At 41.0% G+C, this 61328-nt stretch overlaps 3 protein-coding genes across 3 annotated transcripts; 2 read left to right on the top strand and 1 right to left on the bottom strand.

The window, feature by feature from the left end:
* Window positions 1-3375: 3375 nt before the first annotated feature.
* Window positions 3376-4912, top strand: nkx2.2b (NK2 homeobox 2b). Its single transcript, XM_041959404.1, has 2 exons — window positions 3376-3604; window positions 4365-4912. The coding sequence occupies exons 1-2, from the start codon at window positions 3376-3378 to the stop codon at window positions 4910-4912; spliced, it is 777 nt and encodes a 258-aa protein (XP_041815338.1).
* Window positions 4913-17228: 12316 nt separating this feature from the next.
* nkx2.4b (NK2 homeobox 4b) lies at window positions 17229-19100 on the top strand. The gene is made up of 2 exons (XM_041959055.1): window positions 17229-17718; window positions 18418-19100. The coding sequence occupies exons 1-2, from the start codon at window positions 17229-17231 to the stop codon at window positions 19098-19100; spliced, it is 1173 nt and encodes a 390-aa protein (XP_041814989.1).
* A 557-nt stretch (window positions 19101-19657) lies between these two features.
* xrn2 (5'-3' exoribonuclease 2) lies at window positions 19658-56092 on the bottom strand. The gene is made up of 31 exons (XM_041958417.1): window positions 55899-56092; window positions 55130-55257; window positions 54628-54739; window positions 54202-54313; window positions 53543-53601; window positions 53216-53305; window positions 52882-52954; window positions 52449-52499; window positions 52169-52326; window positions 51810-51884; window positions 51422-51555; window positions 50820-50877; window positions 50610-50717; window positions 50242-50286; window positions 49712-49855; window positions 49033-49077; window positions 47594-47688; window positions 44870-45005; window positions 40117-40224; window positions 39533-39622; window positions 39371-39443; window positions 39091-39174; window positions 38285-38382; window positions 37181-37260; window positions 36958-37014; window positions 35469-35537; window positions 34669-34797; window positions 32598-32716; window positions 24352-24412; window positions 21801-21999; window positions 19658-20356 (listed from the first exon to the last, which is right to left on the bottom strand). The coding sequence occupies exons 1-31, from the start codon at window positions 55971-55973 to the stop codon at window positions 20294-20296; spliced, it is 2928 nt and encodes a 975-aa protein (XP_041814351.1). The 5' UTR covers window positions 55974-56092; the 3' UTR covers window positions 19658-20293.
* Between the last annotated feature and the right edge of the window lie 5236 nt (window positions 56093-61328).

The raw sequence follows: 61328 nt of genomic DNA, 5'->3' as shown, positions 1-61328 counted from the left end.
TTAAACAGTCATGAAAAATCAAATAAAGAAATGATGGAGGCATTTTTTCTTGAGAATAAATGGAGCAATACTTTCAATGTGATTCCTCAAGAAACCAACTTTTTTTTTAAATTCCACACAGATGAATAAAACCAACCAGATAAACCCTATAAGTAGCACCAAATTACATGTAGCCTAATTCTTCCTCACATCTTTTCTTCATATGTTTCCTTCACAGGTTTTCAGATTAAGAAAGATGTCATGACATTGATCATCTGCATGTTGAGTTGGTCCTCTGAGCTGCAGTTCCTCAGTGTGACAGCAGGGGTCAGTCTGAGCTCAGGTTTGAACAGATGGTCGTAGGTTGTTGAACATCATCGTCTGTTTAAAGCTGCAGTCTGGATTTTTTGGGATGTTTCGCCTCTAAAATGTGATATGAAAAGGTTTCAGATGTGAGTTTAACTTTGTCGTTTCTATTTTATGTTTTTAGGATGAAAGGACATCTGATTTTTTTCACCGTTTAATGTGTCATCTGACAGGAAAGCTTTAGGAACCACTTCACGTTTTTAATATATATTTATTTATTTCACTCATTTCTTGAGGTATTTGTATTTCAATATTTTTGGTTGTTGGTTATTTTTTATGTATGTTAGATAATATGTATTCCATTCATTGTTCTGTTTATTTTTTATATAATCCCATTTTTTTTATATTAATTCAATTTGTTTTACTTTACTTTCTTATTCAATTATTTTGTGATATATTACTGTATTTCTTATCTTACATATTTTTTTCATTTTATTTTATCTCATATGTTCTTTATTACATTTGTTTCTTTTTATGTGAACCTCAGTTTATTTTGTTCTTCTTCAAATTATTTAAGAAGTCAGATTTATATGGCTTATAATATTATCTTAGATCAAATGAACTCAGGGTGGCTGCTATCTGCTGCAAATGGGAACCGCTTTACACGTGTGTGTGTGTGTGTGTGTGTGTGTGTGGTCGTGAATATAGAAGACAGTCCATTGAAGGCAGCAGTCTGAACACCATGACAACTCCCAGCAGCCTCACATGTATTTCCAGCAGTTTGTGTGTGTGTGTGTGTGTGTGTGTTTCTGAATGTGTGTCAGGCCATTATAAAGTGTTCAGGGGGAATAAATAGGATAAATGTGGAGGCTGTGCGGTCTTTGTGGCCGTCAGCTCATCGTGTGTTTGTTTGCAGAGTTTGGCCACCCAGCAGGATCCAGCACACACACACACACACATAGCTCAACTCATTGCCACACTGATCACACACACGTACAGCAAAGTGGAAACCAAAAACAAACACACAAACTCTAAAAATGTCCCAAAAAACAAGAAAAATCCTGCAGAAGTCTGGTTAGGAAATGTTTCATTTTCTTAAAATATGAGTCAACTGAACAGGACAGAAGAAGACTTCAGCACATCCAGTGTACATCCAGTACAAGCTATCCAAACTGACATTCTGACCTGATGATGGCGCTAGAGCAAAAGCCAGAGGATCACCAAAGTAGCTGCAGTTCATCCTGAGGGGGACTTGAATGTAAAACCATCTAATAGCCGTCGAGATATTTCATGAAGCCACAAATATCAACCACGCCAACACCAACATCAGTAGGATTCATCCTCTGGGAATCATGAATGTTTGTATAAAACGTCATCTTAATCCCTCCAGCTGTTGAGATATTTCAGTCTGGACACCAAAACTACAGACACATATCAAGGTTAGAAACACTAAGAGTTATTCTGATTCATCTATTTCAGTCGACTCTTTAGTCCATCTGCTTCCAGTCTTTGTGCTGAGCTGGGCTGAACAAATCCTGGTCCTGTCCTCTGTGCTGGACTCACAACAGTCACTTCTGATCTGACTCCGGGAATCAGGACTTCCCAAAGTGTTTAAATGGAGGCACTGAGTTCATTTTGCTTGCACTCACATTAGCTTAATGCTAAAATGCAGATTAGTATCACGGGTAAGAGGAAACGATTGTAATGTTAAATAAGTACGTGAAGAATCACATAATTACACCGGTTACAAGGATACAGTGGTGGAAGAAATACCCTGATCCTTTATGTACATAAGAGTATAAATACAACAAAATAAATGACTCCATCACAAATAAAAGTGCTTCTTTCAAAATCCTGCCTCTTTAAGTATCTATAATGTGTGTGTGTGTGTCAGTGCGTCCAGCTGGTGTGTAAACACTTGGGAGTCTTCATCTGCTGCTTGAGTTAATCCTCACAACAAATACTGAAACACACTAACACTCCTCTGAGTCTTTGGTGTTTCACACTTGACGATCATCTTAAATGTAGTGATTTCTCAATGCAGTTTTGTTTGCACAGCGAAAGAACGGTTTAGTTTATTGCTTTATTTTTAATTTCTCTCATAAAATGATGTTTTTATCAATTTTGGGCTGTAGAAGACACAGGCTATTTGTTTATTTTGTCAGTTTTAATGCAAATTATGGGTTTTTAAGGAGAAACTCCACCCAGACTTAAAAATGTAGGCTGCACATGTTATATTTTGTAACTGATTCCTGGATTTTTTCACTCACTTTGTTCAAAACTTGACAAAATGTTAGAAATTCGAGGAATTCATATATACAACCTTTAGCATTTCCTCGCCAGTGTTTTATTCCTGCTGTTTGGAAAAGATATTTGACGTTAAAGTCAGAAAATAAAAGCAGCCTAAAGGAAAATAAACTGACTGGGGCATTTATATTTTTTCATAAATCTTTTTTTTTTTTCACTTTTTGCCAAACTCAACTGTGCTTTTCGTACAAAATTGTGAAAATAAATCTAAATATTTGTCCAGTTTTGTAAATCATTCAATTTCTATGACAGTGCCAATGTTGTGTGCTGCATTAACCTCACCTCACATGAACAGCAACACAGACAGACTCATATTTATATCTTTTAGTCTTCATTGATGTGTTTTCTCAGATTTTGGACACTCACTGTTGGAAACAGGAAGCGGATCAGTGACTCTAATAAATGTAAATGAGTCGCTCCTCTCTCCCTGATCCTCCATCATTAAACATTCACCTCCAGCGTCTCTCTTCACGCGGGTTTTTCACACCCTCAGCCACTTGACCCGCGGGACCCGCCTCCGTCCTTTTACCGGCTCGGTAGTTAAAAGGGACGGAGGGCACACACTCCGTCTTAATGTCTTCCCTCACACATCTTTCATGCTGTTAAACCGTCTCCGGTCGGCCCGCGCAGCCTCGGGCTCCCGCTCCGTTTGACGGCATTCATGGACCCAAACTCCGCTGCCTGCACCTCCTGGACGGGCTGCAGCGGCTGAACCATCGCGGACTCAAACCTGGAACTTTCCTGTTGCTCTCCATCCCTCTGTCTCTCCTTCCCCCCCGCGCCATGTCTTTTGGCACCAGCACAAAAATCGGCTTCTCTGTGCGGGACATCCTGGATCTCCCAAACGCGACCGGAAGATGCGGCTCCGGGACCGAGGAGACCGAGGAGGACGACGCCGAGGAGGCCCCCGCGGAGGCTTCAGGGTCGAAAAACGCGCAGAAATTGGATTTTAAGGAACGGAGTTTCTGCGAGCGCAGCGGCGGAAGCTACGGCAGGTGGAGCCGCGGATCCGGTAACCTGCATTTCTCATGTGAGGAGACGTGCTTAAAAAATAAAAATACCATCGTTAGTGTATTTATATCACATATAGGCCTCCATCATTTCTGACTCTTCAGTCTGACACTCTTCTGCTCGTGCGTAATTACCAAATCAATTCTAAATTGGATTGATTGCCCCCCAATAAAATCGATAATCGGTAATTAGGCTACTTCACATAGATTCAATCGTAAATTCTACTAAAATTCTAAAATGATATATATAATTAGGTCGTTTAATCTAATGTCTGCCACACGCATTCGTGCGTAATGAGAAGCTGTCTCTTTGTCTCCATCTTTTTCATCTTTCAGATTTTCTATCATATTGTTATTTTATCAATAATAACTTTCAATCATTTTCTCGTTATTCGTGTTAACTGTTGAACATACAGTTCAAAACTGTTCACAGGGACAGTAAGCGGGGCGCTGTCCAATCATTCAGACTCATGTTCAACTTAAAAATTGTGTTTTTGTGAATGGAGTTCAACATGGGGCTTCTTTTTCAGAGCAGATACAGGACTTTTATGGGAAAATAGATAAATCACCTTCAGCATGAAATTAACTAAGATAAACTGGATTTATTTAGAGCTTCAAAAATCCGAAAGGTTAATTGTTTTCTATTTGAGCGCAAATAGAAAACAATTAGAAGAAATTACTTGCGTTGGAACTTAATCTGAGTTTCAGTCTGTTTCTGCTGTTTTACAGAGTAATCAGATTACTTGTCCTGTCTCCCTGCAGTACACGGCCTTTCTTTAGAGTCCCGTAGCGAGCCCAAATCTCCCGAGCTCTCCACGGACGAGTCCCCGGACGCAGAGCGGGATCCGGCGAGCGGCGCGGCGCCGAAGAGCCGCGGCAGGAAGCGGCGGGTTCTCTTCTCCAAGGCGCAGACCTTCGAGCTGGAGCGCCGCTTCCGGCAGCAGCGCTACCTGTCCGCTCCGGAGAGGGAGCACCTGGCCGGGCTGATCCGCCTCACCCCGAACCAGGTGAAGATCTGGTTCCAGAACCACCGCTACAAGATGAAGCGGGCCCGGGTCGAGCACAGCTTGGAGGCGCTGCAGCTGCTACCGGCCCGCCGTGTCGCCATCCCGGTCCTGGTGCGGGACGGGAAGCCATGCGACCGACTTACAGCGCAGGACGTGGAGGTGACGCTCAGGTCCGGCCTGAGTCTGCCTCTGTGTGCCTACTCTCCGCTGCTGCACCCCGCCTACGGCCCGGACCACCCCGGGCTGCCGCAGCAGCACCTGGGAGTGCAGCAGCTGGCGCCCATGTACCACTGGAGCTGGTGAAGCCGAGAAAAACTCTAACTGGTGGATTCAATACCTAAAACATAAAGTCCACGTTCTAAGCTCGTTCTAAGCTTGAGTTTCTTCTCAGAATAAAATGATTAATAATGATAATATATGATAACGCCACTATTCGAAAAGGAAGAAAATTCCATCACTTTTTGAATGGAGTTTGGTAGATATCAGGATTTGTTTTCCCCCACAAAAAAAAGTATTTTCCAGAAAGGGCGAGTGTCTTGAAACAAGGCAGAATAAATCACATAAGAAAATTATAAATAAAGTTTAAGTTAAAGCACAATTTTTTTAAACTTCAGAGTCTTAATTCTCTGAAGCTCTTAGAATTAGGACTCTCTTCTTGGTGCTTTCTGGTTTCACGTTTCAGCCTTTCTTCTGCGTCTGATGAGCAGTTATTAGGGCGTTTAACTCCCCTTCAAAATGATCTTTTGACCACTGTCAAACTTCATCTGCTAACAAAAGACGCGCAAACCGTCTCAAACTACCCCGCTGAATATGTGAATAAGAGACTGAATCCAAACTGATCATGAAGCGGATCAAACCAAACGTTTTCTTCTTCTGAGGGACTTTTTCTTGTTCTTGTCGTTGTGTTTTTCTGCAGAAGTGTCACTTTTATCGCGAGAACATGTTTCCGTGTGTTTTATAAATCTATTTATAATGTTGGCCAGTGAGTTGTTTTGTAATAAGATGGATATTTATGATGGTGAATAAAAGTTGCAGCAGGTGTGAGTGGTTTGATTTCAGGCTGAGGTCGCTCTGACAGGCACATCTGCCAGATTATAATGTTCTTTTACAGACATAATATCTTATTTTAAAATCAATAATATGCACAATATGAATAATAATATAACAACATTAATCATAAGAACACATTGTGTCTTTGGTTTGTTAAGGAGCAAACTGAATTGTTTTCTTGTACTTTAAAGACGAGCTGAATTATTAACTGGATGACAAACCTTCAAATTCAGGCTGTGGCAATTTGTGAAGATTTGATTAATTATAAGTTTGGTAATGTGAGAATTTACACTAATGCACAATATTAGTTGACTTTATTATAAAGGATTTAATGTCAGTTCCTTAAATAAGGTGAGTCTGTGTCTCATAATCGACGTCAGACAGACATCCATTCATTCAGATATTGATTTAAGGGTCGAGCAAGGGTTTGAAGGGGTCCTAACAGGTTCAACATAAAGGAATAGTTCAATATTTTGGTAAATGATTAGCTTTCTTGCAGAGAGTCAGATGAGATGATTGGCACCACTGCCACATCTGTACTGTTAGCGTAGCTTAGCATAAAGACTGGAAACAGGGAGAAACAGCTAGCCTAGCTCTGTCCAAAGGTTTCTAAAGCTGCCGGCCAAGATGTAGTCTGACACATAAACCCCAGAAATCACGGTGGTTTCACAAGCTATAAAGTGTTCATTTAGCCGCTCGCAGGAAATAAACTGAAAGTCTCATCAGAACATCCCTGTTTGAGTTTCCACCACATGAAGAACTGTGAGGATCAGACAGATTAGACCCCCTGGCGGATCAGAAAAAATGACTTTCACACAGCGGTGTCTGCCGTCGTCCTGGTCTCCACTTTCTTCTTTTATGAATGACGCAGAACAAACTGAAGCTGGAACTTTTCTGCCTACAGGAACTAAATCAAGCTGAAATGCAGGTTTACTTCCTTGCTGGAAACACACCTGAGCTTTCCAGGTGCTCATAAAAAACCAGGCTAGCTGCTTTTCCAGTGTTTGTGCTAAGCTAAGCTAACAGGCACATGCAGCTTCATATTTACTGTAGAAACATTAAAGAGGGTTTCCAAAATGTTGAACTAGCCCTTACAAGCTGCTTCTCACGGGATTATTTCACTTTAATCTTTATGAAATTATTAAAGATCAGCAAAACAAAAACCTTTGCTTTATAATGAGAGCTGATTTGAGATTTATAGCATCAGATGTGGCGCAGAGCGAAGAGTTGGGGGTTTATTATCTTTAGACTGAATACTTTTTGTTTCCTAAACATCCGACAGGATTAAAACATCTTTACTGCAGCAGACGACTTCATTCAACGCAAGACAAGCAGCTATTTACTGCGTGGTGACAAAGGGAAGAAAGACCCCCCTGTGTGTGTATGTGTTGGGGGTCTCTGTATTCAGAGGTGTCAGAGGTCAGCTCATCTCAGGGGGACGATGTCAAAGGAGGAGGACGGCTGTCAGAGCTTTGAGACAGTTTTAATGTGTCACCTGCTGCTCGAAAAGAGGAGGAGAAGAAGAAGAAACAGAAAAATACGAGGAAGAAGAAAAGCGGAGACACAGCAGAAAGCTCTGGAGTTAAAAGGACATTAACTTCCAATAAAATATGATGTTTACCGTTTACTGAACATTTAAGACTAATATGTGAAACTATCTGTTTTATTTAAGTTTCAGATTGAACAGAATGAAAGTGCACTCACAGGATCAATGCAGAACAGCTGAGTGTCACTCACACAGGAAAGAGGAAACTCACCTCTCAAAATAAAAAGACCACCGCAGAACTCAGTAAACAAGGAAAATATCAGCCGAGTGCTGGAATTCTTCAGTAACATTCTCTTTGTATGTTGAGTATTTTATGTGATTTGCAGTGTTTGGGTAAAAACCTTCAAAAACCCCTGGTTTTGGTTTGGTTGAGCCTATTTTTTATTTTTCTGTATTTGAGCCTACATTTATATAATTTTCCTCCTGTGTTACACATATTAATCTACGGTGCGGTTAATCGGTACGGTTAATCTACGGTGCAATAGTACAGAACACTATACTTAATTATCCATATTTTATTTCCTTTTGTATACATGTATGTTTATATATATATATGTATATATATATATATATATATAGTTGATTTTTCTGTTTTGTATTTTGCATTTTTTATTCTCCTCCTGCTGTTATTGCTAGTAAAGTTATATCTTATCTTATCTTAATCTTCATTCAATAAACGTTTTTCTCAGATTTTCTCTCCTCTCTTATTCTATTTCACATTATTTTCCTCTACAATCACATTGATTTCCAGTGACAGTAAATTATAATACAGTTATTTTATATTTTTTATATTGTTTTCATTTCATTTCCTTCATGTCCGTGTCTATTGTGAGTTTGTCAGTTATTTATATATTTGTTATATTTATATTTTGTTATATTTGTCGTCTCTTTCTCTGTTTTATAATCGATTCATTTAAGGTCGTAGTGGTTGATTTATATTGTATTTTTTATTTTGAACTTGAAAAGCAGCTGATGTCATAGTTGCTGTTCATCATGCAGTCAGCAGGTGGCAGCAAAAGCTCAATCAAAATATGCTGTTGCAAACACACATACAAATGCACACGCACACGATGCTGTTCATTGACTACAGTCCAGCACTCAGTACCTTTGTGCTCTCCACACTCAGAGATCTGGGACTCAGCACCGCCCTGTGTGACTGGATCCTGAACTTCCTGATGGGCAGACCCCCTGCTGTGCAGCACCACATCCACCACCCTGACCTCTCCTGTTCTCCCTGTTCACACATGACTGCGTGACCACCTGCAGCTCCAACACCATCATCAAGCCTGCTGACAGCACGACCGCCATCAGGCGACCATCAGCGCCGCTGAGACGGCCTACATTACACCACGAATACTGTCTGGTTACTTCCTGTTTGCATCTCTGCTTATGTATATGTATTTATTCCTCTGTTCATACCTGCCTGCATCACAGTAATACATTTTATTTTATATATGGATTATTTTTTATTCCTAATATTTTAGCTTCTGCTCTATTTTACCGGCTTATATCTTAGATTTTCACTTTTACTTTTTAGACACATTGTTGGAGCATCGTTGAGAATTGAGAGTTTCATTTCCAGTGACTGCTTCTCTCTCCCTGTTGTGCATATTGTCCCTGCTTATATTTTCACTGAAAGAGGTCAAGTCACTTTTATTTGTTTGGGACTATTTTCAGCGTAGAATAGTGAATATTCGGTGCAGCGGGACAACGTCTGTGTGAGTCAAAATAAACTACAGTGTGTGTGTTCATGGTACTGAAGGAACATGATACATCAGGCAAGCTACTGAACCCTCAGCTGCTCCTGTGAGTGTGTTAATGCTCGTAAAGAGCAGGTGGCCACAGGTACCGCAGGCTTGTGTTGTAAACACTTTGAGTCTGCAGTAAACTAACACAAATTTGTCGAGTGTGAGATTTGTTGATGAGAAGAAAGAAGAAAAGTTGGAATATGATCATCAGGTGTGAGTCAGTGGCTGAAACCAACAGTCCTCCTGATGGTGCTACTTGATCTCTAGACTCTCCCTCCACTTGAAAACACACAAGCTCATTCAGTAATGTGTAGGTGGAATTTGTAGGAGACGGGATCGGCCCCGGAGGCTTCAAGTTCCGTCATCACGCTTGTGAAAATTACACATTGAACCACGATCGGCTCCGAAGTAGCACACAAAGTCCTGCAGGTGCGTCCAGGTGTAACTTCATCCAAATGAAGTGAAAACAAGCTAAATGCACCGCTGAGTGTGGGAAGGGAATGATGTTTGTTTTCTGGGCCGCAGAAGACGAAGAGGAGGGTGGAACAAAACCACACAAACAACTTAAAATCATGTCAGAAATTACAGGTTGAAATATCAGAACTGTCACACGTGAGGAAAGTCTCAGTCTGTTCAGTCGGTGTTCAGATTTTCTGTAGATTAAAAAAAAAGAAGGAAAAGAAACACAGACTAACCTCATGATGGCGCTCTGGAGCTCCAGCGTCCTCACGTCCTCACATCGCTTTAAAGGCCAGCGGAGAGCTCTTCAACACACACACACACACACACACACACACATACATACACACACACACACAGCTGGAGACATGAGAGTTTTCCATGTTTCTCATGTTTCTTAATGTGGCTTTAGCTGCCAAGTGGTGCAGAGCCGGCGCCTAGACCTCCCTCGACCCGCACACAGACACACTGAACGATTTCTGAAGACCACTTCTGGACGCGTGACCTCTGACCTTTTCCGACACGCTGTAACCAGGTGAGTCTTTTTTTTCTCTAATGCTGCAGGCTGAAATGTGTGAGCGCTTTGTAACCTTGGTTTAAAAAAAAGAGAGAAAAAACTCTCACAGTCATCTGACGTGTTGATGAAGAAAATCAGAGCAGAAAAATATCAAGGTCAGGTCAAATGTCTGAATCTGTTATTGAGTCTCTTTAGTCCCAAAGATCAAAGATAATAACTCGCAACAGCATTTAAAACAAGACAGGAATATGCACACAAGTTGCTAACTTTTAGCTGTTTTATCAAACATCCAGAAAACATTGTTTGTCTTTGATATCATCTAAATTAAGTTTTATTTGTGTTCCTGAGTGACGCCGTTTGGAATCTGTTGTTTGTTTTCTAGCTGAAAATGTGTCGTCAGGTTGTTTTGACGCAATAAAACCAAACCAAGATATCTACATGTTGAAACAAACACATGAAAAGTCTTCTAGATTTTTAAGATAAAATAATATCACCTAATGCGCAAAAGATAATAGTTGGAACAAATTTAAGTCATTTTTTGACTTTTTTCGGGGGCTCAGGACTTTATGGAGTTCAGTTTCTCACTAAAAACTGATTGCGTGCACAGAAACGCATCAGAATTACACAGCAGCACAAAGCTCATGAAGCTGAATCAACACCTCTTGAAAACAGTTGCGACGAAAACTGAACGTTATCGCCTTCATGAAGGGGTTTTTTTTGTAGCTAGCTGTAGCTAATAACCTTGAGATGTACACCTTCAGTGCCCCCTGGTGGCCGTAGCAGAGAACACACAGCGTAACAACATCCTGTGATCCTACATGTTTATAATTCAAACAAAACTAAATATTATATTTATTAGCTAGACTGCTGTAAACATTAGACCTTTCAGCTGTTAGCAGAATATGGACTGAAAGCAAATCTACGGTGGCCCTGAGAGCTCAATGCACTGTACTACTGTCAAACTGTTCTCTTCATTTGCTTGTTTTGTCTGCTTGGGTTTTGTTAAGATGCAGGATTGAGCCTTCAGGGCCACCATACACATCCTCCCTCCGGGAGAATAACAATGATCTTTTTGCTTCTGTGAAAAGTGAAAAAAATTATTGAGACGGACGAGTTGTTAGTTGCCTTTTCACAAGATTTTTTTTGTGTGTGTGTTTGTTTGTCTGGTTAGTCTCTCACTGTGCTGTGGATGTTTTATATTATATTGGATTTTTACCTTATTTGTTTATTCATTTTTATCGTTTCAGGTGTGTGAAGAACTTTGTGACTGTGATATATAAATAAAAGCATTATAGAAATAAAGCTTTACTCACTTACATGCTCAATAACTCCTGTCTTATCCTTTAATTCCAGCTGCGGAAGGAAGAAACAAGGAAACAAGGAAAGAAGGAAAGAAGGAAAGGAAGGAAGGAAGGAAAGAACGAAAGAAAGAAAGAATGAATTGGGACAAAGGTCATGAGTGCAGACATTTAGTTCCCAGGACTTGTGGCTACTAGAGGGTCGTCACATCGCCTCCACAGTCCTCCATCCCACCACCACCACCTCCACCTCCACCTCCACCTCCACCTCCACCTCCCTCTCAAAGTAGAGTTATAGGTCGTTGGATTTTTCTATGTTTCGGGAGCCAGGTGGTCTGGACCCCCCCCCCCCACCGCCCCCCTCGGTTGGAGTGGGCTGCGTTTTCAAGAGGCATTCAGGGGCCGTAGCTGCTTGGCCTAATGCTCCTCCATAGATCTGAGGATTAAACTGAGGGGAAGCAGCCGAGAGGCAGGCAGAGAGCCTCAGTCTGCAGAGGGGGGGTGAGAGGAAGCGATGAGGCAGGAGACGTGAAGGGCGGTTGGGGGTGGAGGTTGTAGTGCCTCTCCCACCTCTTCCACCTTGAGCGTCAGTTAGAGACATGAGGCTATGCCACAGGTGGTCTCACCTGAGGACTGGGTTTGGAGAAAGAGTTATTCTACCCTTGCATTTAAAATGATTTTCTGAAGTAAAAGTAGAAATACTGTCGTCTGAAAATACTCCGTTAGAAGTAAAAGCACAGAAGTTTTATCAGCACTTAAAGCGCTGACGAGGAACTTTCATTTTGTGTTGATTTTGGCGCCCCCTGTGGACAACAGTGGTAGTGCTTCCTCCGTCTTCTTCACTACAGGGAAAATAGACAATCAAGAGTGTGTTGATGTGATCGCGCTGACCTTTATTTCAGGAAAATTCAGTTTGGATCCTCTTTTTATTAGTCGCTTGGTTATCATTGTCAATGATTGGAATGATTGGTGAGACGCCAGAGAAGACAGCTGCAGCAACAGCCGATGGTTTCCTTTAACTGCGCAGCAACAAAAGAACATAAACAGTTTTTCCTGAACGAGGTCAGTCCCAGAGACTCTGTCAAACCGGGTGGTGACTGAAGGGCCTCCAGATTCAGCTGACAGATTCAGCACTCAGCACAGAGAACTCAGGTTTTCATTGAATTGAATGGGGGGTGAAACGAAGGGTCTTAATGAGGAACACCTGTTTTCACTCTGAGCTGATCGACACTGTCGGTTATCAGGCTGCACGTCTGACTGTTAATTCACCCAAACTTTAAACCTCAGCCGTGACTTCCTACCCTCCAAAGTGCATTATGGGAAACAAGTTGTTTAAAACAAGCTGTGTGCGTTTGTCCTCTGATGTTCTGCTTTTGTGCCTCGACTTTTGGCCTCATCACAGCCTGATCATAGATTATGTTGTTTTATTTAAAGTATTGGTTTCTGATAACTGATCGTTTCAGACAGCAAGTATCGATGAAGTTATTTTGTTTCTTACGGACAACAGATCCAACGAAAAGACCAAACCCAACAATGAGCGCACCCTGTCCTGCTGCCCAAAATACTCACGAGAGCACCAAATGTGGATTAATCCACCGCTGAAAATAGTCCCCAACAAAGACACTATTTCCTCTTATTTGTGTGACGTCTTTTAAAAACGGCAGTGAGCAGCTACTCTATGAAGGTACTGAGCCTTTCTTAAAAATATTTAACTAATCATGAGATGTTTTTAAAGATTCAGCAGGAACCAATGGGCTTGAAGCTGAGAGTCACAGACAGGAAGTCAGAAAGTGTCGAGAGTTTTAGGCCGTGTTCTAAATCTCGCTTTCTTTTTACATTTCGTACGTGCTGCAGCACAACACAGCACTCGATATTAAGCTTCATATGCTTCATTTCATCAGCGACTTTACTGTCATCAGTGAAGCAGATGAGCTTAAAGTCAAATGTAGTTTCTCATTTGGACTTTTTCAGACATGGTTTCCTCCTGCAGTTTCCTGCTGAGGCTGAAAGAAAAAAGATTTAAGATTTTTAGATTTAAAACTGAACCACTGTCATGTTTTAACTGATCAGATTCCATATTGGTATCTTATATTGATATTAATATTCAAAATCACACAGTAATAGGACAAAACAAATGAAATAAAGCATTTAAATAAAGCTTTGTGTGACAGATCAGCTTGAAAACAAGGTTTTAGGTTTATTGTGGAATTAAAAAAAGGTTCAGATTCACAACATTATCACAAGAAACAGCGATCAAACACTTGAAATCTAATTTTCTAGCTGGATAATTTGTGTTAACACTGGAGGGTTTTAAATGAAGATAAATTAAGTAAGAAATGACTAAAAATCCTAAAAAAAAACCAAAAAACGTTAACGCTCACATCCAGCTCAGTGCAGTGAGTTTATGGCTGTTAAAGTATTTTCTTGTTTTGCTGCATATTAACTCCCTGAAACAGTGTGAAGGGTTTAATGAAGTCTCTTTGTCGTCATTAAAGCATCTGGTTCAGGAAGCGTCTGAGGTCGACAACGCGGCGGCCTTGGACTTGAAAACACTTTTCTTCTCTCATTTGCAGGAAGATTTCTTTCTATTGATTCCCAACGTGGAGGACGAGAGCTCACCCACCTTCAGAGACTGATGACATCCGCCTTCACAGAGCTGAGCGCAGCAGACTCGTGTCAGCCATAGGACGGGAACGTTTATCTGCTTCTTATTTACCGCTGTTTTGTTCAACAGCTCCGTGTTCTGTATGAAACCAGACTGCAGGAGAGGAAACCAGCCTGAACTGGCTCCACAGAAACTGATAGAGGTCCAGGTGGTGTGCAGGGATCTGTGGCTTTAAGACTCACACAAAAACAGTTTAAATAGGGTAAAATGGAGACTTTCTGAGGGAAAACATGGATAAAACCAGAGTTTTCTGACAATAAAACACATGTGACGGAGGATGCAGGGAGGAGCCATGAGACCCTCCACCATCAAACAAAAAGCTCCACACTATCTTTGCATTGTTTGGATTTGCATGCTTCTTCTCTTCATGAAGTTAACTGTTTATAGTTTTTGTATTTTTATCATGAAGGTCAGGTTTCAAAATCATCTCCAAACTGCAATGAAGCAAAATACTGAAGAAAGAGAAGAATTTGTTTTAATGTAAAAATGTGTTTTTAGAATTTATTTATTGCTGTTATGTTGACCTTAAAGTGGTTTAAACACTCTAAAATTATATGACAATAAGTCAAATTTCCTTCACTGGAATGTTCAGAGTTTAGGAGTTTAAAGCTGAAAGAGGAGATCGAAACTGACATCAAGTCTCTACAGGAACATTAAAATGACACTTGTCAGTAGCTCAACATTATGAATCAAGAGAGAGGAGATATAAATACAGTCCATGTACCACTTCCTTATTATCAGTAACATAAACTGCTTTAATGACTTTAACATAAACCTCAAGTAAAAGAGTAACACACACACGAAGGTGATTAAAACAACTCCACAGGCAGTAAACCACCAACTTGTTCAATCACTGTTAAAGAATAATATCAAACAGTATCAACACCTGATACCTGAGAATCATCTGTGTGATGATACCACAGAGGTTTAAATACAAAAATAGTGTTTTAGTATCAATTAACACTCAACTAATCACTAATCAAGAGACCATTAACTCACAGACACTTATTATTTAACGTATAACTAAAAGAAGCCTTTCAGTTGAATTAATTCGCCTTAAATTGATTGTAAACGACCACAGACACATTCAGTGAAGCTGTTAATATTAGAACAACGATTTAGTCGCCTTAAAATCATTAAGCAGTCGCGTTTCGCTCCGTGTTCTAATAACAATAGAAGTAATAATGATGATGATGATGACGTGATAAGATCAATCATATCAGATACAACAGACATGTTGTCCCAGTAACAGCACAGTGTTAGTGTTCATACAATAAACCCAGAGTGAATAACACCGCCTCTCGTGTAACTCATCCACCCCTGAAACACGCTGAGGCTCCATGCAGCACCAACATGTAACACCTGTGCATTCACCTGGAGCTCATCATCAGCCACCTCATACACACCACAGGTCTCTGCGGGAAAATCCTGAGATTATAACATCCTTAAAAAGCTTCCTTTAAAGCGCCATAAAGTCATTAAACGGAAGCACAGACACGTGATAACTGCAGAACCGTGAGAGTCGCACCGGCGCAGGAACATTATGGCGACAATGTTGAGACATGTAATAAGAATTAAACGGCCTTTCAGATAATTAATGAGCCATAAACTTGTAATAAACTGCAGGATTAAATCCGGATGTAAACACCATCAGCTCCACATTCAGTCCTCCAGGTGAAGCTTCTCTCCGCTGTTTCCGGTCCATCTGGTCCCGCGGGGCCGTCTCCGCGGCCGCCGGCAGCAGCGGCTCTGAGCCGGAATGAAGCTCCGCTCTGGTCCCGGTCCCTCCTGCAGCCGATCGGTTCACCGGAGAGCAAAAGACTCGTTTTTAACCGGCCGCCGGAAAACTACAAAGAGGACGTGAAGTGACGTGAGGCAGCAGGTCAGCAGGTGATTGGCTGCTCGGACTGTTTACGGTGAACCAAAGCTGCAGGAAACACGTGCAGCTGTTCTGAGAGCAGCCGGAGCGGCTTCAAACGGCCCGAAGATAAAGAGTGAACATCCTTCAAATCCTCAAATAAAATAATAAAATAAAATAATCAGCCGAGATCAACGAAGAATTTAAGTCCAAAAGCCCGCAATCAGTTAATGAAACCTGGAAAACTAATGGTTATACATTTAAGTTTAATTTACTTTTCAGAAATCAGGTTTGTTTTCTCTGTAACTCCATCCAATAATTTTGTCTCAATCAATCAGCCTTTAAAAATGATTTAATATTTTTTAATATTATTTTAAAAAATATTTTAAATGCCAATAAATTCTTAAAAAGTTTCACTTTTTAAATCGAAATTTTAAGTTAAATTCGTCAGAATTGATCAGACATAAATACATATCAAATGAATAAGTCAGATAACGTTTTAATATTTATAATTAATTATTTTAGATTAATAATTAGTAATGCCAGCCATGAGTTAAACAAAACTAAAAGCAGAGGATGAATGTTGGCACGTAACTAAACACAGCAGCTGCAAATAAACTGCAGACTCAATGTTCATAGATATATTTAAATAATTATTTTATGGCCGTCAGAAGTCATAAAATACTAATTTGAGTGAAATTAAAGACTGAAAGGAAAACAAATATGAACACGGATAAAGTTACATAAAAAAGTAAAATATTTATCTTCACAGTTAACAAAAGAAAAATGATGGATTTTCTGTATAAACTCGGAGCCGAGCGGGTCTCAGCAGGGTGAAGAGTTAACTGGACACTGAGCTCCCAGATCTATTTGTTCAGTTCAGTTAAATCAAATAACTCGTTAAGTTTCCATCCGCCTGCAGTTTAACTCAAATCAGTGCGCGCACACCTTGAGAAACACCAAAACAGAAATAAAGCGTCATTTGAAGGATAATTTTTAGCTTTTATTGCCGCCAATATGGATCAATCTCAATATTAATCATCACCGAACAGTTGGAGATGACAGATGATCAGTGAGGTGATCCCAGCTGGTTTAGTGATCAGTTATCAATAATTCAGCTGCAGGCAGTGAAGCTCATCTGTGACTTTAAAGGAATTTGTGGCTCAACATTCTTGTTTAGGTCAAACCTGATAAATCAAAGCGCCTCGGCGGGAGCAGAAAGTAGATCCAAACCATTTTCTCCACTTACCTCCCCAGTGTCAATTGCCATTGTTGGCTGCCGTGTCCGCGTCGCTCCGCCCCTCCATGTGTTGGAGTCTGAGTCCAGCCGGATAAGGGCAACGCGTCTCCTCCTGCAGCCGATCAGCTGGACTTCCTCCCAGAGAGACACAAGAAGCCGGAGGGAGGGAGGGGGACGCAGGCAGAGAGCCGCCGGACAGACCCGACCACATCCAGCCAGCGCACAGGGTGGCCGCACCATGTCCTTCAGCCCAAAGCACTCCACTCCCTTCTCAGTCACCGACATTTTGAGCCCGATGGAGGACAGCTACCGGAGGTTTGGAGGTATGGATCCCGCCGCGGGGAGCCTCGGGTCCCAGCTGGGCGCATACCGGCAGCCGCAGGTCTCACAGCCCGGTATGCAGCATCAGCAGCAGGCGCAGCAGCAGCAGCCGCCTCATCTCCACCATCACCACCACCACCATCACCATCACCACCTGTCCTCCAACTCATCATCCTCATCCTCCTCCTCTTCCTCAGTCTCGGCCACCGCAGCAGCCGCCGCTCTGGGGCCCGGCGGGCCCTATCATGTGCCCCACGGGGTGCCACAGTTCTCCGGGGCCGTAGGCGGGTTCTGCAACGGCGGCATCGGGAATGTGGGAGACCTGCCGTCCTACCAGGAGACAGTGCGCAGCGGGGGGGCGGCAGCGGCGGCCTGGTACAGCAACCCGGAGCCCAGATACCCCACAAGTAAGACCAGCCTCTATTAAAAGTTTCCTTATTTTTAAATGTGAGAAAAGTTGTGACCTGGACAGAGCGGCCTCCGGATTTTACGCACAACAGGAAAAAAAATGTAATTACAATATTTATGGGCTTAAGAGTGTGTGTGAGATTAAAGTGACGTTACACTGAAGGTTTTCCAGGCATCAGCATCGCGTCCCTCTGTCCGGACTGAAAACAGGCCTTCACGGTTCAGTCACAGACATTTAAGCACTTTAATTTTCAACGTTTCTGATTATTGAATGTATCCGCGGCGCTAAAAAGGGAACTTAGGATCACCAGGAGGTGTTTGTAGGCCTCCATTGTGACTGTAACAGCTATGAATCTGTAACTCTTTAAAGTCATATTCAAGAACATCTCGTATTTTTGCATTGATAACCGGATATAACCATGAAATAATTATAAACTTACTGAGTAAAGTCATGTCACTTGTTTTTTGCTCAGCTCTCAGCTTCTATCATTTTTAAATATTGTTTTCTAATTCTTTACGACTTATTTTTAACAGGCCATCAAATTTATCAGTATGTTACAAGAAAATAATCAGAATGTTTGCTGGTAAATTGTGCTGGATTAATGATGTTGAATGTTTTCTTGAGGAAAATGTGGCCAGTGAAATTCAGCGGTGAGTTTGTTTTTTTTCATTCACACATTGATCGTTTTTTCTTTCAGTTTCCAGATTCATGGGCCCCTCCGCCGGGATGAACATGTCCGGGATGGTGGGCAGTTTGGCCGGGATGGACTCCACCGCTAAGTCCATGGTTACGCTGCACGCCGCGCCGCGGAGGAAGCGGCGGGTGCTCTTCTCGCAGGCGCAGGTGTACGAGCTGGAGCGGCGCTTCAAGCAGCAGAAATACCTGTCCGCCCCGGAGAGGGAGCACCTGGCCGGACTGATCCACCTCACCCCGAACCAGGTCAAAATTTGGTTTCAGAACCACCGCTACAAGCTGAAGCGGCAGGCCAAGGACAAGACCGCGCAGCAGCTGCAGCAGGAGGGAAGCAGCAGCAGCGGCGTCGGAGGAGGAAGCGGTGGAGGTCTGTGCGCGACGACCCACCGCTCCTCCTCGGTGTCCCCCGTTCTCTCCAAGAACGGCAAGGGTTGCCGGAACGACTCCAGCGGCTCCAACCACACCGGAAACCGACAGAGTGGCGCGGGGGAAGCCTTGACTGCAAGCGCGCAGCAGCAGCAGCAGCAGGTGAACCAGCTGTCTTCCACGGACGAGCTGGAGGATTTGTCCCCAAGTCCGCCACTGGGACTGCACGGTCAGATCAACATGACGCAGACGGACGCGGCGCTAATCGAGTACACAAACAGCATGATCGGCTCCAATTTACTGTACGGGAGAACTTGGTAGGGATACCGGGAGGAGGACAGACGGGAACGGGCCTGCGGGGCACCCCGGTCGGATTTTTGAGAGAACCGGCTGCAGGACAAAACAAACTCCAGACTTTATTTTTCTTTCCGTGCGTAAAGTTCTGGTTCCTTTACGCACACAGGGACTCAAAAGACACTCGGTGGTTTTGAGCAACAAGGCGCAAAAATAAACTGTAAATTAGAGCCTTGAACTGGTCTGAATGTTTCTGATAATGTATTTCCTTCCTCTTCAAAACGAAATATTTGTTAATGACAGATGTGACTGCTGCTGCGTTAAACTCACGAAACAAACCACAAAATCTAATTTGGGGGATTCAGGATGAGGCACGCGCGCTGTGCTTCTCGATCCTTCCTACGACAAATTAAATTATTGCAGGTTCATACAAAGCGAAGAGAGAGGCCGGCCAGAAGTGAAGTGAAGTGTTTTCAGTGGAAGTAAAGTCATTCAATATTCTTTGTCACAGCTGATTTTTATTCGTTTTCAGTATTGAATAAATGATATTTTCATTTTGGACATTTCGATGTTTTTGTGCAGCCTGAAGCAGAAACGTGGAGGTTTTCAGTGTTTTTTTTTTTTTTTTTTTTAAATTTCTAAAACGATGTTTGGGGCAAAGACACCAGCAGTGATTTGCGGCAGGCTGAGCCCGCGGTGTGAACACGGAATGCGGGTATGAACGTGACGCTTAAATGCAGCGGAATATTGACCAGGAAACGCGTAATGCTTCAAATCTTCAGAAGTAAAACCGCAGTTAAATTAAAATTAATGATTAATTTTCATCTCGAGCCGTTGGGAAATTCATTAAGTGACTTTTAAAGTGTTTTTGCTTCTTAATTTTTAGTAAAATTTAATTGTGAGTTAAAATAAATTCCTGTCAGACAAATTTAATCCCAACATTAACCTTTTTTTCCACTTGTTTTTGAACACAGGAACCACTTTGGAGAGATTTCTCTCAAAAATAAACACAGGGACACTTTGTCCTTGTCTCACTTGTATTTTACAAGTTTTACAGTCCTTTCATTTTAAAAATCACAAGTTACATTAGAAGGGTTTTTTTTGTAAGTAGAATAAAAAGGAAAAAAAAACATTTTACAAGAAGACAATAAAATGAAAAAAGATGATGCGTCTCCCGTACAAATAGTCGCCCCCCACTGAAGTCTAACATTACTCTGAGTTTAGTTCCACTTGTATCTTCTGGACGGAGGAGGAAGAGGATAACCTCTGCCAGAGCTGTAGCCCTGAAAGACAAAACACAGTGAGAGCAAGTTCTCCATTAAAAAAGACTCATTTTAAATAACAACAGAGCTGCAATGATTAAAAAAAAGATTCAAGTTTGTTAACTTTATCAGAATCATTAAATTTCCAAAAGTGACTCGACTTCTTTTAATGCAATTCTCTTCTTTTTTCATCTTTTCTTTGCTGGAAACGTGTCACATTTCAGTCACATGAATAAAATATGAAGATCATTTAAAGATCCCATCTTTCAAATCCAACACTAACAACTGTTTTTATGTCGAAAACATAAAAACGAATTCAGAGAATCTGAAGCTGTTCTCAAAGAGATAAGAAACAAATTCAGCTTAAAGAATATAAAAATAAATCTACTCTAATAATAAATCTCACAAACTGGATTCATTCACGTCCACTGACTAAAACCTGACAAATCAAACCAAATCGATCTGCATGGACAGACCCGACTGAGGCAAGTGGAAAAAATATGCTAATTTGTGTGATTTGATCATTTATTGATGCTGATGAGTGAACAGTCTGTCAGCGATTTAACCGGTTTTATCTGAAGAAACCAAACAAACTGAAGCGTCTGACTTTTACTTTGTAAACACTGAATGTCCTCTCAAGTCAAGATGTAGCTGTTGACCAATCAGAGGACAGGCTGCCTGTTTCAGTGAGTTTTAGTGTCTCATGAAACTCAAACGCTGTTTGAAATATCCTGAAATGTTCAAATTTGTTCAGACGCTACACACGAAATATCGTCAAGACAACGGCGCAGACACAAGTTGTCAATTCATCAGTTAGACAGAAAGTTAATCACAAAGGATTTTTGCTAATCGATTAATTGTTTAAGTCATTTTTTGAGGAAAAATGTCACAAGCTTTAATGGTTGCAGCTCATGTGAGGATTGAAACTCTTCTGTTTAACATGATTGTGATGAAACTGAGCATTTTTTGGGCAGTCCAGGAACATTTTTATGGACTTTTTTGTTTAATCTTTAATTTAATATTTAATAAACATAAAAAAACTAAACAATTAATTAATTGAATTAAAAATAATAAAATGCAGTGAATCTACTTCTTCTGAACAGTTTAAAACCACCTTTACATCAACACTGTTGCTTTTTTAGAGAATAAATGAAATCAAAATGTCAAACAGGACTAAAATTAATGCTTCCAGACACTCAGTCTGACTGAAAAGATCACCTCAGGAGGAGTTTCACTCATTTTAAAACAGTGAACTGAGAAGAGTTTTCAGCTCAAACTGGAGCAGCCAAACCAAACTTCAGCCGCTCAAGCTTTTATTTCCTGTCGCCTCCTGTCAGAGCTGAAGCCTTCAAGCCTTACGTAACTTTTCTTGGGTTTAATTACGACCAGTCCAGATATTTTGAGCTGCTGAACTCCACCCACGGCTCATTAGAACAGACCTCACCGGCACATCTGAAGTATTTACCTGATGCTGTTGTCCCCGGTCTTCCACGCGATCGTCCCTGCGATTGTGCCAGTCGTCTCTACGGTGATCGTAGCGCTGCTGGTAGCCGCCCGGCCCGGCCCCTCCCCGTCCGCGGCTCACGTTCTGCATGTACGCCGACGACTGCGACTGCATGGCTCGATCCCAGCCGTGACCCCCGCCTCCGTACTGCTGCTGCTGCCTGGAGACACGAACACATCAAACCTGTTAGCTGCTGAAAAAGCCCCGTTAAGTACTCTCTAACAAGGCCTTAAATTTCTACATGTACTTTCCAACAGTGGAACTCCAGGCTGTGTTTCTGTCTGAAGTGGGTAGAGGGACCTTGAAAGAAGAGGCACCTGCACTGAAAATGAACTGCTGCCGAGAACTCAAACATCCCTGAGTCTGTTAATGCAGTTAATACACTTCAACACTGGTTAGGAAGCACACAAAAACGCTGCATTATCTCAGATTTTTGAAGGTAGAAATAGTTAAAAACAGGTTAAATCGTGAGGACGAGGTCATTATAAAGTGTCACAGCATGTTGACATATTCACCTTTTAATTCATTTGACTTTTTTTTCTTCCTCAAAAGTTACACTCATCACAGGCTGGATGCTGTTAACTGATGTGAATTAATGGACCGAGAGTGAATCAAAACCAGCCCGCTGGCCAGACTGTAGTTTGTTTTGTAGTTTTTAGATACTGAAACCAAAAGTTCCACCTGCGTTACTCACAGAGCCAAGATGCTACTTTTTCAATAGTTCCTTTGAGTAATAGAAACGTGGCTCCGTGTAATAAAACACACCCAAACTTGACAACTGAAACATGAAACAACGAGTTGATTGACAGAACAATAATCTGTAAATATTTTGACAGCTGATTAATCACTTTTAATCACTTTTAAAGCAGAAACCGTGAAAAGGCTGCAGTCATTCTCTGGTAGCTGCTTCAACAATCGGCTGTTCATATTATAGTAAACTGAATATCTGAGTTTTGGGCTGTTGATATTAGAGGGTGTCAGCTTGAACTCTGGGAAACTGTGACGGACATTTCGACTAAACGGTTAATGGAAAAAAAACATCTTATTCTGCAGATTAAACAATTAAACAGTCACAAGCTGCAGCTCTAAAAAAGGAAGAACTACATAAAATATGGTTTAAAGTGAATGAAGTTCTGGAAATGTTTGATCACAAAGTAAACAAAAACACTCTATGCTGAACTTTTGCTACTTGATTCCGTTAAAATCTGTCCTCAACTCACTTTTATGCATAAAAAAACCAGGAAGTCTGATTTTACCGCTTTAGAAGTTTTGATTTATTCATGTTCTGGGGAATTTCCAGCCACCAGATAAAGAGAGGTGGCCTCTGCTTTGAAGTGACCTCCCTAAAACCCCCATCGACAGGCGTTTACTGAGGGATCGGGCTCTCAAAGAGATAAAACCACGTCTCCTCTCAGATGACTTAGCGTCGATGCACATGAAAGAAGACGGAGTATGAAATGAACCATATTCACATATGGCTCGGATCGCCCTCATCCCTCAAATGAGGCGGCCGCATTGCGTCGTGGGACCGAGTGAAGAGTCGGCACGCCACGGCCCTCCAAACCACCGCCGGACAATGCGTCAATGCAACAGTGATATTAAAAGTCTCTTCTTAGTAACAATGAAGAGAGACGGGACTAAGAGCAGCAGCCCCATCCCTCATTACTGAACCATGTCACACTCTGACCAGCGCCGGACTTAACCGAGCGCTGGAATCCATAATCCCCTCTCTCCAAGTTCCTCCTGCATTTCATTTGGTCCGGTCCCGAGTAGTTTAAGAAACTGTTTTCAGTGGCTGCTAATAACTACTGACCTGAGGTGACACTGAGCCACAATGGGCCTGAAAAGTTGAACCAGAGAACCTGATTAGGACTTTGGAGAGGTCTGGAGCCACAATCAATAGCTGAACTGTGCGGCCGCGGCGCAGGGAACGCCGCAGCCTCCAACAGCATTAGTGATGCCTCATTAAGTTGCACAAACCTCCTCGAGAGAAATTTGTTTTAGAGCGACGGGGAAAAATCTTAATTCGGCGGCAGCAAAGCCCCCCGACAGAGGAAGGCAGAGCGCCGGCGGAGAAAGGCTGGAAATCTGCGGAGGGATTTAGACGGAGACGAGCTGCAATAACCGCAAACCAGGGCCGTGACATGTTTAATGCACGAGCTCTACCTGTGGTGGTAAAAAGGAGCCATACAGACGAAGAGGAAGTGAAATTTTCTTGCAAAATAACATTTCTGACATAAAAAAACGCACAAAAGTTTAAAAAAAAGAAAAAGGAAAAAGGCTATATTTTGTATAGAGTGGTCGATTAAGTCCTTGGTTGACAATGTCACAAAGACTAAATCCTATTGAGGATGAAAACTCAGGTAATTCTCTCTTTTTTAAATCAGTGTTTGTATCTAAGTTGACCACAGGAGCAGAAAGAGGTCAATGCAGCACGCTGACCATGAGCTTTACATCCCAAGACAAGCAGAAAATACAGATTTACAAAAAGCAGACAAATCAGACGACTCACCTCGGAAACTGGGGCTGGTTGAAGGGGGGAGGCGCTCCCAACAAACTGTTCTGCCTGGAATCTGCAGAGAACAAAAGACGAAATGTTCAGAAGTGGTTCTGCTGGGCCAAAGTTTTCGAAGGAGCCGAGAGCTCAGTGAGGAAAGACGATTTGAACGCTTTTAATACAATACGAAAGCAGCAGGACGGAGCAGGTAGCCGTCAGCTGTTATTCTTTCATGGTTTACCTCAAACTTCAGCATGTGATTCAGTTTAAATACTCTACAGGATAAAAAAAAGAAATATTTCATATCATCTGAGTCGACTTTTCTGAGTTAAACTGCAAAGAAACCTGAGAAAATCCACCAGTTTCACTGTTTAGAAGCCAAAACCAGAGGGATCTGACATTAAACATGGATACTAATTAACCCAATTCAAGTCAGCTTTAACCTTGAAGATTAAAAAAGAAAGAAAAATACCAACTATTTCATTTCTGTCATGGACACAGAACAAATCAGTTGTCATGATAAAATTAAGCTCTTTGAAACGTCGAATCGCGGCAGGCTCTGGAGGTGGAGGGTGGAGGGTGGAGGGTGGGTGGAGGGTGGATGAGGGAGAACCGGAGCGCCACATTTGCATTTTTTGTTCAGAAAATGAAATAAGCATTCAGCCGGCAGCATTGTGGACGCCTCAAGTACCCTGGTTCCATCGCTGCAAGCTCTTCACAAAGGCGCACTTAAAAAAAAAAAAAAAAAAAAAGAAAAAGATGGGGGGGGCCTAACGGCTTCTTCCAGATTCACTGTTGCCAAGGCGATGACCAGCTGCGAGCCGCAGACTTGTTTGTTTATAGGGGCAGGCCTGCTGAGTGGCTCTGCTCAGGGTGGGTGAAGGGTGCCGTGAAAAGGACCTGGAGACTCACATTTCCAAACCTGGGAAGGAGTCGGAGTTCCGACCGCTGCGAGTCCACAGGAGCCGAATCGGATGTTACTGGATGAACGCCGCGAAATTCAATTCTGAGTGTGTAGATATTCGTTCATCTTCAGGCTGCGACCGAAAATTTACATCACATGACTTTATGTATTTAACACAATAGCTGCAATTATTATTTTATGATCTATTTAGGAGTAAAACTATTCGATGAATCAATAAGTCGATCATCAGAAAAGGAATTTTGAAAGCAAATATTGCAAAAAGTCTCATTTCTAATTGTTACCTACGCCACTTCCCACACAAAACTGGTTTATGAAATCTAAACTAAGAGGAGAATGTGCACATCTGTACGGAAACTCACGCACCAACTCAAAACTTATCAACGCTTCCTCTCCATCACGTCCTCCACCCGCGGAGCGCAGCAGAGCCGGACTGAATGTTCACAAACTGATGAAATTCTCATCATCGAACAGCATTAAAGACCTGCAGGAGCAGAGCGTCAATACTTGCGCTGCAGCGGCGACACGTTGCTGCTCGCTGCTTTTTGTATCTGACCTCCACCTCAACCACAACAACCTCCACTTCTGTGCAAGAAACATTCATCTTCCTCGTCTTCCTCTCGGTTGTTGCCATGATCACTGTAACGTATCGTTGATCACCAGGTTCATTTACAACATTCACTTAGTGCTTTGTTTTGACCATTTGTAGTTGAATGTGGGCGTGTAGAGGGCGGGGCATGAGGCTGATCCAGGTGTGCATGCATCCAGATGGACTGATTTTTTTTGGATTTATAAGTCAGATTCTTTTTTTGGTGCACTTCATTTCCAGCTCTTGTGCGCACGTACAGAGATTTAAGATGATGCAACAATCCACTTCTTGTTTTTCAGGAAATTCCCAGGGGAGATAACAGGACACAGAGACACTGTCGGCATCTCCAGGACAGGCAAGCATACCTTGTGTTGCATTGTTAGCAATGGCCCACATTTCCCGTCATGCACTATGAAAATAATGTTTTTATGTTCAACAATGCAAATATTACTTTTTTTTAGTGTTTGTAATGTGACTGTTCAGAACAAGGTGGTTTATATTTTAACCATTACTGAGGTGTTGACCACAGGGGATTTTTCCAAAGCACCACCGGCGCTCTGCAGATGCATGATGTCACATGTAGTGGTAAAATGAACTGAAACGATCAGACTGGACTCTTTTTCTTTTAAAAAGATGATGATGATAAGCACATGAGAAAAAGTTCACAGAACATGCTGACATGACTAAAATTAAGTCTGTCCTGACTCCCTGCGTCAATAAAGTTTCAGTTTTGCATCCAGTTGAGAAGCAAAACCTGAAACTGAATCTGCTAAATGTGTCCTTGCGCTGCGAGTGACCCGACAGAACATGTGATTCTTACATCTCTCGACACATCTAGCACCATCAGATCACAATTTCAATTTGTCCAATACTTTAGTTTATGGCTGAATATCTGCAAAACTAATGATAGTCCCATTAGCCTCAAATGTACTTTGTGTTTAGTGCTAATAAGCTAATGTTAGCATGCTAAGACACTAAATTAACATGAACATGGCAAACGTTATACCTGCTAAAAATCAACATGCTAGCATGCGGACATTAGCATTAACTCAAAGCACAGCTGTGTCTAAGTACAGTCCCACAGAGCAGTTAGCATGACTGAGAGGCTAAAGCTAACTCAGCTGATTACATGTTGATGACAACTGAATTTTTTTTTTTTAATGTTTGCTCCCCAAGCAAGTTTTCAACATAATTGGCTAAATAAGACATAAAAATGTGAACACTGAGATCATCACCAGACACAAATGCTAAACTTAAATTTTTGGGATTCGTCTTGTGATCAACCTGTTTACCTGTGGAATGATCCAAACAGGTGTTTTTGGAGCGTTCCACAACTTTCCCAGTCTTTAGTTGCTCCTGTCCCAACTTGTTTGAAACGTGTTGCTGCATCAGATTCAGAATAAGCAGATATTTACAAAAATCAATGAAGCTGATGAGCTCAAACATTAAATATATTGTGTATGATCTGTTTTCACTTGAGTTTATGTCAAAAAGGTTAAGTTATCACATTCTGATTCATTCATGTTTTATGTAGCATTCCAGCTTTTCAGGTATCGGGATTGTAATTAGAAATGAGAATATAACAAACAAACAAAACAAAAAACTCAAACAAAACAACAAAAAAGAAAGAATGAGGAAACAAACATCACTGCAGGTTTACAAATCTTTGGTCTGAAAAGAATCCGGATCACGCTGGAGGAGAACGTCGGACCAGCTGATCACTGGTAATTATCAAAGGCCCAAATACCAGGAAAACACGTGTGAGTCGAAAGAACTAGAGGACTTTTTAGATTTCATGAAAACCATTAAAATGGATGAAAAACAAATCATTTGTTGATGACCTGATAACTTAAAGGGCAGGAAATATTCCACCAGTTCTCTGCTGGCTGCTGCAAAATGTAGTAAAAGACACAATTACCAGCCAGCAGGCAGACTGCTGTCGGCACATTATCATTTTGTTTTTGTCATCCAGTTTTCATGTTTGATTATCTCCTCCACCAACAAACTTTAAGTGGACCACCCAGTTGGGCTCCAATTATAACTCCACAACACTCTGGTCTTCTTTTCCCTGTCGCCAGCGATGACTCAAAAGAGAGAATTACAAGTGGACACCTGTCAATCTCCTTAATTAACAATAATCTGAAAGTGTATAGACCTCCAGTCTGCGCCGGATAAAAGCCAACAAAGGATTACGCTTTAAATCCTTAAAACACGCTGCGTCCACTGTATTAATGCAGGGATTACAACCGCGCTCAACAACTAAACGTCTCTCTCCACCTCTTTTCAATTAGTTCAGCGACTATTTGACTCAGCTCCCGTCCAGCCGGCTCACGTCTGCTAACAGAAGCAGGACAGTAACTTTTCTGTCCGCCGGACAAAGCCGACAATCGCGCTCCCAAAATGGCATCTGCCACCGCCGCTCGACAAGACCGGAATACAAACCTCCACATGAACGACAGCTGAAGGTGCTGTGCTTAGAATTCAGAATGAGAATATTCTGGTTTGGAAACTTCTGATGTGATACCTGATTTCCAGTGTGACCACAAAACAAGTCAGTATTTGTTAAGTTTCTAATAATAACATGTGTTAAAGTTTGATTTATATCAGGAACTGACCAGCTAAGACTTCAACAACATGGTCGCATTTGTCTGAAGTATTGAGGTATGAAGCCCTATAATCACTAAAAAAAGGTTAATTTGATTTTCTTTAACTTAAACTGCTTATTACAATTGCCTTGGTCCTAATATTTGGGAAACATAAGCATGTAATTATGCTACCAGTCCACTGATAAACAAGAATACTGAACTGCCAAGTACTCGAGTACCTTCTGATCAACTGCAGTAAACAATTCCTGTTGAAGTCCTTGATGCATCATCTCAAAGCTGCAGAGCTTCTATAAATTGCAATTGTAAATATTTCTTTTTGCAAATTTCTCTTTTTGCAAATTTCTCTTTGGAGATGAATAAAGTATCTATCCATCTATCTAAGAAAGTATATTAAAGGATTGTTCAGGACACTCAGGTTTAAGAAGCCCCCAAGTAAATATAATCTTTTATGAGACATTTCTGAAAATTTCTTTTGACATCACAGCAAAGTTTTGTTAAATACAGAGAATGGGAACACTGTAATCACCAGGGCAGCGCTTTTGGTGACTCTTTGTTATTGAAGTTGGTCTACCAGCCAGTGTGAGCAGCTATTATGTGCAGTTGTTATTTTGAAGTGGTTGGGGAGTTTGGAGGCGTATCAGCCGCTGTGGCCGCTGGATGAATCTGTTACTTTGCTGCCCTGGTTGAAATTTGGTGTCACTGTGTGTCAAGACAATAATGGCCACCAGCAGAGACTCCCCGGCTGGTTATTAAACTCCAGCTGGTCTGGCTGCAGCGCACAAAGCCCCGCAGCGTGTTTCAGAGGCAGCGTGTTGACACATCACCGCAGGAGGCAGCAGCGCCGTCAAAGGGGGAAGTTAACTTTGGTTTCAACCCACTTCAGAGCGCATCACACACCCAATCAAACGGGATCCTCCCGGATGCTTTTATCAGAGGGGGCCACCGTGTCCAGCGGAGCCACTCGACAGTCTCATTACGGGACCAGGTCTCCCACAACGCTAATCAACAACCAACCCCCCCAAAAAAAATCACAAAAGCCCAGAGGAGCAAAGCCTGCAGTGATTACTGGCCAAGCAGAGGATTGGCCCTGAGAAAGTGTAATCCGGACAAAAGCGAGCCTCTGGCCTCCTGCTGCAGGACAAGGTCTACTTGTCTGGATACTCCACAGTCCTGTGGAGGCCAGGATCATTGTTGGCCCACATTAAGTCCAGTTTTAACTTCAATGTTAAACAGAAAAATCCACGAGTCACTTGAGTGATTAAAAAAAGTCAAATCCTTCTAGCTGCTGATATTTAAAAATCTCATTGAGTAATTGAACATGTGGCCGCCATCGCTCGAGGAAAGGTCAAAGGTTTAGAAGTTCGAACAGCCAAGAATCAGCAGAAACCAAATCTAATGGCATCGATATGATAGACCTAATATATTAAAAGTGATCCCGTCACTGGAATCAGGCAGAAAATCACAGACGAGCCACGTGGAGCATTTACAAAGATTCCCATTTGTTAACTACCCCCCCCCCCCAACAGTGATGGAAAAAATATAGAGCGAGTGAGATTAAAAAAAAGGACGTTCTGGACCGCTAATTGGCAAGTTTAACATTAAGAACGAGCGGCAGAGGCCAGAGGAGGTGCTGCCGCAATCCGGAGAAGCCAAAAACCCCCATTTGTGTCAAGTGCCACCAGAATAGCTACGACTCCCCCGCACGCTATCAGTGGGCAGATGAGATTATTCATCTACTTGCAAATTGGCACATCAAAGTCAAACCGGAGAAGAGCTGGCAGAGGACCGCGGGGCCGAGGCCGGGCTCGGCACACAGCGTGATTAGGAGCCGGGGAGGAGATTCTGCCTCCGTATGTGACGAGCCGTTCAACCACGTGATCGACAAAGAGCAGACTTTTAATCACACACCAAAATCATGTGTGTCTTAAAGACAGACAGTTTGGCAGCTGTGTATACAAAGTGTCCAATTTCCTCTGAGTGAAATAATAATGAGATGTTATAGTGGTGTCTGTTTAGTTTATGTTTCAGGCGTTCAGATGATGCTGTTTGTTCTGTGTTCTGGCTCAAGGACACTCCGGCAGGTCTCACAGTCGTCTGAAGAGGATAGAGAGCGGAGATGCTGCAGCAGTTCATTCAGTGATTTTTCTGCTGGATACAGTTTATAAAACCTGCTCGGAGGAAGCTTCAGAGGCTAAAAGCTGCTTTTATCTGCACATGAGCTTTGCTTCAACCTAGAGATAGAAACACGAGTGTGGATGTCCTGAAAAAGATGGTTTTTGGCCGAGGTCACTTTGATTTACCGGAATGTTGATTAAACATGTATCTGGCATATTGAAAAAACAGCTGCAGCTACTAAATCCAACCTGAGGCAAACACTAAAGGTCCTGCTTCAAAACAACTGAGTTTATAAGCATAAATTATTAGTATGAGTGAAATGTGCTGAGTTCAGACAGCAGCTTTCAGAGAGCATGCAAACAGTTTAATGTTTGCTATGACTGTGGCGGCATTTGTCATTTTAACTGTCGAAACAGACGATCAGCGGCGCCTTGAAACTGAAAACAATTAGCACAAGTTGATGCTAAAAGTTGCACCGAGCAGGCCGAGAAGAGCTCAAAAAGAACGGATCTGATCTTTGATCGCGTTTGTTTTAGCTGATCCTTTAAAATCCGTCCTGATACAGATCTCAAGATCAGTTCTTGACAGGAGATGACAAAATTTATAAATCACCAACAAATCACGGTGATGACTCTCACGACATACAAGCTTAAGCTTTGACACACTTTGGTTAAATAATACTACAGGATTAATCCAAGCAGTGTTTAATATGAAAAATGATTCAACGCTCAGTACGACAGAGTATCTCACTTTGTTTTTAGATATTAATTTATGTACTTTTCATGTTGTTCTAGATTGTATTAAATGAGCTCATTACTGAGCAACAAGTATCACTGTTCACTTCATTTCTTTTGTTTTTGTGTTATGAGTTAATTATGTCCATTTACCTCCTTCAGGGGAGTCTTCATGAAGAGAAGTTTCAAACTTTCTAACCGCTCATACTGCAGTTCAGTGGATGAACGGTTACACACTGTACCACACAACCTCACTTCACTACATTTCAGTTTCTGTTGTACGTCCATCAGCAGTTCATGGAAGAAAAGCTAGAGAACTTATTGACCAGGAACACAGGGAACAAAGCACACCAACAATTGTATAAAATGTACTATTATGACCTCTCCTTTCATGACGAGAAGAATGACATTTTGGAGGAGAAGAAACTGTGAGGCAAAAGAAAATATTAGCTGAATTTAATGGGACTCGAATAATGAGGAGGTGGTGTAATAATAGAGAAAACCATACTGCATCGTTCAATGCAAGGCTACAGCTGTGAATATCCTGCAATTCAACCGCTTTCAGAATCCACTCACGACCCTGGAAACAGCAGCTTGACAGTAATGTAACTTTTTACAAAACTTTCAACTCTATCCAGTTGAATACACCTGATGTTTGTTCAGAGTCTGTCGTTCTGAGAGGAGCTGAAATGTCTGTAACGTCCGAATGCGAGCGCGACATCTCAATACTGTGTTACGCCTCTGAGAATCCAGGATGAGCAGGTTTTTATCTACTCATTACGCTTCTACAAAGTTAAACATATTCTTCAATTCTTCTTGCTATTGTTTGATGGTGATGGTAGAGATACAGACGGGAAGTTTGAGACAGAGAGAGAGAGAGAGCGAGCGAGAGAGGTAGGACATGCATCAGTTTCCTGGTCTTAAATGCTGCAGTCCAGGTTAAGTGACTCTGTTTTCTGAGCTTCTTCAACTGCTCTGAGTTAAATGTACACATTCATTTGGCGTCATATGCTTAAACACCAGCAGTCCAAACTTTGAAGTATGTCAATTTCAAATAAAAAGGTGAATTTTGTGAACAACAGGCTTTTTATACATCCCTCCCTCATCATTTATTACAAACATGGCTGATTTACATCAGGATCTCTGTGTATTTTAAAAATGTTACAACAAAATCAGCCAATCTGAGATGCAAATAAAGCAGAGATGAGTTAAAATAAACTTTACTATTGTAGTTTAACACCTTTCTGGATGTGTGTATGTGTGTGTGTGTGTGTGTGTGTGTGTGTGTGTCTTACGTTGGTAAGACTGGTGGCCTCTGCTGTGTTGAGGACGGTAGTTTCCTTGCTGGTAGTTGCCTGGTGGAGGGGCGTTGCTGTACTGTCCTCTGCCATGTTGGTTTCTGTTCAGATTGTGACTAAAACAAGAGACGTTCTTCTGTAAAGTCTAATTCAACACATAATTTCAACAACAGAAAAAGACCATAAACCTGCATTAACTCTCCCACTGAGGCTTCTTTTAGGTCTTGCAGCTCCTTAATGGAGAAGAGCCACATCACCCATTAAACCATGTTCGGACTGAGAGCAGCGCTCCACACAGAGCTGTGCTGCAGCGTGTTGCTTCAGTGAGACATTAATGAAAACCCAGAAATCCTGTTGGACCAACACGTTTGTGATTTGAAACCGACACAGTAGTTAATAACACGTAACACCTTTTGTAGTGACGATGGTGAGGTAAACAGCAGAAATATGAGGTTCACATTACACAATAATCTACCAGGAATGTGAGCTTGAACACAAATCCTAAAAATAAGTCCTGAGCAGTTAATATTAAGTAATGTATTGACATTTAAGGCCAGATATTTGTGATAATGATATTGAGACATTTTCAGTGTAAGGAATGAATACATTGGTTCAAATCTCACAAGTGATAGTGATTTTCTTCTGGCACTTAAACTTCTGGTTTCAAAGGTTGTTTGTATGAATCATAATCGCAGTCGTGCACATTCATACATTGACTGCAGCTCTCTGCTGGCAACTGTGGCTCAGGAGGTAGAGAGGTTGTCCACTTGTGAGAAGGTCGGTGGTTCGAACCCTGGTCTCGGCAAGATACTGAACCCCAAAATTAGTGTGTGTTAGTGCTTGTAATGAGTAGCTACCATTGGGTGAATGCAGGCTTGTGTTGTAAAAGCGCGAGTGAATGTCAGACTAGAGAAGCCTTATATAAATCCAGTCCATTTACCAGTACCAGAGTACAGCAGGTCATCCACTAATTGCAGCTCTGAATTAATGAAATAAAATAATATTAAATATGTCTTGACTGTTTTTTTTATAGCTGTTTTCAGACAGGAGCCTCCATCATATCAGGTGTACTGGACTGGATGAAGTCTGATATTGGCTCCAGGTCTCAGACTGTACTTAAAGCACATCCATATCTACACCAAACAGTCAACGATTTAAAATAAAGCAACAAAAAGATCCTTTTCTTGCTCACCACCCTCTGAGCACCTGCCCGTTTGGCCCCATCAAGGCACAAAACCGCCTGAATTACTGAATTAACGACTTAGTTTAGTGGGAAAAAGGAGAAAAAATTGGAATACATTGTGTTTCTTCAAATCCGTGCATAATTAATTCCCAAACACGCTACAGTCGGACCGAGCCAGATGTTCAATTATTCACATTTCCTTAATGATAATATCAATGTGTGGAGGAGAGAGCTTAGATCATAATCAAGGATGGCTGGTTAATGGGGACCGTTAGAGGGGACACAAACATTTAAATACATTTTCCATTTTAAAATACTGTACTCCTCTCTCAAATCTGAATACTGAGTCACTGCAGAATCAGCAGTCATTGTTTAACACTCCTCAATATAAAATTATATCATCATACAATGCAAGACGGTTCAGAGGCAGGTGTGTGTTGAGCTTTAGATATTTCTTTCTGTTCATTGAAGCTGCATATAGAGGAAGACTGACCCGTGTAAAAGGATTTTTACAAATTACTGTGTTTATCAGGGTGCATTTCATTAGACTGATATCATGAATCACATTTCAAATGTGGATATTTACTGTAAAGGTCTGTTAGACTAAAACATCAACACTACTATCTGTTCACATTTCAATTATATCGAAATTTACTGTGAGCATCTACTGCATTTTCAGCGCTGACACTCGACAATTCCTGACTTCCTGACAGGTTTTTGTGTGTTATTTTCATGCTTTGTAACTTCTCATCCTTAAATTCCATTCATCATTATGAGAGCAAACGCACGTTAGGAATCACTGCTAATACCAAACTTGGATTAATACAGAAGAGCTTCATTAGACCCTGTAGATGGACAGATATGACAGGGAACAGAGAACTTTACCTTAGCGACCGGAAGCCGGACTGGTCCAGGTGGACCTGCTGCCTGTTAGGGTTGAAGCCCAGCTGCGGTCTCCACGGTTCCCTGTTCCCCCTCTCCCAGTCCCCTGGCTTCAGGACCTTATTGGGCAGCCTGGAAAAAAAAAATGTAAATCAAAGTCAGCTCTAAGACTCTATTGTTTGGCTTAAGTCTGATGTTTCTACTAATTTAATTTAATTGATATTTATCGGTTCATTCAAAAAAAGAAAATTAATTCAAAGCTGCCGCTCCCACAGGAAGTGTCTAACACTTTATGGACCGCTGGTGGTGATAACGCACCTCCATCACATCTCTTTTGCTCTTAATTGGAAACTTAAAGCTTCATTTAATTGTTGTTTTTGTTTGTATGGAAGCTTCAAATAAATAATTATTGCAAACCTCTAGCTTACAGAGTTTCCTGATGGACAGATACTTGTTGCTAAAGTAACTGCTAACTGCTGCCATTTGCTAGTTAGCCATGCAGCTAGCTGATGCTGCCTGGTCTGGACTGGCTTTTAGTCGTTGCAGAGAGCTTTGTGAAATAAAAGGCAGCAAGAGAGACGCTGAGCTGGCCTTCTTGGTTCTAACCAATGGAGCTGAAAGTCTCAGAGCAGGAAAGTCAAGTATCGAGAGATGCGCTAACACATTCTTGGATATGGTCTTTTCATGGGATTTGTGGACAATAACAAAAATAAAGAATATCACCAGTCTTTAATAGTGGGAGAAAGAAGAAAAAAAGCTAAGCTTTTCTGAGATAAATAAAGTTTACAAAGAAAAACCCTCACTTGGCTCCAGGAAGGAGGACTGCTTTGAACACAAAGTCATCTGCATACTGAGGATCCTTGAACTTCACTCTAAAAGCAGAAGAAAAGCATTTTCAATTGAGGCACAAAAATTCGTTCCATTAGCTCGCATTTTTAAAAGGAAAATTTCCCCTTCAGCACAGAGATCCAGAGTTTGTGATGTTTGATGTCGAGGATGATTCTCTGATGAAGTGTTGTCATTTTCTTCTCAACCTGCCTCGTCTACTTCACCCTGTGATTTCCGACATATTCCTGAATGTCTTTTCAGCCTCGGAGAATGGCTGCACACTCGTATCATTCTAATGACGGGTGGGTGTACAGAAACATGCGGCTCAACACTGTCATGTGCCTAAAAATATGCTGCCTGGCACCTGTGTGAGGATGTAAGCATTTCAATGAATCAATGGCAGGCAGACAGACGACATGTACCAGAACTAAAGGTCTGAGATGGTCTTAAAGTATCTGTGCACAGAATACTGTGTACTGTTAACTGTCAATGTCAAGTCCACTGTGATTCTGAACTGCATATAAATGTTTCTATGCTTATTTCTAACTTCTTCGTGTTAAAGCTGAGATTTGTATAAAGATTGTGCATCTAATTGTAAGCTCTGTTTATACAGAAGGGTTGGACAAAATAACAGGAACACCTGCCATATAATAAAATTCAATACAACAGCTCAGAAATGGTCACAGAGTTGAAGTAACACACAAGTCTCAGTAAAACAGTAGATCCGATAAGCTCCCGAAACAAAAATTGGCAATTAATCGATAAGTTGATGGGCGGAATGTTTACGTCCATCAATAACAAGTTCAGTTATTTCTCAAGCCAAAAAGCCAAACATCGTCCAGCTTCTCAAATGTGAGAATATGCTGCTTTTCTCAGTTTTATAATATTATAGTTGGAATATATTTGGGTTTCAGGCGGCTTGTTGAGTAAAACAAGAAGGATGATGAATAACGATGAAAAGATAATCTGATAATGACTTGTTGCACCTGTAATTATAAGCTTCCAAAAGTAAGTATCTGCTGTGTGGCTTCTGTATTTGTCTGCTTTAAATTTACAGGTGTTCCTCTTATTGTGTCCACCTCCTCTCACACTTGACATCAGCTTTCAATTATCTGAACATTTACACTCCAGTCATTCTTTATTCCAGTCAGACGGGCATATGCAGAGTCAAGAGTTCAAGTACAAGCATTTAAAAGAATAGACCGACTTTCAGCACACTGTATGTTTGAACACAGAGGATCCATCCTCTCAAGCTGCTACGCCGCCAGTGCGCTAACAAAAACCAACATGAGCACCCTTCCTTTTTAAACTTTGATCAATCTGTGACGAGTGTTTATGAAGTGTAGTCAAATGGCAGATATCTCAAACTGGAAACAAAAGTCCAACAAATACCACAACGTTCTACTCTCAGTATTCATTCCTTTTGTTTTCAGACAGCCAAAGTTGATGCTAGACCGTCCTTACCCGATTGCACTGTTCTGTGAAATGTCGCGCAGCATTGGGATTGGTGACGTCACCGCCCTGAAGGACAAATGTCAAAGAACAAACAAACAAACAAGCACAAAAAAAATGAATCAACAAGCAGGTTGGAGTCGTCACCCTGGACCAGCTCACCTTCAGTAGGTTAGAGTGTTAAAAACATTGGAACAAAATGTACAAAAGTGGGAATAAAGCAGGCGTTTCTTACTTATCTGGTAGAATAGGGTCGTCATCAAGATTTAATATACCTTGGATTCCATGGCACAGCTCTGCAGGGATCTCAGTGGCCTGCAGGAGGTAAAGGTAGAGTCTGTATCAAGCAGCAGCCACAGACCAGCAGCTATTTGATATAACACTCAAAAATAATAATCCTCACACCTTATCAGATGATGGAAGTGACTGACAAATAACTGAAATAATGTGCATCACAGACAATCACTTCAAGGCATTTCCATCAAGCCAACACTTGCTGTGAATTTCACTGATGACATTTAGGTTCCACTGAGGATGAACCATTTCCTTTTTGGACAATGTGTCAGCTTTGCTTTAGAGAATATCTATAATCAAACTTTCTGTCTACACAGGAGGTGTTTCAACCACGTTTTTAATGTTTTTCCACCACATTCCTGCTCCTCAGAGGGTAAACCTTCATTTTGATGCCCCCATGAGCTATTCTCTGGTGCCACCATCAGGACCAACTATACACGTTTAGACAAGACTCTAAAATAGATCAATTTTGCTGTATTTTGCTGAACACGGTACAAACACGCTCATTAAGAAGTATTCGCCCGGCAAGTGAGATATGAGCATGAACAACAAATCCACAATCAACAAGAAAAAATCCAACTCAGACGACACCTGCGCGGCTACACAAACACATCTGCAGCAGAGTGACGCAGCAAGTAATGCAAGTCTTTAACTGGATATGAAAGTTTGATCCCCAGAACCACAGAAGAAGACTATTATTATTACAGACACGTGTCAAGCCGACACAGCAGCTGACTGTGTGCAGCTGCAGGATGCATTGCACCACATCAAGACATTTAGCATAAAAATAAAGAAGCAATGAATCAGCGTATCTACGAGAAACTAATTGCTATATTGTCGAATTTACTGTGAAACCTTCAGATGCTGCATGTTGTTAGCGCCCCAGTTTGTCAACATTAAGACTATATTTCCCATCAGCCCCTTTGATTCCTGTCTGAAATTGCAGTGGCTGTTTGTGGCCTCCAACAAAACAAAATTTCCCAGTCATTGCTATTTAGCCATCAGTTTGATTTGAACTGGTGTGACTGGAGTTCGGTTTTGTTACCTCGAGAGACTCTGCACGGTAGAGTTCGTGGATGAAGTCAAAGAGCGGGTGAGACTTCCCCAGAAACAACACGTCGCTGCCCAGGCTGTTTCTTTTCACTGCAACAGAGAACAGACGGCAGCTGTGGTCAGGGAGGAAAAACCAGCGAGCACTGGGGAGACTGGAGCTCTGACTTTACTGGACTGGATGGTAGAAAGGAAAGATGATGATGATGAGGCGATGAGAGGGCTGATGAATCACAAGACAAGAGGGAAAAAAACAGTCTGAACAAAATCAGGAGGAGGAGAGAAGAAAGAAAGAAGAAGGAGCAACATTAAGCTGCATATTTTAATCTAAAAACAGACAGAAAAAATGTGTTGTGTTACATAAATTAGGTCATTTCCTGTGAATTCAATTGTTTTGCTGGTACAATCAAAGTCTATCTAATGGTTGTCATTCGTGGTCTTGAATTTGTCTTATTAAAAAGTGAAAGTTTTCCTGCATCTGTTCTCCTCATAATTCAATGAAAATGTAAAGCGCTGTGGCGCCGAACTACACATAAAACTACAACTCAAGCTTTTCTATGAGGTTCTTATAACAGTCAGATAATGGAGCACATGTGCTCACAGATGTGTCTTATAATCTCGTCTTTATATTCTGTAAATTCAATGAAATCTGAATCATCTGAATCACCATCTCTTTCAGTGAGGATCATGAAATGACTCTTCTATGTCGAACAGTAATCAACTCAGCAGAGAAGCACCTTTTGTTACAGAAGTTAATTAAAAGAGAGATGCAGAGTTTTAAAGTGCGAGGCTTTTGCTCACCTTCCTCAGTCGTGAGGTCGGGGTAGACGTCAGACAGCGCCGCCCTCAGACGACGTTCATCCACAAAAGGCAACAAGGCCACGCCTTGAAAACAAACAAACATATACTGAATAACTGTGTCTAAATTAGACAACATGAACACAACTTACTTAACATGTCCCTTTTCAACTCTTGACACGTGTTTACTCATGATAATGATATAAAACTACTGGAACAACACCGTTATAAACAACTCCAGCCACCTTTAAAGGGCGGGTTATTGCTTGGGAAAGCGACTCACCCTGCCAGGCGTATTTCTTGCCGTTCAGATCAATGGCAAAGTCATCAGGGTAGAAGTCAATGATGGAAGAATCCTGTGTCAAAAGAAGCATTTAAAGTAAGATCAAGAGACTTGGAAAAAAGCTGACTCCTGATGGCTCTGCACCCCAATCTGGACTCTTACCGGACTGGACATGAGGCTACGCCACGTCTGGGGCAGGAAGTTGCCACTGGCAGCAGGAAACACTCCCATCAGCTGCTCCAGAGGTTTAAACTGCACACAACAACCACCAGACAAGTAGTTTACGCACTCAGACTCACAGTGACGGTTATTATTGAACTCTATTGTAATGATGAATAATTGTGTCAATGGTAGGAAGACGGGCATCAACACACCCATATTTACTGACGAATATTCAATGTCTGTAACCAGCAAAGTAGAGCATATTGTATATATGTTTTTATTTTCCTTCTTTTCTTTACTGCTTATTTGATATTCATGACATATAATTCAAAATAAAACACTGAAGACACAATCAGGACCAGAAGATATATCTGTTATCAAAGACTTAATTCTGAGGGGCCAGAATCGACACAAAAACGCTCTTTTACTTCACCTAGAACGCCTCCGTCTGGGGTTGATGGCAAAATTACCTTTAGGTTTATTGGCATTTTATGGGAGAAACATATTCAACATGCCTTGTTTAGAGTTCGATCATGAAGCGCAGATGAGACAGAAGAAGAGAAACGTCTTTAGTTCATTCTTACCGGTTTGGTCCCCTTCTCGAAATCTGTGAACATCCCTTTGATGTCTTTGAAGTCGGAGGCGAATGGGGCGTAGTGGAACGGGAAGTACCACTTCCAGGAGGCGCAGCCCTGCAAATCAACACGGAGACGATCACTGACTTTAATATGACTTGACAGAAGTCTGCCACATCCAGGCCATGTGCTGCTCGTGTTTTACCAAACCAACCACAGGACATGTGCGATTACATTCAACTAAGACTGTAACTGACGCCTTAACCTCATAAATGATTGATCTGTTGATGATTTTTAAGTGTTTCACTGGTAAATCTATTACATAAAAGTCTATCACAGAGCCCAAAAACACGTCTTGAAATCATCTGGGAAGTCCAAAGCACAAAGATATTTAATCTATAATGCTATAACACAGGAAAAAGCAGCAAAACCTCACATTTGAGGAGCTGGAACCAGAGAAAATCTGGCATTTTTGTTTGATTAAAGTGATGACTGATCAATTATCCAAATTGTTGATACATCTTCTGTTCGATTTAATGTATCTACTCTAACACTGAACAGTTCATTATCATTTCATTTTAAGAGTTCGACTTGATGTAATGTCCTGACTAACATGCTAGCAGGATTAAATGAGAGAGAGAGAGAAAAAAACACATTAAGACGACGAGGAAATGGAAAGAAAAAAGCTTTTCTTTGCCCTTTTTCCACAAAAATTCCACGGCAGCACAAAGCTTAAGATCCAGTCTGCTCAGACTAATGTGACTGAGCTGACATTTAAAAACCTTCACAGGCCTGAATCCTGATCAGAAGAGAGTGCTTTAAACTGTACATGTGAACGAGTCTGAACTGCCTGTTCAACTCCAAAGTTACATTTCCGTCAGCTGCTGCTACACTTTCAAACTTCTACGTCGGCGTGTGGGAGCTGATTTTTGTGGCGTGAACCGCAATGGAGCAAAAACCGATCCAGTCCTTGCAAAAACAGCCTGCCCCGAGAACCCTGGAGCACCTGGGAACAAAATATTCCTCAACACCCCCTGAGGGGCTCTTGCATCTCAAAAATAATTCCCTTCCTCAGATCTGTTTTTGAAAGGTTTATGTCGGAGCAAAGAAGAAGAGCAATGAGAAAAAAAAACCCATCTAATCCTGCAGGATCCAGCATTTGCACCACTTATCCTTCCTGAACAAACACGTCTCACAGCAAAGAACGACCTTCACTTCCCAGAATCCACCTCTGAGAAAACGAGGCCCTCTGATAAATCCACCAATCCTCACATCTCGGCCAATCTCGCCGCCCTATTATTAAAGATGGTCATTCAAATGATAATATGGGACTTTACCATAATAAAAGGTAGAAGAGGCGCCAATCTCCACATTGAAATAATCGCACAAATCATTTATGTTAATACGCCGAAATGTTTTGTCTCGAGGAGAAATTCATTTGTGACTGCAGCCGGCGGGGTCAAAGACCACAAACTGCGACAACAAAATACATTTACTGTCCTGTTTCATAACACCTGATGCAGGGAAAAAAGCTGCTAGCTCACGTCGTCTCGTCTGTCAGTGTAATCTTCTCTGGATGGTTTAATCATATTGTGCAGCTGTTATAAAACTCTTCTGCTGCCCAATTTACTGCAACTAACCAATACTTCTATAATCAATTAACCTATCACTTAGTGCTCTTATTTATCGTTTAGTATATAAAATGAGAAGTTGACGGCCGAACGAACGTCCAAAACCAAAACATGTTTAATTTTTTTCTTTTAACCGAGGCAACAGAAAATCCTCACGCGAGGAACTCGACACAGCAAATGTTTGAGATTTTTTCTAGACAAATGACTTAATCAATCGATTATTTGAAAGTTGCCAGTTCATTTTCAGTCCATCGTCTAACTAATCATCACTGCACCTTTCACAACCAATGATTCAAATTAAATTGTAGTTATAAAAAACTGCAACTACAATGCAATTAGTGAACACTGATCATAATGAAAAAGTGATTATTTTATATAGAATTTTGTCAAATTGTATGAAAATTGTATTATTGGCTTTAATCCAAACAGTTATTCCTAAAAGTTTGGAAAATATTTTTTATAAAAGAAAAAAAAAAAAAAAAAAAAAAAAAACTCTTCATCCAGTGTTTCACACTGTCAATATTTTGGGAAGTCAAGTTGGAAGTCAATGAATATTGAATACAGCTAAATCCTAGTTAATTTTTTTCAAAAATGCGCTAATTAAATGTGCTAATTAAAACATATAATTATGATTATTATTAAGTAGCTTCTTGGTGGCTGTTTCAGTGGACAGAAGACTTGTTAAGGCTTGTCGTTAATCCCTCGATTCTCATCAAGTCCTGATTCGAGTCGTTTCAATCAAATTTCTTTGAGTTCTTGAAGATTCCAGTAAACTAGTTGAATTACAGCATTTCATACAAAAACACTTCTACGACTATGTGCTGGGAAACTTATCTGTTGTTTCTTTAGAAGCTGAGATTGCTTTGAGTGCAGATCCACTCATTTGCTTGTTTATTAGGTGCATTCAGCTAAAAATGATGCAGTCCGGTCGAGTCATGAACTGGTTGAGGTGTTTCTAATATTTTGCACATCCCATTAAAATCAATGAGGGCAAACTACAGATCTCTGAGAATAATGCAACGATTAAACAGCAGCGCAAAAAGGCCTCAAAATGACCATAACGTCAAATCAACACCTCACATCAACAACAAAAACTGATCTTCTATTGTCTTACTCAGCAGTAAAATTATTGGTATCTATTATTAACTGAGCTCATGAACACATTTCACTGTTATGAAGTTGTGAAACTAAGGAAAATAAAACTGAACGATAACAAGGAAGCACAGTCTTCACACATTCGGAGAAAAAGGCTGATCTTTGAATTTTAACAATCAATACTGGCTCATTATTCATTCGAAAAATTATTAATTTGCCCATTTCTATTAGCAGGCAAACTTTTCTAATTAAGTGTCAAATTGTTGAAAATAAATATATTAAAATAAATAAATAAATAAATGTGGTCTGTCAAACAGATTTTTGGATGAGCGTCTCAAACAGACCGTCAGTGTGGAAAATGCCTCCTTCATCACACCAACAAACTCAAAGGATCTGAAAAACGGGGATTCAGAACGACGTGTGAATCTTGTCTTTTGTGTTTTGGATAAACCCAGCCTGCCTCGCCCGATCACTCGGCGAGGTGTGCGTGATCATAATTCTGCAGCGGCGGACGGAACCGTGAATGTGTGGCGGCAGAACGCAGACACGTCCTCGTCCGCCGAGGGCCCGCTAATGAATTCATCCAGAAGAGCCCCCTGAGACGGGCTTTGGATTGGCGAGCATGTGGAGTCAACACAGAACGTGCATATACACAGCCCACAATCAGGCCGGACAAATCCCCCCGGCTCAGCCCGAAATGCCCCGGCTCTTCTGAAGAGGGCCCACAGCTGATTATTTCATTTCAAGATAAAGATCAATATTTTACAACAATAAAATGATTTAGTGTATAATCACACGGCAAACATGCAGTGCAGATATCAGAGACTGTTTGGAGGCTTGTTTGTTGAGACGCTCGACAGTGAGGAGGAGAAAACCTGTTGCTCTGTTAGTTGCTGAATCTTTGCTCTGGACAGAATCAACGTAGAATGATCAGAGATAGAAAACTTAAAGAATGAGACTAAAAGCTTGTCGACAAACCTGCAGCACGTTTCTGGATCTCTGAATAAAGAGTTCCTCGTCAAACTAACTGAACATACGTCCAACTGTTACGTTTCATGAGAGGAAAGGCTGTGGAGACATCTTATATCAGATTTAGACCCATTAATGCTGCAGAAAGAGTGTAGAAGTGCGAGGGGAGAAGCCCCGCCCTATAAAATGGCTTTTAAAGTTCATTCATCTGCACAGAATCATTGTTTCTTTTGCAGAGGTGGTCTGATTGTGATAAAAGGGGAGGGGGTCATCAAAATCAGAAGAATAGTTCAAGGTGTGGGTAACTAGTTCTGGGTATACATATGCAGGAATCCTGAAGTTAGATTTAATACATTTTAAGACCCTTTCCATACATTTTAAGACCTCATACCCACTTGGAGTTCATCAGTGTCACACTTATACTTGTTATCACAAACTAAGACAAAGAGTCTTAGTTCATGATGACCACTTTACCAATGCAACATCATTCACTGCATTCAGTGAAGAGGCAGCATCTGTTGTCGTGAAGCGGTGTCTGTTGTAGTGTAGCAGCGGTGGGTGGGTCGGTGGTGGAGCGCAGAAAAGTCTGAGAGACCTGGAGCCAGATGTGTCACTGTTGTTTCTGCATCTTTTCCTACATATAAACTTGTGTGTGTGGAGTGTCTGGTGACATGAAAATGAAAATTCTGGTTTTACTTTGTTTCTGTTGAGTTTGAATTAAGTGTAATTTACGGTGATAAAATGAGTTTCTGTAAATGGAGTCTGGTGGCTTTGGCGAGAGCGATATGACAGCTGTCTCTGATTAAACAAAAGGATCTTCTGCTTTAATAAAAAGGTTTATTTCTCTTCAGTTTAAGTGTCTTAATTGTCGCTTAACTGATTTATTAACTTATAATACTTTTTAAGACCCTGCAAAAAAGTCAAACCATCTTCTTTCAGGCCGCATTTGGCAAAAAATAGGTTGTTTCTCAGCAGAATGACACATTGCAGATAAATCTCATGACAGTTGAGGTTACTTTACTGTGTGAATGAATGTAAACGAAGCCACAGAGTGATGTCAGTGTTACCTGGTAATAGTAGCGCAGCACCCAGCAGAGACCCTCCACATACGACTTAACCACCTTCCGCCTGAAATCGTCATCTGTTGCGTCCACATCAAATTTGGTCTTGTAGTATCTCTGCTTCCAGCCCTCCTCCCACAACCTGCAACACACATAGTTGTACTTTAGTGATGGAACTCGTTCTCCTCACGAAGACACACACTCATCTTATAAGATGAGCAGACACAGTGCATTTCTATTAATCCTGACACTTTGTTTTAATCAGCCTGTCCGTACAGTTGAAGTGTATGTTCAAACTGTGCAAGCTGTATGAGCCACAACATCTTAAATACTACTCTTATAATAGCAGCAATATTAAAAAGATTTGTGACGGCAGCCATGGGGAAATTCGTTCAACTACGAGATAGTCAGTCAAAAATTCATGCTACTCAAGCTTTGCTAGATCGCTATAACTTATCAGCACCAAATGACAGCCAATCAGGGGTCTCAGTGCCCGATCGGTAATGCGCAAGTAGAAAATGCAGCATTCGAATGTTACTGGCTGGGTTGGAGTGACCCATCGGCCACGCATTAGGACCTGACCGGTACTGATCGGTTACTGACAGGTATCAGCCCAACTCCAAAAATTTGAAGGTGGGCACCCAATTCAAGGTGTCCAGCTTAATTCCCACCGTTCAAGGATCCAGTGATTTTCCTCACTCTGGATAGAATGCACATCTGGAAACAACCAGCTGAAACTGAGGGACCACAAAATTATGGAACAGTGCCTTTATTCTAACTCAGCTTTAAATTCCCACCTATACTGATCCCTGAATGCAACATGGTTGTCCCCCTGTTTATGAAGTATCATAATAGTTATCAACTCTCAAATCAACTATCCTGATGCTGTTGCTTAAACATACATTTTTTAAATCATGTACGTGGTTTCTGACCTTGAAATGTAAATTTATTCTGCTATTGAACATGACTATAAGTGACAGTTCGGGTTAGCCGTTTGCAGTGAAAATGAACCAGAACGATACTTTTGCTTATTAAAATCACTAGTTTTGAGGATGCTGCTCTGTTCATCTGTAGGCTGAAAAAACTGCATTAACTTCCTCGATGCTGCTGCTGGAATAGTTTAATGGCTTTGACTTCTTGGCAGACTTGGGGCAGCGATGCCGTTCTGCACACATAATCAAGGCCGCCCGGCATCTGTGTCGTGGATCCTCGGAGCAGCCTGCAGGGAGCGCCGGCTCCTGAGAGGAAAGCCTCCATGAATACCAATTTAGCCCGATGGATTTAGCAGCTTTGACGAGTGCGTCACAGAGGAATTTACTCGAATATTCCTGCTTTCCATATTAATCACGTGCAGAAGGAGGTGGGAGCTGTTCAGCAGAGGGGTGAGTGTGTGTGTGTGTGTGTGTTGGGGAGGTTGCAGAGAGTTAAATAGCTTGTGCTGCAGCACTGTGGCATTAATGAGTGCATCTCCCTGGCGGTGTTTGTTCACGCCATCTTCACTGACTTAAGCTGGTCTGTAAAAATTCATTTTAAAGGCATTTTATTAACCACATGCAGACTGACTGAACGCAAACTGCTTTACCAGCACAGACTCTAAAATAGCTTATTTTTGGCTCAGATGGTGAGTCTGCTGATGTTTTTTAAAAGTACCCACAATACCAAGAATCAGTTCTACCACTCAAAAACAGAATTGCAAATATTCTTAAGTAGTCTCTTTTATTATTCTACCCGTTTCCACTATTAATTACTCATTGCGGTGTACTAGCTCTCTAATGTACTTCATGAAACATTAAATCCACAAACATCAGAGTTTGACTATCAATACAACAACTGTTCAATCTTTTAAAAATAATGTTGTTGTTAGCTTCATTTTCTCTGTCGATGCTTGAAAAAGCTGCCATCAGTCAATCTGATGCTTTGATTTGATTGGTAAACTGTGTGCAGCTGAGGCCTTCAGAGCAGGTGTTTGATGGTGAAACCTTTGCTGTCGGCTAGCATGGCTGCAGTCTTGTTTTGTGCTTGGCAGAGACAAAAATGACTAAAAACAGTTTTTTTGTACTCATCTGATAATGTGGTGTTGGTATAACTTACACATTTATGCCAGTGCTTTTAAGAAGGAGGGCCAAGATGTGCATTTAATATCTCTGAGTATCTCATCTTGTGCTGCTGTAGTCTTTACATAAATGTGACTGGGTTGAATTCAGACTTCTGTCGTGTTGAAGTGTTGTGGAAATGTTTTGAGGTTCAAACTAGTTAGATTACATCAATTGCAAAGGGGAACTTTACACAGCAAAGCCTGGTTCCAGGTCTTTGGGGGTTCAACTGCATTTATGAAAACAGCAGTACAAAGTCTTTCGTGTCTGCAGAGGGAGCTGTGTGAAGTCTGATAAATGCCCTCAAGTGATGTCACTCGAGTCAGCTGCTCTGCATCTCTGCTGCAGGCGAGATGCTCCAGACTTTAGCCACTACCAGCATGACACAAAACACACAAACACACACATGTCTCTGGTCACATTGTAGGTAATATAGGCAACAGGTTTTGACCAGGAAGAAGAACTTGTGGAATCTGGATCTGTTACACAGATTTAGATCCGTTTTTTGAAGCTGGCCATTCTGCGTCCGACAAATGTCACAGCAGTGAAACACTAAATGGGGTTGGTTCTCTTTAAAAAATGAAAACAAACGTGTCCACACAGCCACCCTGACACCACCCAGCATGAGCAGGTTTACCTGACGTTGTCTTCTGGCTCCGGCTCGCTGTCACTGTCCTCAGCTTTTCTCTTCAGCCCCCTGCTGTCTGCGCTGTCGCTGGGCCCTGCAGACGACTGTGCAGGGTGACAAAAACCCAGAACGAAAGAAAGAGATTAGAAGAGATTAAAAGTAGAAAACGAAAGCTTGATCAGAGCATCAAGGGTCACAACAAATATAACCTGAGAAGTCTCGACTCATAAACTTCAGTTTTCTTCCAGGACAAAGAAAAGCTGTAAATCGTCACAACTGAGAAGATGGAGGTGATTAGCCAGCGAGTGATTAATTAAAACATTTGCCGATCATTTTTCTGTCGATTGATTATTCGATGAATAATTTCAGCTCTTAACATTTTCTAATTGTGTAATTTTATACACAATTTCTGCCATATAAAGATCAAAGGCAAAATATTACAGAATAGTATGTTAATCAACATTAATTAAAAATGTGTTTCCAGGAGCACGTGTTGTATTCCACAGCGGTGTCTGTTGCTACATCACAAAAACAACCAGATGATTGGAAAATCTTTCTGATTTTAACTACCTGCACTGCTGTCTGGTACAGCTGCTGTATGTATGGATGTGGTTTTCTACGTTTGAAGGAAGCTGATGGAAAGAAAAAAAAAAAGAATACAGACTGCCACAGCTCCTTAGCCTTCCTTTTTCTCCGACGCCTTTGTGCTCTTTTCATTCATGTGCTAATGAATGGCCGCCTATTGTTGGTCGATACATTTAACGCAGCACACGGGCAGGAAATTTAACAGCTTAACAGACACGTTAAATAGAAACACGACCACGAACTGAACAAAAAAACGGCGTCCACATTCAAACAGACTGCTGTTCAGCTACAATCCAACTTATCTGAAAGAAGAAGTGACGCGGTTTCAAAATGACTGTCGGCATGAAATTTTTACTAGTCCAGAGACGTTTTCAAGGATCAACTTTACCTGCTCAAAATTAAAAGCTTTAAATCTTGAACACACTGTATTGATCAAGGACTTTTAGATTACTACTGTGAGTTAATGAAGACACCATTAGCCCATTTGTCAATTACGCATTAACGGTTAGATAACACTGCGTTCTACAGGTGCCAGCCAAACAGCATTAAGTCCAAAGTGAATATTTACACAACTGCATGTCCACCCTGAAACTCAAACCTCAACCTAGATGTGGACAAGTAAACACTCCAGCGTGAAAAAGGCCAGAAGATTGTAAAGTGTACGACGATGATGGGTGATTGCAGAGAGGACGTGCTGTAAAAGATGCCAAAGACACAAACAATGAAGGAGTAATGTTGCCAATGGTCCATTTTGGCTGCCTAAGTGGAGCAGATCCAGAGGATTGTTCTAATCTTCTAATAAAATCAATGAATAAATGTTTTTATGTGCATGTGTCCTCTCTCCCATTTCATCAAGAACTTACATTGCCACCATTCTTCATCATGGCCTTCAGGGACTGAGCAGCATCCTGCAAAAAAAAAAAAAAAAAAGAAAAGAAAAAAATACTTCATGACTGCACGTCACCATGCTACTCTTTCCCAACTGGATCTGAAGATCCGTGAAAACATTACACAAAAAATTACAATATGTAACTGAACTGCAGACACATACATAAAATACTGTTGTAAACGTTGACATTGTGATTTTAAATTCTGGTCGTCATTTATATATTCAAAATATGAGCGTGCATGGGTACTCATGACAACTTCATCCAGGGTAAACAAATCCACCCTCAAACTGCTTTCAAAAGAACCAAATAAGAGGGAATGAGAGTAAAGAGAAAAGGCACAAGGAGTTAAAACCAGGAGATTTAAATCAAAGAGGACACACAAAACTCATAGTTGAGCCAAAGGTATCTTTGAGTGGGCGGACTAGAAATATCTCCCTTTGCAAAGTCGTATCCAAGGTTCCTCCTATTTAACGGAGCAGTGAATGCTGCATTGCATAAGGGCTTTATGGGATAGCACAGTTTTTTCCAGGCATTAGTCAAACGCATAACACGGCCCCTTTGAGGTGCACATAACCAGGAATTAACAGACTGTGTAGAGGCAACCGTCCTCCACACTGTCCACGGGACGAAGTACATGAACGACCGGTCCTACCATGTTCTGTTGCTGCCTGGACTGCATCCTCATGTCGTAGGCCTGGTGCCGAGCGTTCTGGACGGCCTCGGGTCGGTCTCTTCTCCCCAGGGCCTGAGGGGCGAACTGGCCTGTGGTCAGGTACGCGGGGCCCCGCTGCTCCATCTGTGATCACACAGAGGGGAAAAACAAAACTGTCACCCAAGAAGTTGAGGATGTGGAAAAATGCACATGAGCTCTAATCTTAATCGGTACCAGGCCTTCAGTACTGTGGTTTCTCTTCCAGCAGCACAATTTATTTATCATTGAAAAAAATCTGTATATATGTAGTGAATTCATATCAACCCCTTACTGCTAATTCCATTTATCAGCACCACACAGATGTATGTTAATCTGCACTGTACAGCGTTTTGTACTTCTGGTCAGATGCTAAACTGCATTTCTTTGCCTCAGTACTTTACAGTACTACAGTATTTATTAGGTAAGAGTTGCCAGATGTGTTAAAAGCCAAAAACACAGCAAACAATGGCATCACCATCTACTTTACTCACCTTCATCCTCTTTCGCTTGTCTTTCATTCTTCTCTTAAAACTTTCCTAAAACGGAGAAAATGTGAAGACTTATGATCACAGAGAGCAATAAATCAATGCCAGAACAGAAATATCAACACTCGTGTGGTAAACTGGCCTGGTGGTAGCAGGCTGTGTGATCAAACAGCAGTGGCTGGTGTATCACCAAAACCAGTTATGATTTAAATCAGTAACTAAGAATAAGCAAGAAATTACATAGAAACTTAGGTTTCTAACACTGCTTCATACATGTTTTGGCTCCTATCAAAAATGTGCAGAGGCTTGATACGAAAGGTGTCTATAAGAGGCAAAATTCCCATGATCACAGTGTGAAACTGCGGAAATCTTACGTCGTCTTCTTTGCGCTTCTTGAAGATGTTGTCCTCAGCCACGCCCACCGCCTGCATGATCATCTCAACTCGCTCCAGGTTGACGTAGCCATTCTCCGTCAGGTAGCCCTGCAGGCAAACACAGGCCGGGTTACTCACAGTTCAATCAGAGCTGCTTCAAAGAAAAATAATCCAAAACTGGGAACGATACAAACTTGTGATGATACTCACTCCGGTTTTGTGCACAACGTCTTTGTAGATGTTGACCAGTCGATCTATTGCTCCCTCTCTGAAAGAAACAACACCAGTGAATAATTAAAGACGAGTCAGTGTAAATTTAAATGAGAATCAGGAGGGAGCACTGAACACCAAACACTGATTTATCCTTGACAGAAGCAGGAAATTTGGCTGCCCTATTAGCCACTCTGGCAGGTAACCAAACAACATTTGGAGCCCTGTTTTATCTTTATACAAATAAAAAGACTACAGAGGAGTATTTAAACTGAACAATAGACGTCTGAGCTCTCCACCAGCTTTTAGTCTGATCAGTGTTGGAGTGACGGCAGGATTACGATCAGCATGAAAGTGAATAATCACGCTGTCTTCAACACCTGCGCAATCTAAAGCAACACAATACAACTGTCCTGCAATTAACCCTGTTTTTGTGAAGCTTAAAGAAAGCCCAAGTCTCGCCCACTTCGGGAGTAATGCTGGCATAATTGAGTTGGCAGGAAGGAAGCGTCAAAAATAACACTATATTTATTTATTATACCTCCGTACAGTTTCTCACATTCAAACCAGCTTTCACCATGAAAAGGTGTCCTGAAGCTCACCTGATTTCTAAGGAAGGCAGGTGTGGTAGGAAATCATTTCCAACAAAGAAACACATAAAGACCCAGTCGTCTACACTCCTCTCAAAGTCGAAGGGAAAGGGCAGGCTGGCCATGGTCAGCTCTCTGGCGAGGTACTGAAAACATGGAGGGAAAGCTGAGTTAATGTAGGTCATCTGATATCTGATTTTATTTCTAAGGCCTGAAGGACTAAAGTTTGGTCAAGTAACCATTACAGTTCAAATACAGACAAAATTATATATAGAAATAAATTGACTTAACAAATTATGACTTGTGTGGAATAAAAAATGCCTTAATAGAATAAAGACGAGCACCACTCTAAACAGCTATCACTTTCAGAAGGAAGCAATGAAAATGATAAACATCATACCTCCCGTAGCACACAGAGCCTGATAAATATGAACTCCTGTTCAGACACCGGCATCGAATCTGCAAACTCATCATGCTGAAAGAAAAGCAAGAAAAGAATTGTTGTTGTTAGAATTTAAATCTGGAAATATGACATCAAATTTTGCAAAATTCACATTAGATTAAGAAAAGGCCAGACAGGAAGGAACTATAACTATAAATTATGCATTTTTTCTCTTTAGTTCTGCTATTTAAGCAAAGACGCTGTTTTTATAAAAACTCCTACTGCCGGTGATCACAGAACCACATAACTAGCCATTCAGCACACTTTCTTTATATCATATCATGATACATTTTGACAGAAGAACAAGCAGAGCTCACCTGTCCCTGTTTCTCTCTGGCCGTCCCCTGACAATCTTTGATTTCGTGACCCATCTGTCCGCAGAGTGCGCAGGGGCGGGGTTTGTTGGGCTTAAACTCCTCTCTGATGATGGTGAAGTTTGGCTCATGGGTGGCCAGGCCCAGCATGATCAGGTCAGCTGATCATCAGTCACCATCGAGAAAGGAAAAGTGTTATTTCAACAAGATGGAAGTCATGAAATGGAAAGCAGCATTTATTAATCATGTAATGTGTATTTTATAGGTGGATTTAAAGGCTCACCGTCAGCTCCACACAGGCAGTGGTGTGTGTTGGGGTCGTGGTTGGGTTGAGCTGTCAAAGCGAATCACAAACATGAGTCAACAACATGTCTGACAGTGAGAGCAGAAGATTCAGACTTGACTTGTGCTCATCAGAGTTTGTCCATTTCTGACCTACAGAGCCAGGTCTCAGCATGATATTCAACAACACTTTCATCTTTCTGTGTTCATCAGTCAGTCAAATCTGACCGAATTCTGCACTTTTTGGCACATTAAATACATTTTGTAATTGCTTGTAAGGCTGTGTTTTGTAACTTTTCGTCTTGTCTGTTGTGACTGTGTTTGTTTTATAACTCTTTTGTTTATGCTGTATCCTACTTTGCTTTAATGTAAATCTTTGTAACACAAAAGGCATCCATCAATTGTCAAAGTCTATGAGTGGATGGCAGCTGTACCTCTCTGTCTCCTGATGAAGTCCATAATCTTGTGTTCACCCTCCCCAGGAACACTGGCATCAGACAGGAAGACCTGGAGAACCAAAAGTGAAGGTTAAGAGGTTGGTGACTGTGAACATGATCCATATCAACATACAACCAGGGTGCAACAAGACAACTGACAAGAGATGTGAACTAAAAGAACAAAGTCAAAAAGGAACATTTATTTTAATATTGTTATTTCTTGTCGGTAAATCTATCATCTGTTTAGTCATAAAAAGTCAAAAAACAATTAGAAATTGCAGGTAACATTTGTGCCTGTATTTGAAAGCCTGAGCAGCACAGCGACACGTACTGTGACGTTCCTCCATCCTGGATCATTGCTGAGTCTGTCTGCGACGTAGTATCGCAGACACTTTGCCAGGTTGTCCATAAACTCTGTTCCCTGGAGACAGAAGCAGTCAAATCCTGTAATTCTGCTGCTACATGTTGACGGAAAGCCTTTATTTACACCCAAGTTTATATCATCAAACAAACACAGAAAAAAATCTAATCAATTTTAAAAATAAAAAAGCAACAATAAACATGACTGAAGCAAAGTTATTCAGTAATAAAATCTAGCAAAATAAAAATTTGCTAAAACCACTGATTTTACTTTTTAAAGAAAACTTATCCCACTTACCGGAGTGATACAGTTGCTGTCAAACCTCTCTTTAATCTCCTCAGGTGGAAGATAACCTCCTGTAGAGGAAGTAAGGTTACGTTGAGCATGAAGGGTAAAGATAGTTGCACAATGAAAAATCGACCAGAGAACAAGCGACTACAACTGTAAATCATGGAGGATTAATTTACTCATCCAGAGTGAGCCGTCAGATTAATTTAGGATTTTGAATTCAGTCATTTGAGTCAGGGAAAGTTGCTGGCCTGAGTTGAGTGTTTCTTCTCTCAGATGAATGTAAACAAAACTTCAGATAAACGAAACAACTGCGTAGCAGGTAATATGATTGCACAAAGAGGCTCAAAGTGACACATAATGATGCTCTTTTTCAAAATGGTCAATTCTCATGTCAAAGTACGCCAGGTGGGTTTTTAAAGCCTGGATCTGTCTCTATAATTCTGCACAAAAGCTCCCAAAGAACACAGACATGAGCAAACATTCTTTAGTATATTCTGAGCCAGAGTTCAGAGGAAATACCTTCCTCCCGGAGGACATTGTCAAGTAACGTTCTGTACCATCTGAGGTCTGTACAGAAAACAATACAAAAAAAAACCACAGACAAGCCGACATACCTTCTCTGTATTTTCCATCTGACAGTGTAGGAATTTAAAAACATCACACACCTCTCTGGATGATCTCCTCCCTCATTCGATTCTTCTCCTCCACCAACTCCACTCCTTCTTTGGAGGCACGGAAACGCCGAGAGCGCTGCTGGTTCATTTTGGCCCGTGGAGCCTGGTCATAGTTAAACAGGGTGTTATTTCTAATGTACAGCAGCTGCTTTCAGGTTCGTCACCAATCAATCATCTATTTCCCTGCTTATATGAAGCCTGATTGTTTAGGTAGGGGTATCAGCTGTAAGCCAAAAGCTGTGATTAAATTAGCCAAAGTGACTACTTAGTTCATATGAAAACAATAATTGATTAATAAAACAAAACTGATATGACATTTAAAAATAAATTTGACTCTCTAGCAGATATTTAAACCAGCTCTTAAACTGACGCAATCTATGCTCTGGCTGCAGGTTTCTGTTCCCAAGAGTTACTTACCACTCCATCGATGGCCATGTAGAGAACTCTCCTGGGTCGCACAATATTGAACAGGCGGTCGATGTACTCGAAGATGGCGACCATCATCTCATCTTCATTTTTGGGAGCGGGTCTGTGGAAAGCAGAGTTCAGAGAGTGAAGTATCCAGAGGGTATGTGGCTGACTATGGATTCATTTTTTTTTATCCATTATTTAAGCTGTCTTATATGAAAGGATTTAACATACCAAAATTTCTGTCCAACCAACAGTCCAAATCTCAAAACATTCATAATGGTATCATAGAAAGAAAAGCAGCAAATGCCCACTCAGTGACGTTACCACTAATTTAACACAAGAGTACATTGTGAAGCTTCAAGATTAATAATTATAGAAACGCGTACCCATTTGGCTGTTTAATCGACTGCTTAATTCATAAAAAAAAGTTATGTTAAGAAAATGCAGTGATGTTAAACTACATAAACAAAGTCCTAAAAGTCTACAGTGCACAGAAGGGAGTTCCTACTTGTCTTCTGGATGTGTGCATGGGTGAATGATCCCGTTCATGTCCAAGTACAAATTATCGAATTCCACCTCGTTGGGGTTTGGTTTGGTTGTATCAACGGGAATACGGACTCCATTACATTCTTTCCCCTGTGAAGATGAAACAGAATAAAAACAAATCGTCGTTTGAAGAAATACCAGGCTTCCGTAGAAAACTGTTGGGCAAAGGTGGCAAAGGCCGAAACAGCTCTTTAGACATGTGGCAATGGCGTAAAGAAAAGGCACATCCGCTCTATCACAACTGAATTTATATTATCTCACTTGTAATGTGTTACAATTTATAATACTAGCTGAGGCGGGAAAGCCTTCAAACCTTTTATTTCATCTTTAGACTGTGTGCAGACATACATTTTTTAACGTTATCGTCAATAACGATTAAAGATTATGGTTCATAGTGCTAACGTTAGGTTAAAATACTCTCAATAGTACGTTTTTGTTGGTGGTCTGAGGTTAAGGTCGAACAGCTGCGCCGTTTTGTTTACAGTCTCACTAAGAAGGCCACAAACTTCCGCCGTGCTGTTTATATCAATTAATGTCCGACAATCCGAAACTTTCACAACACCAAAACCCATCGACAACGCAGTATTAACGGCAGAGAACATTCGTTATTTCCCATGAATAATAAAAAATAGATGTGTATTCAGAAGATTATAACACGTTAAAACCTTCCCGCTAACGTTGACGCGACAGGCAAACTGATTCCGTTGCTAGCTAACATGCTATGCACTTACCTTCTCCTCAACACAATGCACAATGATAGACGAATATTTCCGGCTAAGCCAACGGAAAAACGCCGGGACTCCCATCTCCGGTAAAAAAAATCGCTCGAAAACTATGAATCCTTACGAAACAGTTAAAATAGCTTAATTAAAACAATGAATTTGTTATGGATGAGTCCAACACTTCAGTTAACATGCTGCAGGTAATAACTATTGTGTACTGTTTCCGGTTCATGTCGACTTTTTCCGGATCATTCCGGAAAAGCCCATGAGCCTACAGCGACATCAATGGCCTTATCCGGTATTGCAGGCAGCTACTGGCTTTTCTTAGTCAATTAATTTCGAAGAATGTAGAGTTATAACCAAGCAGAAAGGCATCTAAAACGTCTCTAATTTTGATTGAAATTCTGATTTCTATCTCTTCTTCATTTGTGTTTGTCGTTTTCCTTCGATTTGTTCATAGCCTAATTTTTACTTTTCAATATTAATTTCATTCATTTATATTTTTTAAATTGTAACTGCACAGAGGAGGGATCCCTCCCTCAGGACAAACAGACAGGATTTAGATGTTTTGTGTACGAAATTACAGTATGGACAATTGGGATGACAAAATTATAGCATGTATAGATTGTAAACATATAAAAATTATGTGTCTGGGGGGATTTTAAGCAACTTCAGGTGAGGCCAAACAAACCCAAGTCACATGACCTCCTCTCCACCATGCAGACCTTGAAACAGGACAGACTACACAGCAGATTTACAATGGACAAAGCTCACACACAGCATCCACACATTCATATATACAGACTTGTTCTGCCATCAGCAGCTGTTTTCAGTTAAATGTCAAATACAGGTAAAATATCATCATTACTAAACTCATGTCAAAACCAATAGAATATGATATTAAACAGAACAATATTTACCATCTATTATCAAAACTAATTTGTTATAATATTTTTTTTCTGTGCTAATTCAAACAGGATAAAAATAGAAGTGAAACACATGACAGGAGATGTCAAGTAGCCAAAAGATTATAGAATCGACCTATAGCCAAAATTTAGAATTAAAAATTAAGAAAATACACAGAAATACAAACAAATTTATGGAAACACTCACAAAATAAAATATTCATCATAGATTAGCTAAAATTATTAGATTGTTTGTACATCATCGTTTGTACATGTTTCTACAACCCATGAATAAATTCTCACACATATCATATCAACGTTACCAAACGTATCAAAGTGACGTAGTTCAGATTACTGGACAAAGACGGGTATTTTCAAGGAGAAGTTGGGACATTTTCCAGTCATGTCTATAGCAACTAAACCAGGTTTTTCAAGACAAAACATGATTTTTTTCCAAATCCTAACCGAGTGGTTTTGGTGCCTAAACCTAACTAGAGTCTTTTCACAACATACAATTGAAGCGAAACGAAATATAAAGTTTGGCCGGAGGAAAACACAAATTTTCAACTTCTCTGTGGTTTGCAGAAACATTTATTCTGACGATTGATTTGTATTTCTCATTTCAGTTAATCCATAAAAGTCTGAAACAATAGCAAGTTCTTAATAATAATGATAATAATAATTGTTGTTTTTGTTAAAGACTGCTATTTGAATGTTGTACAGAACAACTAATGTCGGCAGGTGTGTGAAATGTGTGAGCCTTGCAGACTCGTGTCCATATTCCCTGTAATTGTATTGTGGTTGAATCTCCATCATCCACAGCCTGATGTTACATAATGTTCCTTTAATGGGGACTCTCTGAACAGATGCCCTCTCGCTTCCCAACCCTGCAGCACCACATTTAAGGTGAATTAGATCCCCCCCCCCCTCTTCATCTCTGTGGCTCATGCATGGAGGGAGGAAAGGGCCATTAGCCTCCCCTCTTCAGGCAGGGTGGGTCTGACATCAACACTGCAGTATTATTACTGCAAAGAGCTGCTGATGGAAAACACTTGGCCTGCTCCGACAGGCCATTTCCATAAACATTTACGCTGGAGTTGCAGGTAATAGGATGAAGCCATCATTTCAGTGTTTGTGGAGAGAAACAGAGGAAATGAAGGAAAATCTGATGCAAATCCCTGATGTGAGAGCTCCAACACAAACCTCCCACTCAGACTGAGGCGTTACAGCTCAGGAATGTGACATGAAAATACATTTTGGCAGCTGCAGATGATGCATTCACTGACTTCATGTGAAAATTCATGCTGATTTGAGGCTTTGGTTTGCGTCTGCAGACTAATGTCCATGAACATCTTGTTATTAGAAACTGAAAAATTAATCTTACCAAAACAAACTTAGATGAGTATTTCACCCGAAAGGTTTAATCTGAACAGTCGGTATGTGTGTTTCATTCCAGCTGCTGAAAGCAGTGAACAGTTTTCTTCTTTCAAACAGGATGAAACCAAATCAAAACATGCAGGTTGAGTCATTTTCTCTGTCTGTGCGTGGGCTGATTTTTCTGTATTCCCTGACTTGAATTCCTCCCACAAGACTTAAAGAGGGAGAGCGCCCTCACCTGGTGGATCATCATCATTACAACCAGGTTGAAGCCTCCGGGCAGCTGTCAGCTTCCTTTGGTCTCTCTCTCTCTCTGTGTATGTGTGTGTGTGTTTGCATGCATTGGTATTTTTTACTTGTGTCACTCCAGCTCTTGTATTTCATCAGCAAAACAACTGAATCTTTTTTACATTAATTTTGAGAATGAAAACCGCCAAAAAAAAGATAAAGACACATTAAATCTGGATGAATTTAGCTTCTCCAGCTGTATGTTCTGCATTCAGAGGACTCGTTCAGAACAGATAATATAAATGATGTCAGTCCATTCATAAAAACATCTCAGCAGTAAGATGTTTATCTGCTGTTTATTTTCTTGATCAGTTGTTTGGTCCTTAAAATGGAAGAAAATACACCAGAGACGGTGACTTTTGCTTGTTTTGTTGTAGAAACACTTCAAGACTAAAGATACTAACTTTATTATCACAGAAAGAAAAACAGTAGTGAAGCTGGAACCAGAGAATAATTAACACTTATGCTTAAAAATGACGTAAATGATTTGCTTATGAGAATGATTGCTGATTCCAGGTATTAATCTCCTTTATCCAATCATGTGTTCACAAAGTGTTGACCCTCGCTCCATCCTCGCTGTGAACCACTGAGCCTTTCAATCATGATACTCTCACCTGTTACCAATCAGCCTGTTTACCTGTGGAATGATCCAAACAGGTGTTTTTGGAGCGTTCCACATCTTTCCCAGTCTTTAGTTGCTCCTGTCCAAACACAAGGTGTCGCTGCATCAGATTCAAATCAATAAAGCTGATGAGCTCAAACATTAAATATATTGTTTTTGTGCTGTTTTCAGTTGAGAAGATCTCAAAGAGGATCAACAAGTTATCACATTCTGTTTTATTTATGTTGTGAAGGTCATTGTCACCACATTTCTCACTATTTTCAGAATGTTCCCAAACCAAACAATCAGTCAATTTATGGAGAAAATAATCAGCAGATTCATCCAAAATGAAAAGACACTTCTCCAACGTCAGCACTCCTGTTTATTTACAATACCTGAAAATAAGTGTTTTTAGCTGCAGTTATCTCAAAAGACATGAGGACCTGTTTTGACCGATTAAACTGCGTCCTAATGTCAAAAACCTCCCAAATCATAACAGTTTGTTCTCATTCTGTCTTTGTGCATCAGTATGTGAACGGGTGGCTTCATGTCACCCACCATGTAAACAATGATTTAAAAATATAAAGTCAAATCAGTGACGTGTTCAGTCCTGTTGGCTTTAATTACCATCAGGCCTCGAGGAATGATGATGAAATCTGCGTGAATCATATATTTATTGACTTGCCGCACACTAAACCTCCGCTCATTTAGACTGGATGTAATCCTGTCCACACGCACGCACGCACACACACACACACACACACAAACACAGACACACACAGTGATAATCGCATCCCTCCAGGCATTAAATCTGAAACAAACAAACACACAAAAAAAAAAACAGAAAAAAGGTTTTTGAGGATTAATTTCACACCAGGACGCTGCAGCTCTCACTTAAGCATTCAAACAACAGTTAATCTGATTTAATCTCAGTCTTCAGATAACCAGGAGTGGATCTGTGTTTCCACGGGTTAATTTCACACACCCGGATTATTTCACACCAGATATGAATCATGTGATTAAAAAAAGTCTAATGAAAAAGCTCGTTGATGAAGAAGCAGCTGTTTTTCTGTCGTGTTCGTCCAGTTTAAACTACGCTGTAATGTCATGCTAACAAAGACGCCGGCTAAACGCGTTAGCGCTCCTTCCTCCTCGTGCCTTTGATTAACTGCTCCCTTTAGCCTGCACATGAAAAGCTCAGCAGGAAGTCACATGGTTTAATACAGCAATTTGTGTCTCCAAGGTTGTGATGTGTCCTCAGCGGCTCGCAGAATGTCTTCACATCTGAGCCTCTTTGAGTTGGTTTCTGCCCATTGTGCCGCAGGAATAAAGACCCGCCGGGTTTCCGTTTTTCATCCCTCCAATGAAACACACACACAGTCTGAAACTTCTCGTTTGGTGCCCATTTTGGCTGAATTTTACAAAACATTGTGATGTTTCTTTGTGGAAATGCTTCCAGGTGCCATGCAGGGGGACAGTGGGACTGGTGCCATTTTGTTTGGTTTCTTTTGAATCATCAGTGGTGGAAAAACGTGATTATTTAATTAGCTAAGTGCCAGTTCCACTTGTGGAAAGACTCTCAACTGCAAGAAAAAACACACTTAAAGCTGCTATAATCAATATTCTTACATTAACAAAGGATCAAATTACTGTGTTCAATGTTCGTAGTGACAAACCCAGAGTGAATTCTCACCAACTGCAGCTCTGCAGAGATTTAAAGCAACTTTTATGCCAGAGTCTCTTTTTAATGGCCCAAAACTTCACAGTTTCAAGTCTCACTGCTCTCATCTGTGTCGTTTCCACCACATGCAGATATTTTCAGGGACAAACCCACCGAACACTGCCTGCCAAGCACCAAGCAGCAAACAGACGGAGTCAGAGCGGAGCTGGTGGAGACCAAACCAGAGCTAAAAGCCGTGAATAGCTGACTTAATTTGATCAAATCATGAGAAACATGGCTCCAAATAAACGATAATGCTGCTGCGTGTCTGATCGATGTGTGTAGTAAATACAAAAGTGTTTGCAAAAATGTTCACCGTGTCGACTTTATTAGGTGAGAATACGGTATGTTGTAAGCACCGCTGCCCCCAAGTGGCCCCCCAAAAAATCAGTTTATGCATGTTTAACTAAAAGTAAATAATTATTAGTAGAATGGGCTTAAGTATCTAATGTATGAGTAGTGATGATGGTGAATGAGAGTAAAGGTTAGCTTCGGTTTTAGGGAGTTTCATGCTTTCAGATCAGTCGATGAAGGGAACAAAAGAAGGA

Source organism: Chelmon rostratus, chromosome 18, assembly GCF_017976325.1.
Source record: "Chelmon rostratus isolate fCheRos1 chromosome 18, fCheRos1.pri, whole genome shotgun sequence".
Taxonomy (NCBI): Eukaryota; Metazoa; Chordata; class Actinopteri; order Chaetodontiformes; family Chaetodontidae; genus Chelmon; species Chelmon rostratus.
This window is presented reverse-complemented; position numbering and strand designations above follow the sequence as displayed.

Bases quoted from the DNA above. Each gene is read 5' to 3' on its own strand.
- nkx2.2b (XM_041959404.1), top strand. From the start codon at position 3,376: ATGTCTTTTGGCACCAGCACAAAAATCGGCTTCTCTGTGCGGGACATC. The intron at 3,605-4,364 runs GTAACCTGCATT...GTCTCCCTGCAG, and splicing joins CAGGTGGAGCCGCGGATCCG to TACACGGCCTTTCTTTAGAG.
- nkx2.4b (XM_041959055.1), top strand. From the start codon at position 17,229: ATGTCCTTCAGCCCAAAGCACTCCACTCCCTTCTCAGTCACCGACATT. The intron at 17,719-18,417 runs GTAAGACCAGCC...TTTTTCTTTCAG, and splicing joins GGAGCCCAGATACCCCACAA to TTTCCAGATTCATGGGCCCC.
- xrn2 (XM_041958417.1), bottom strand. From the start codon at position 55,973: ATGGGAGTCCCGGCGTTTTTCCGTTGGCTTAGCCGGAAATATTCGTCT. The intron at 40,225-44,869 runs GTAACACTGACA...GTTGATTTGCAG, and splicing joins TGCTGCGCTACTATTACCAG to GGCTGCGCCTCCTGGAAGTG. The intron at 35,538-36,957 runs GTAAGGACGGTC...TTCTGCTTTTAG, and splicing joins TCACAGAACAGTGCAATCGG to AGTGAAGTTCAAGGATCCTC.